The sequence below is a fragment of the Pezoporus flaviventris genome, unplaced genomic scaffold (assembly GCF_033815535.1).
Source record: "Pezoporus flaviventris isolate CSIRO_AGI_PZ_B2104156 unplaced genomic scaffold, CSIRO_AGI_Pfla_v1 ptg000002l, whole genome shotgun sequence".
Lineage (NCBI taxonomy): Eukaryota > Metazoa > Chordata > Aves > Psittaciformes > Psittacidae > Pezoporus > Pezoporus flaviventris.
Genome location: NW_026892550.1, coordinates 90,456,387 through 90,528,475, shown reverse-complemented (window position 1 = coordinate 90,528,475; position 72,089 = coordinate 90,456,387). Strand labels below are relative to the sequence as shown.

At 41.3% G+C, this 72,089-nt stretch overlaps 2 protein-coding genes across 4 annotated transcripts in view; both read right to left on the bottom strand.

Annotated features, from left to right (window-relative positions):
- Positions 1–21,469: 21,469 nt before the first annotated feature.
- RIC8B (RIC8 guanine nucleotide exchange factor B) lies at positions 21,470–58,780 on the bottom strand. 2 transcript variants are annotated; one of them, XR_009741798.1, is made up of 11 exons: positions 58,634–58,780; positions 55,688–55,735; positions 44,200–44,808; positions 41,614–41,708; positions 36,883–37,036; positions 36,478–36,573; positions 33,874–34,018; positions 33,576–33,720; positions 31,700–31,819; positions 31,446–31,600; positions 21,470–22,563 (listed from the first exon to the last, which is right to left on the bottom strand). XR_009741798.1 is itself a non-coding variant. In XM_061445046.1 (10 exons), exons 1-10 carry the CDS (start codon positions 58,718–58,720, stop codon positions 22,452–22,454), a joined length of 1,611 nt encoding a protein of 536 aa, XP_061301030.1. In that variant the 5' UTR covers positions 58,721–58,780; the 3' UTR covers positions 21,470–22,451. The 2 variants fall into 2 exon arrangements, 1 of the variants encoding a protein (XP_061301030.1); XM_061445046.1 differs by lacking the exon at positions 31,446–31,600.
- A 4,489-nt stretch (positions 58,781–63,269) lies between these two features.
- Positions 63,270–72,089, bottom strand: part of RFX4 (regulatory factor X4) — a 93,265-nt gene continuing 84,445 nt past the window's right edge. For both annotated transcript variants that reach the window (XM_061445045.1, XM_061445044.1), the window contains exon 18: positions 63,270–64,834. In XM_061445045.1, coding sequence (XP_061301029.1) covers positions 64,562–64,834 — 273 coding nt within the window. In that variant the 3' untranslated portion in view covers positions 63,270–64,561. The remainder of the gene's footprint in view (positions 64,835–72,089) is intronic.

Below are 72,089 nucleotides of genomic sequence, written 5' to 3'. Positions count from 1 at the left end.
CGCTGTTGGCTCTGACTTTTTTTTAGAGTTTAGGCACTAAATAATGACAGCCTCCTCAGCTTGCTTGGCTGGAGGTCATTTGGGAACAATGTGAAGTACACTGGATAAAAAATAAAAGGAAGATTTTTTTTTTCTGAGTAGAACTGTGGAAAAAAGCCTTTACCCCTCTTGTGGGTAAAGCCTCACAAGAATGGATCATCCTTGGAACACTGCAATGCATCACACTGTGTGTTATGGGGAGTGTGAGGGAGATGTTGCATTTGTTAATAGACAGACCTAAGAGAATTAAACATATAGAAAGGAAATGGTCTGACTACTTGTAAAATGGCAATATGATAGTTCTTATTATAAACTGCAAGCATATTTTCTAAAAACACCGTAATATTTCTAAGCAAAAGGACCCAAATCACTGCCATTTCTATACAAATAAAATCACATGCCCTGGTCAGTGCTATTCCATCCATGCTGACATCTTACAGTGTCTGGAGCAATGCTGCAGAGAGAGAATGAGTTACCTGTAAATCTTAACAGCTCAGGGGCCAGAAAGCAAGTAAAGGCAAATTAAACCCATTCAATGATTGGTATTTTTCAAGTCCTGTGAATTTAGAGGTCTGTGGGTTCCTCTATGCCCATTTGGGTTTCGCCATGTTTCACCCCCAGGCCTTCCTAGGCAGCTTGTTCTCTCCTGACTCCCTTCTGAGGCAAGCCAAGTTGTTGCCCTGAAAAGGAAAGCTGTTTACCAATCCAGAGAGGTTATATCACCTGAGCTAAGGCTGCCTTTGCTGTGCAGAACCCTTCCCATGCAGCACTGCACTTAAAACAATGAAATAATCTAATGGGTATAATCTTACCCATTAGATACTATGAGGATTAGTACATCTCAACATGATATTCAGCCAAATTTATTCCTAATCTAGCAAAACCCTGATGACATAAGCACAATGCTCAAGCACAGACATAGACATTAAGCCGGGAGTACAGAATCTGAGCTTGATTTTTCTTCTATTGACATGAGTTTAGATACGGAATAATGTGACTGGCTCATGCCAGTACACGAAATGAGAACTGGGCCTCCACACACATCCATCTTCCAAGACGGCCGCAGCGGTTGCTGGAGGGTCATGGTTTGTGATTAAGCCAGCAGATGGCATTCGTACACCTCGGGCTTCCCCTCTCCCCGCCTCCTTTTGCAGCAACGCAGTGTTTTCCCTTTGTTAGGGGAGCTAGAGTACGTCACACGAAAGTATCTCCCAAACTGGCAAAACGGTAAAGAGCTTTGATTTTACAGGGGGAAGTGCATTTCCTCTATATCGGAATATATGATAAATTACTGGACTGTGAGGATTAGGTACGTTATCCTAGAGGTTAACATTTAAATTAGCCCTTTCAGAAAGAAATTACTACATACAAAATACATTATCTAGAAACCTAAATTTTACAGACTGAATAATTGCTTCATTTATTGAGTATTACCATGGCCAGTTTGCTCAGAGGAAAACAGCACAAAGGTGCATTAGAAGTAGTTTTTCAAGAGTGAATGTGAGATGAGAAATGGCACTACCATGTTCCCAGTCTTTCAAGGTCCACAGAAAACAGTGGGAAACAGCTGAGGTTTGACTGAACAGCTCATTTCAACTTGCATAGCAATGCATCTCAACAGGAGGAATTAAGCATTAAAGCAATTCTGACATGAGAAGGAATGCTGGTACATACTAGAAAGCAAAACGATTGATGAGCCTCACAGAGACCAACCAAATAGATACCAAAAGCCAAACTGGTGCTGTGAAACACTTGGAAAATAAATACGAATGTATTTTTGCCTTCTGTACGTCTTTTAAAGGACATGGTAATGGGGCAGACCTATGTTTTACAGTAATATTTGACCTAGATTATTCCTCATACCTTTTGAAATGAAGATTTTATTAACTTTAGTGAGTTTGAAATTAGCACAGCTCAGAGTCAAATGCCAGACTGGAAGAAGGGAAAAGCAGCCTCAAACTTCCAGAAGATGGTATGAGTAAACCCAGCATTACTGTAAAAGCTTTAGGGGGAAGACCTGTGGTGGGAAACTAAATAGTGCAATACTTGTGCATATAGCTAGATGGCTGCAATGACACACTAAAAATGTCCACATTTGCTAATTCATTGTGGTTTCTCCTTTTATTTCCTATTTTGCTTCATATAAAACAATCTTTTCTGTCTTCATTTTCTTGACATTTTTATTATGTACAAACTCCATCTACTTTTGTCATCTGCTTCTTCTAAATAAAGTTAATCAGCTTCAAGACTTACATCAAATGATTTTGGGCAATGACAACTTTTAAGCTGAGACTGTATTTCATTTTTGAGTAAAATGGTCAGTAAAATTGCTCTCCGTAGCTGTTTCTTCAAATACAGAAATACAGAGAGACATTAAAAAGAATTTAAGGGAAGTACACGTATTTAGAGAACTATCTTTTTTAAGAGTAATGTTCTGGCAGGCAACCTGTTTTTAGAATCATTTTATACCCTCACAGAATATGATCTCTTAGGAGCTCTCGCATTACCTTCAGGCAATAAATTGTCACAAAAGAAAACCTAACAGAAAGATGAGAGAAGCGTTGGCAGGCGTGGGAGGGGGAACACGTCTTAGTAGCTCACGCAGGCATTTCAGAACGTTTGAGGGGGGTGTGCTGTGAGTGTGTTAGTTTAAAAGATTAAATTTTGCAATCTGCACCGAGAGGAGGGTTCTTGCTAAAGTCTGTATACCAAAGCTGGCTGTGAATTGAAGAACTGTTGTAATTAGATTACTGTAAATACAATAAGAAACTCACTCCTGGTGGTCTGGGGAGGGGTGTCATAGGGCACTGGAGAATTGTGTTGGCAGGATTTGGGACAGTTTGACTGAAAGCAGAGAACACAATCTCAAAATCCTTTTAAATCTTCCCCCTGCTCAGTTCTTTGGGGATTTGTTTGTCGTTAAGTAACAGTCAAAAGATTAAGGAAGTATAAAATGACATTAAAGCTCACAAGTACTTCTATAAAATTATCAGTGCTAGTGTAGTCTTCAGCAGGGATTGCTTCTGCCAAGACTGTCTAGAGCCAGGCAAAACTAAAAGAGAAGAGGCAGCAGGCACAAAAGCAAAGCCTGGACTGGAATACCACTGCTCTGCTAGCACTTCGAACGCATGGCTTCCAAAGCAGTGGCTGTTGCTATGTGTCTGGGCTCAACAAGCTTAAACTTTGCATGGCCCATGCTAAACTAATTTGAGTCAATTTGTCTACATCATTTCAACAATCGTTCTGTGCATTTTGAATCGTACATACAACACTGCATGATAAAGGCCCACCGAGCAGATGCCGACTGCTCATTCTGCCGTGGTCTAGCTGTTGCTAGTTCTTCACCATGGTTTCTCCATATCCTAGTGACAATGTTAGTTTTTCGATGGTGAGGTTAAGTCTGTGCCTGGCTAGTTAAGACTTTTCTTTACAGAGGACAGCTCCTATAACAACTGCCAGCTCCAAGCATGACCTTTAAAAATGAAATGAGGGAGTGTTAACTGGAGTATTTTTTTTCCCTAATCTCCCAAGGGGGTTCAAAGAAATACAAGGAGATTTTGCAAGTAAAGTTTTAAGCCTGCACAAGAAAGAGACACCAATATCAGGAGCTCTTATCACAAGAAAGCTGATCCGACCTGCTTACAATTAAATAGTTTTCAGCATAATGGGTTTTGACTCATCTGTAAACACACGCTTTGCAAGACAGTTTTATTTTTGAAACTGAAATCACACAAGAATAAAGAATTAAAGCAGCTCCACTCTGTGCCTAGGTAATGTAACAGGGCTGAGCTGCAGCTGGTGCAAGTCAGTATAGCTGCAGTGCGAATTAGCTGTGTTACCCTGTTTACTACGAGCTCAGGATTTAGTCTTTGAGAGCGGAGCATCATGTTTGGAAAACTCCAGTATTGCACGAGTAAAAGAGCAAGAAGGAGCAGTAAAAAATAACCACGTTCTCATGGATGATAAATCCCTGCAAGAGGCATTAAAACCCACGTGTTTTGTAGGGACAGAAAGCCTATAATTAATGTTTTTACTATTCTTGCATTGGCTTGATGGTTTCTCCACAAGCCTCTGCTGAAAAAGGATTACGTGGTGAGCCTTGCCAATTCGGAGCCCTGTATAACTCCAGGGACAGGCTAGCTGGGTTTCTCTATATGTATCATATTATTGCAGATTTTTCACTAGAGCCACTAAATGTGGCAGCTGTTTTCCTATGGTAAACTTTACGATAACTTTCAGTTTTGACCATGTTCCCAAAGCAAAATAACTCTGCCCAAGTTGCCAGCATCTGATTTGGGATTAAGCCTGAGTGTTTTAATTAATTATATATATATATATATGTATTGTTAACCTAAGACAGTTTGGGTAGCCAGTCTGTGTTAACCAAAATTGCATTCTGATGAAGAAAGGAACAGGGGAACATTGTTTAAGGAGTCACTTTTTCCCCTCTCGCAGAAAAATGTCAGTGAAAATCTTTCAGTGACATCCATGTTTAGGGAGACGTTTCAATACAGAGATTTCATTTTTTAGGGTTTGCTCTCCAGAGGATAAAACCAGAGAGATGGGAAATGTGGACAGCTCTAAAAAAGAGCTCAGTGGCTCTTCTTTTCAATGCACATTCTCTGGGCCTGTGCTCATCTCACTTGGATTTGAATTTTAGGGCTCAAAATAAAGTTCAGTACTTTATTCAAATTCAAATGAACAGCACTACTCTCTGGCAGCCTCTAAGGACATGGCAGGCCTACAGCCCCTCAGCAAGGAGCCTGCAGACTAAATCTTGGCTGTGCCCAAGCAAAGATATTCTAAAATCTCTCTTTTTCAGGCAAGTTGAGTAGAGTGAAGGTGCACATGAAGACAGACCTGAGATGGTCCTTCCTGCAGCGCTACATCTAATAAAGATGTGGCAGAGGGCTGTGGTCACAAAAGGTGAGTCTGAGTTTGGACTTCCTGCTGATGGTGGTGCTGAAGGAGTGCTGGAGCGTTATGGTAGTTCCTGAATTTTGGGGTGGGGATGGACACACTGGATGTAATGTGGGGCAAGAAAGCTGAGCTCCTCTGCAAGATCCAAGAGAACACAGTATCTGGCACTGACAGTAGAGTCAATCACTCAGATGAAAGCAACCTGATTGCAGGAAGGTTTATCAAGAGGCTTTGAAAAGCAGTATCAGGAATAAATCTGAATCTAAACAGCATGGGTCTATAAGACAAATGTGGGAGACCGTGAGTGCCCAGAGATCAAAAAGGAGCTGGATACTGCAATGACTGTTGGACACCTCAATCCAGAGTGCCACCTGCAGCTCTGGCCTGAGCCTTGACTCCCTTTGTAAAGCCTCTGGGGTCACAAAAAATGGGGATCTGCCTATGTTTTTCAGTGGGATAACTGAAGTGAGAAAGCTGTATTAAATCCCACTGTCTCCTGGACATAGGTACTGTGACAAGTACAACTGGTCCCATGGTAAAGCAGCATTGCCCATCCTCCTGGGGCTACTTGAGTCTGCATGTGTACAATACAGTTCAGCACTGCCAGAACTAGTCTCAGTCCAGTCAGATATTCTAAACCAGCTTCTGTTCTTTCAAAGCATTACTTAATAAACAAAGCACTGCTCAGTAAGCACTCCCTTTCAGACAACTGATACTCCTGGAGTCAGTAAAGATATTAATGTCAATAGTTAGAAAAGTCCTCTGAGCAGCCTTCCCCTCCAGGAACTACCTGGGCACAATTTTTACCTTATTCAGAATGCTCTTTCCCCCAGCTTGATTTCCCCAACTTGACAATAATGCATGGAGAGCAGAGCAAAAATAGATTAACGTAGCATGAGTTAGTCATAGTATCGTAGACTCACAGACTGGTTTGGGTTGGAAAGGACCTTAAGATCATCCACTTCCAACCCTGCTGCCAAGGGCAAGGACACCTCACACTAGACCCTGTCACCAAAGCACCATCCAACCTGGCCTTGAACAGTGCCAGGGATGGAGCATTTTAACACTTCTTTGGGCAATGTCTTCCAGTGCCTCATCACCCTCACAGTAAAGAACTTCTTCCTTATATCTAACCTGAACTTCCCTGTTTGAGTTTAATTCCATTACCTCTTAATTATCAACCCAGAAATCATGCAACGTCTGTGAAACTTCTTGAGGGAAAGGTGTCTGGTCTTCAGCACTCTGCTGGGAGCCTGCAGGACCCAACTCCTTCAGTCCCCGGATTGCCCCTTCTCATGTGGGAACAGCCACAAACATCAGGATGGAAAAAGCAAAAATTTGCCAGATTTGTCTCAGAAATGGAAGAGATCCCCACAGGGAGCCATGGGCAGCCAGAGCAAGCCTGAAATGGCACTTTGTTCAGGCAGCTCTGGCAGGAGCAGCCCTGTGAGAGTGCCAGGGCAGCCCTGGCCTTGCTCTCTGCTCTGGGGATCAGCCTCTTCAGCAGCCTGGGAATACAAAATGTGACAGGGCAAATCTATCCCTAGTAAAGGTAAAAGTGAGGGGCTAAGACCAGACAAGGGTAAAGGCTCAGCATTTTAGCTCTTAGTTTCCAAATAGAGATGCAGCTGGTGGAGGCACCTAAAATATGTTTTCAAGCATTTTGTGTGGATGCGTTGGGAGCAGCCAAGGTTTGGTCACACATGGAAAAGAGCGTCCTCAGACTGGTAAGTAACCTGAAGGGAGAAGCAAGATCCCCAGGCCAAAATGCTTTGGATCTGGGAGAGCCCACCATCAGTGCTGGAGCAGGAAAATCAGTCCAAGGCACTGAGATTTTTGCTGTGAGCAAAGATTTCAGCAGCGAGCCCTCCCTGTAGCCTGGCAAGCCTTAGCTTTTTGCTTTAAGCAAGTTCTTGAAATGCTTTTCTGCCAACATCTCAGCCAGCTTGCTGCAGGCCAGGCTGCCACTCAGAAGGCACAAGGGAGATTGGGAGCTGGGATGAGGGAGAGGGATGGAACAGCCTGAAATCTCCAAACCGTAGCCACCTTACCTTAGGGCTGGTGTGCGAGCACTGTTGTTGAGGTTCCTAGTGAGGAAGCCATCCTGGCTGGGAGAAGGTCATCCATCTGTTGGGCATCTACTGCTGCCCACTGTGTAAAGCAGGGCAGGAGCCTCCTAGGCGCTCCTGGTGTGGGTCCTCATGGGAAAGGTAGTCCAGCACCAAAAGGAAATGGGACATCAGCCCTTGGACTATGGGTCTTTGGAAGTGTTATGGTCACAGGGTTCCCCTTTCTGCCAAAAAATGAAAACATGATGAGCACTCATGAAAAGGGAATTTGTTTTCTCAGGATGTTGCTTTTCTAAATGAAAATACCAATGCTGAAACTCTCACAGAAAATTCTTTTTTCATCAAAGTTGTTCACCTTAACCTCATCTTCACTGTGAGCCTCCACAATAAGCAGCAACTTGTAAGCCTTAGCTTACAAGGTTGCTAAGGTAAGGTAAGCAGTACCATGGTCTCCAACAGCATAACCATGAGGAACAGATAGTGCTGCTTTGGGTAAATAAGTTACCAGAACATAGTTTTATAAATTAACAATTTATCTGGTTGGTACCATGTCCTTTTTGTAATACAAAGAGCACAAAACCATGCAGTTCTTGCATAATAAGGCTCAAGTGCTAAGATTTTTAATACTTTTAAGATGCTTGGGCCTGAGCTAAATGTGATACTGCACCTTATCTGAGGAGCAAGGCACTCCTAACTCTCCTCAGGACTTGCAGGGCAAATCTGTTGTGTTGAAAATCCCCGACTAACTAAAGAATCGCTGTTGCAGTTCGTGATGACCAAAGTGAAGAAACCAAACAAGGTGGGAGGCTCCAGCAAATACCTCCCTTTAGTTTAAGGGAATGAGGGAAGATGAGGGGGAGGATGATGGTGCCTTGAGGCTGCTGGAAAGGTACTGAACAGTATTTTGCCCCAGATGGTCAAACCCAAGGGTTTCTACTGGCCACTATTACTGCCTTGTCCTGGTCCAGCAGTCTAAGAAAAAATGTATTTGTGGAATTTGATATTCCCCTTGGCACTTCTTGTTCTCAATGCGAAATTTTGGCAGGGTGTGATGCCATTCTTAAGTGCTGGCCAAAGTGTGTCCAGCACACTACAGCAAATGTGTTTTCTGTGCTACATGCTGAGCTCCAACGCCGGTCTTGTTAACGCACACAACCCCTCATATTTGAACTGTGTAAACTGCTTCTAACAGCTCCTTTCCCCTCTTTGTTCAAACAAACAATGGTCTTTGGAAATTTATTTTAATGCTGCCAAGACCAAATTGTTATTTAACAAATGAATAATTCTCCCTTCCAAATCCCCTTTAGCTCTGCATGTATATTACTTACTACTTATCTATACACCTATCAAATTCTTTCTTCTCTGAAATAATACAATAAGAAACCCTTTGCTTGCACAGCATATTAGAAGGAAAGGGAGATACGGCTCAGCTCTTCATTCCCATCTTGCCATACAGAGAAAGAATGTACTTCAGTTTTCTATGGACCTGTTTGCCAGCTTTTTTGGCCACAAGATACCAAATTTGGAGCTGCTTCTGGGAAAACCTTTGTGATAAGGAATGCAACACAGGAAACACATTTGCATCAATAACTCTGCTGTCAGAATAAATTATAAAAATATTTTTATCATTTGACTGCAAAGTTACCCCATTCCTTTCTTTTTGCTTGTTCTATGTATTTGGGATTCATGTTGTGGGGATCACTTAACTCTCTAAAGGCCCCTGCACTGCAGCTGTTGCATACCTGAGGAGCTACATAGGTGAGCTGTAGAAGACACTTTCCTCAGGACCACCACTATTAGGACCATACCTCCTTCTACTGTACTGCATCCCACTGCCCTCATCCAGAGCTTCAGGTTTGCCCAGAGACATGCCCTCCCTTATGCAGGTAAAGAGCGGCCCTGGCAGCAGAAGCTGAATGTGAAAGCTGAGTGCTCAGCTCCAACAGAGAAAAGCAAAGCCGCATGTGCTGTCCCTGCAGCCCTCCCAGGTGCTTAATAGCACCCTACTGGGCCCTCTCCTCAGGGAGCCATCATCAGGAATGTGCATAGGCAGGCTCCAAAGTGTACCCGAAGAGCACCCTCACAGGCATTAGACCCCCTTGGTGTGTATGAGAACACATCATCTCAGCCTCTTTGCAAATCTGGGCATCACAGTGTGTGTTGCCATACGTCACACCTCCAGGGCTTTTTCAAAGCCAGTGATGGCACCTTCCCCTCACACCATTACTTTCTGAATGTCTTTTACTTTCATGATTTCTGCAAGAAATTTCCTGACAGATTCCTTCAGGAGTGAGCAGGGATAACTTGTGTGTGTGTGTATGTATATACGTACATTATACACGTTGTTATAGATACTAGGATTGTCAAAACCAACATTTTCACTGATTTTCACTTGCACCAGGAAGGTGCAAGCTCTCCACAGCAAAGAGCACTGTGAGGCTGCTGGAACTCTCCACACACTCTCTTTTGCCACGGCACCATGGCTGCATATCACCAGCACAGGAGCACTTCTCTTCCCAGAGGACTGACATATTTCTTCATTCTCCATCACCATGGCCAGAGCAGGTGCCCATTCTGCAGTGGAGTTAATATGCTCTTACCTAATGCAGGCTGATCAGATGCCCACACTGGCCAGTGGGACTCCATGGCTTTTGAGCTGGGCTCCTGTGGGTGAAGGTAGGCAGAAGGGGATGGCAGTGCTGGTTACAGCTGAATAACCTCTCTGCCTGTCTGGAGGGGAAAAAACATAATTAGGAAATTAATAGGGTGAATAGAGAGAATGGGCAACACAGCTGACTTCAGTGAGACCTGGTTGCCTTGAATATGGAGCTGCATGGCTGTTGGGGCTCCAGTTAGTGATGGGTCAGGAATCTTCCCTGGCTTTACAAAAATTGCCCATGAGGCTGAGGGCAGTGGAAAGAAGCAGCTGCGCTGCTCTAGGAGTATTTCGGGTAGTATCAACCTTGAGAGCATGGAAAGGTGTCTATGAGACCAACGAGTGGGCAGCATCAGGGGAACCTACTGGGCACAGACAGTGCTTCAGCTGCTGAAATGCAGTTTTCCTTATCCTTTCTCTTGTCCTATCCTCTCCAGCTCCTCTTCAGTCTCAGGCTGACTTCTGGATTCATTCAGCCTCATCCCCAAATCCTCAGATCTACAAAAAACATTTTCCAAGGCTCATAACCTTTCACTTTGTCATTTTTAAAAGGGACTTTTGAATAAATAAACCCATGAAATCATAGTAGAGAGCATACAGTGGGACATACCATGTCAACTTACAGATAAACCGAACACATTTAACTTTGAGAACAAACATCCCCATCACACACATACCCTGCCCCCCCTTGCCCTGCAAAAGGCAGCATTAGAAACGTTCTTGTATTTAGGTAAAAATGTGAGGCCTAAGCAGTTAAAAGGCAATGTGCTCTAAAGCTTCCCTAATCTATTTTCCTCCAATTCTTTCCACCTCTAAGAAGCTTGTGGAGTTAGTTGCCGATTAACATTCAGGAAGATTGTACTCTGTCTCCAGTTCATTGCTCTCTTGTTGGCTTATTGTTATTCAGAGCCCATTTATTGTAGATGAGCCATTCATTTTCCTCTAATTGGATGGGATTGGATTTCACTTTCATTGTTGGATGCATTGAAAACCCTGGAGGGGCTACAGGGATCAGCCCAGGGCTGGGGAGATTTAACTCAGCACAAAGTTTAGGTTGCAGCTGAAAGAAGCTGCAAATTTTCAATTTTTGGGGGGATTTTTTTTACATGCAAATACCTCATAGCCCTATTTGCAAGGTCTCCTTTGTCATACCAAACATCTTCTTGCATAGCTTATACTTCTGGTATTTTTATAGAGTTTCTCCACAAAGCATTCATCACACAGGAGTTGCTAGGAAGATTTCTGAGCATCAGAAACCCAGCAAAGGCTTTGCACTGTTGTCCCTCCTGTCAGGATCCATCTGGCTTTCTGACTCTCAAATGTGTGGATAAAATCCTTTCACAGTGCCAGGATCCTGTACTACAACATCCTCTCCTACAAATGTGCTCACATTCATTTGGAGTAGTACAGGGGTCTGCAAGCAGAAGGTAATTTGGAGATTTGCTCTGCAGTTATTCGCACTGCAAATCACTCCAGCAGCTGCTATGTACCCACCTAAGGGCATGCTGAGGGCTGGAGAGCCTGCCCAGTGCTGAATACAGCCTGGGTTTGTGGTAGAGGCACAAGCCTGGACCAAATCCACCTCTTTCAGCCACTTCCTAACTCACTCTGTAGTGTTGGCAGCAGAGCTAAAAATACACATGGGCATGCACGTGTGGGTGTGCATGTTGCTCAGCTGTGTGGGAGCCCCCTTCCCAGTCAGAACCACAGGATAGCTGCAGTCACAGTGTGGGCAAGGGTGGCACAGCCACTGTGGGCTCTTTGGCTGTAGCATCTCACACCTCAACAGAGAGCTCAGGGGTAGCAGGGAGGCAAAACAGCCCAATTCCCCTGGGAAAACCCATCTGCTGAGAGCAGGTATCAGGAGTTAACTATCTGAATTAAAGGCAGTATTACAATGAAACTCAAGAATTTAATTGTCTGAAAAATAGGTGTCTGATCTGCTGCAGGTTTCTCTGGAGTCAGTGGAGAGACAGGCGCCTCTGGAGAGTGACTGATGCCTCCCGAGTATGGGTCTCACAGCTGGGATAAGTTGCTCTCTGGAGTGGAGAAGCAAAAGGATGCTTACCTTTGATGCAGGTCTGAGCTCTAACACATCCCCTAAATGTCCCCTAAGCATCCCTAACCTTGCCTCTAAACATCAGCTGGCAAGGTATAGCCAGGAGCTATCTGTGGGAGAGAAGGGGAAGGGAGAAGAAAAGGATCAGGGAGGCAGTATGGCAGAAGTGCCGTGGTGTGTTGGAAGGGTTAACATCTGGCCTCCTGCAGATGTGCATTAGGTGGGGACCTGGGAGCTAGCTGAACTGGGGCATTTACATGGCAAATCCTCCAGCAAAGTGCAAGCATGTGCTGCAGCCTTTCCCTCAGAGGGGGCCTGGTTTGCACCTCTCTTTTCTTATAGAGCACAGATTTTCATTAAGCAGTTGGGAGTGTAATATCTCTGACACGTTCACTGTGCTGACAGATACGTTTTAGACTGGCTGGCAGGTTTAAAAGCTTCTAGAAGGGACGTAGGGAAAGGACAGAAACACACATGTGCCTATAAACAGTGAGGATGTGATCAGAAAGCAGGTTATTAAACGCTGAAACAATTATCAAATAAATTGTTGAGAAAGCCCCTCTGCTCATGCACACAAAAACCAGCAAAACCCATTAAACGTTAAAACTGACAAACCAAGCACTGAAGGCAACATGCAAAGGTGCCTGAAGTTTAAATTAATATTAAAAGAGAGAGGTATAAATTGTCCTGTTGCTTGCTGGGAATTTTTTGTCTAAAAGGACTATGGGAGACGCTAAAAGGCTTTGACATGAAGACCTGTATTACAAGTAACTGGTACAAAGCACAGATGTTTCGAGGGCCTGCAGACCCCCAATAGCACATGAAACACCAGTGGCAGCATCCAGCCTGGCTATCCAGGTTTGAAGGTGAGTTGACCAACCAAAGAGCTTCAGGTGACAGCAAGCCCACCAGACCTCACAGTCTGTTTCTTGAATGCCCAGTTATGTACATAAAATATCATTCCAGGTCTTTCTTTCAGTTCCATGAAACAAAGTTTTACATACCTTCTTCCTACAGAGATACTTGGTGGTTGTCAGCCTCTGGCTCTTGGTGATTCCTAGGGTCTCCAGGCCCCTATTAAACACTCTATGAATGATAATTAAACAAAGCAAGTCTATGAGCTCAACAGCCGCTATCCCGGGATTGCAGCTCCCCAGGAAAATTGTGGTGGGCTGCAAAAGAAAATTACAAAAACCATCTGCTCTGGCTCCCACACAGCCTCCTCTTTGCCTTCCCCTGGGTGTGCTAAGCAGCATGATTGTAAATCATCTCACTGGGCTTTTCAGGCCTCTGCACATTCGTGGTTATGGGCACTGAAGCTGGCCACAGTCATGGTCTCACCAGCACTATACGGAGGGGATCAACTCCTTATGGCTAACAGTACTTTCTCACATTCCCTGTGCAGGGATTATGGAGCCTCTGTGTAACTCATTGGCTTTGACTATTACACACCATCTCTGTGCTATTCCCAGCACTTTCAGGTTGTTTTCCAAACTGGATATAGACATTGAGTCCCCCAGGGACACAGATCTTCCAGGAACCTGTTAGGCATTTTCCTTTGGACGGTGTTCTCTAACAGCAATTACAGCTTAGATACTGCTGAGCTACTTAAAGTCATGCTGTATGCACTGCAGCAACATTAGCATTACTTTTTCTCCTAACATTACTTCTTACTTAAGCTTGGCCCATGCATTTCCACCTTTAACCAAGCTTCAGGAGAACCTTTGTAAAATCATATGAACTCACATCAGTGGACGTCTCTGTTGTATCACATACTCAGTGGTCAGGTATTTTTATCTTGCTTATCTCCAGGTTTTCTTTCATCTATCAACTACAAAGTGTTGTAGTGGGGCTACAAAGAGGCAGTGGGGCTCACACAGGGAGTCGGCATCACAGGCAAGGAAGTTTGCTTCCCAAAGTCAAAACAGGGCAGCATCAGAGATACCAAAGTGCAGGCAGGGGATCTCTTACCTCTTCTGTCATTGAGCACAGCTACCTTTCAGCTTCAGCTTTTGCACATCAGCCACACCAAACTCCACTCTTCTCTAGAGAAAAGCAAAGCCAAACCACTTATCCCACAGACATAGAAACTCTGGGAGGTATTGACCTCTACCAGTGCAAGGGCTTTTCCAAGTGAAATCTAGCAGGCATAGTAAAAATTATGGCCTTCTAAAGCTCTTCCAAACAATTACAGAAGGAAACGAGAACTTTCTGTGCCATTTTAATGTTTTCTGTTTTAGTAGAAAATTGACATGACTGTTTTATTTCATTTCAGGATTTTTGCTGTTTTCCTAATTTTGCCTTGTTTTTAGTTACTCATTTTTCCTTCCTCCCATTCTTAGAGAATTTGCAGAGGTTAAAAAGAAAACACACACACAAACTGGGAAAATGAGAAAACAGATCATCCTTTTTTTTTCATCTGACTACCTTTTCCAAGTGTTTTTGAATGGGAGCAACCAACCAGGCAAAAAAGGCCTTGAAAAAGCGGTGTGGAATGACAGAGGTGGGAAGGTGGAAGAGAAGAGCAGGACATCCCACCCCAGACTGCACCTCTCCACCCTCCTGAAGCAGAGGTTATTCTCAGGCTGACTGTCTCTCCTAGCTTCTCCTGCTGCCAAGCATTTTTTTTCCCAGAAAGCCTCTTTCCAGGCCCAGAACAGGTAGAAGGAATGTCTGGACCCTGGTTCTCAGATATAGGAGCTAAGCTGGCACTGACACAGCCTTACCTGTACTCTTGACATACTTACAAAGCCATTTTGCCTTAGGCTGGGAAAATCTGTCCTCATCTTCCATAGTTGTCCAAGAAATGACAATGAACAAACGGCTTCCCATCACTCATTATTCAGTTATGGGTTTGCCGCCACATGAACAAGCTGCATCACGACTTAAGGAATGAAAAACCGCCCTATTCTTGCAGATTTGCACCCAATATTGCCGTTTCCTCACTACAGCAGTTCAAACTCCCCATCCCTGTGCCTCTTACAACGCTGTTGCTCCTCTCACTGTGCTTCAGGAAGGGTCCCATGGTGTGCCCGGGTGCCCCATGGCTGGCAGGGCAGGACCTGCTGTAGGGCCTCGCTGTGACAGCCTGAGGGTTTTCCACCTCCCAGTTGGGCATTTGAGGGGTCATTTCTGTATGAACCATAGAGCTAGGTCCTGCCATACACAACAAAGACAGTCCACTAGTTAAGGAGTATCAAACCCACCCCAGTCACAACAACCACTTATATCCTTGGGGTGTACCATCTCTGGAGAGGATGAGCCTCCATTACCTGCAGGGCTCCCTGATGGCAACAGCCTTTCTACCTCTGCCATCCCGAGCCTGCTGGGACATGGCTCCCACCACTTAACCCACTCCAGGGCTTGTGTAGAGCCATTAGGCTCTGGTGGCTTTGTTTGTTGGTGGTACAGGTGGGCACGAAGGGCTGTCCGTGCCATATTGTGTGGCCACCTGGGCCTGGCTCACTGCAGCTCACAGGACACAAAATGGCGCTTCCTCCTACAGCTGCTGTGCCCAGGAAAGGGAGAAGCACCACCTTATTCCACCCAGAGAGGTGGGAAAATCCCCTTGAAGCAGGGCATACCAGGCACCCCTGTGAAGGGCAGGAGCTGCAGGGGCCCCGGCTCCTCAGGGATCATCCCCCCGGCCATCTTCCTTATTTCTTATGAATAATTACAGCTCCCCTTTCCCCTCCCCGGGCACATAGCAGCCCGCGCCCCAAAAGGCAGCAGCGTGTCGAAGTTGTGCGATCTCCATTAAACTGTATGCTCCCCGCCCGCTGGCGATAATGCACTTCAGATAATGCATTGACGCAATATATTTTCCAGGATGGGCTTTTGTTTTCTTTCTTGGCCGCTCACCCTCTCTTTTCTGTGGTCAGTTTTGCTCATTTCTCTTGTAAGCTGTCTAGAGGCAGAGAAAAGGCTTTCAGTTTTAAGCAGTTTCCTTTTCAGTTTCCCTTTATTGAATTCCAACCTCCATTTTTTTTTTTTTTTAAAGCATAGGGACATCATTTATCTTGGACTTTAAGTTGCAGGGGCCTTCAAGGGGCTTCTTTTTTCCTTTCCCAGCTGCATTTGTTGACACACAGTCAATCTGGTTTTCGCCTTCGTTCCCCCTCTTCCCCCCAGCAGGCCATAAAGTATCGACAGCTGTGCCCTTTATTAGCATAGCCATTTTAGGCACAACAAGGGGGAAGAGACTAAATATATTACAGCCATTACCTCTGTCAAAAAGTGACAATTTTAAAACATCTTCGCTTTTCACCGGGCCAGGCGGCAGCACAAAAGAAAGTGCTATAATTTTAGTGTAAATGCTTTTTAAATATGGGTCACTTGGCCATAATCAGTAGAAAGGATGGAAAAGTTCAAAGCTTGAGAACAGTTCAGGCAGATAGCAGGATTTTTGGGGGGTTGTTTTTTAGTTAGAGGCTTGGCTTTAAAATATGCTAATTGGGGCAAAAATACAACAGTGAGAAGCATGCAAAACAAGATCTTGTTCCTGGCAGTTTTGTTTTCCGTGCAGCTCTGTTCATGCTTTTCCCATCTACTTATAAGTGTGTTTTACAACTTGGCCAGGAATTATTCCTCCCCAACAGGGTGTTACGAACATTCAGGGACTGAGCAAATAGGAGGGAATCCAGGCAGGCACTACTCAGTTCTCAAAAAGGGGGAAAAAAGTAAACTACTGTTTTTTTCAAATGCCTTTGGGAGTTTGATGTGCTGCAGCACTGTGATTTACCAGGCAAGATCCCTTCTTGCACATAAAATAACCCTGAAGCCTTACAATCCTGGTGGATTCAGGTTTGGATTCTTGCACTTGCTGACTTTTATACATGGCAGAATCTTGTATTTCAAGCTTCCAGAAGAAAGAATTGATCTTTTTGATTAGATGAGGACTAACGCCCACAGTCAGAATCCATTGTGAGCTCTAAAAGCTGAAAGAGGGCTTACGGATGCCCCAAATCCTGCTTTTGTTTTAATTTGTAATGGGTTTATCAGACACAGAGGAAGGGGCAATCTCAGCAGGCTTTATTTTGGATGGCTTCACCTTCCTCTCCATTTGTAACATCTGGGGAGAACTCTAACGTCTTTTCTCCCTCTTATCTGTACCTCCCCAATTGCGGTTTTTGCTTGAGGTTGCACTTTGCCTTTTAAATTTCAAAACACATGCAAAACTTGGCTTATACTAAGGCAAGTTGTTAAAACAGGCTCCCAAAAGCAAAGGTGCTTTAAGGGATCTATTTAAGCAAAAGTCTATGCAATAGTACACACAATATTGTACAGTACCTATCAACTGTTGTGATTTGTCTTGTCATGGCTCCTGCGGGCCTGTACCCTATTGCATTGAGCCTTCTGAATTTGCAGGAGAGAGCAAGCGAGCATCCTGCTCTGGGAAGAGCATGGTCCATGGCAGAGGGGAAATGGGAAGGAATTCTCACCACCCATCTTTTGGCAACCAATTTAGCAGTTAAATGTAACCAGCTGGTCTCCCCAGGCTCCCTCTGTAAGTCAAGGGAAGGAAAGCAAAGCTCCTGCAGAGGGTCATTCAGTGCACCCAAATTAGCCTTACTCTGAATTGTCCTCTCTCTCATCCGTGACTGGAGAAGGAGTTTGAAGAGACTACCCGGGTAATTTAGCCAGCAAAGATGGGTGGTCTGAATAATTCCTTCCCCACCAACCTCTAAAAGCCTGCCTGGGTACCCCACAGAGATCGGCATGCTGTCAGAGGGATCGATTCCCAGGCACGTCAGCAGTTCAGTAATCTGTGCTCATGCTGCTCTAAGAGAAAGCCGGGATGCTCAAGGAGCTTATTTGATCCTATTGGACCCTGCAGCTCCCAGCCAGGAGAGGTTGCTGACCTGAGCCACACACTGTCAGATGATGCTGTTGGACGAGTTGTGGCAGCGGGCAGGTTTGGGGGGATTTTCTTTCCCCCTATCTGTCAGACTGCATCTACTGCTCTCAAGCCTGGCCAGAGGACACTGAGATGGGACAGCCTGATCCTCAGGCCAATTTCAATTTGGTGGAATTGAAAGTGGCTCCTGCTGCATAGACAGGAGAGGTAGCTGCTTCTACTTCCAAACAAATGAGTTTGGTCCCTCCTTGTGGGACCCCCTCTCCCTCATCCTCACACAGAGAAAAAGGTGTTTACTCTCGAGAAGGAAAGCAAGTTATGGAAGTATGGCACACCTCCAAAAAAAGGAACCCAAAGCATTACTGATCCTTGCAAACAAAGGCAACACCCTAACAAAGGCACAGCTTTCCATGGACCCAAGTAACAGGTAAAAGCAGAGGATTAACCAGACTCACCTGCAGACAGTGTTGGTGGTGCTGAGAGGAGGAGCCCTGAAAAACACTCAGCTTTAGTACAAGCAGGCAGTTACCACCATTTTCCAGGCCACACAGCCACATGTGTCTCACTTATCTGCCTGGCCACCCTGTAGCCTTGAGCCTGCCACTGTTACCCACAGGCATTAGGGAGACAGGCAGGGTAGCTGCCTAGGTCCCACCTCCATCAGGCAGGGCCTCTGCTGCCCTTAGGTCACCCCCAGGCAGCTGACTAGCAGCAGAGGTCAGGAAGGAGGTACAGCATACCTTTCCAGGCTCTTCTGCCTGTTCTTCAGCCAGCACTGAGAGACACTTCCGCATTCCTAGGCACAGCTACCTGAGGGACACATGGCAAAGATAAAAGGACAGCACTTCCCCCCAAAATTGCTGGTCTAAATATTGCATCACCAGAGTGAGAACATGCATTTTGGAGAGAACCAGCTTCAGGATGAGCAAAAGCTTTTACATGAAGAAACCAGGAAATGTTGCCTATCACTTTTCGTAAGAGCCAGAGCCATCCAAGTAACTAAGACGTTAAAAGATTTTAATTTGCAGGATTAAATCATACTTTTTAATTTTGCTGTCTGAAAGTGAGCTGCATCTTTGCACTGCCACTAAATCATCACTTTTGCATGCTTGAGCAGAAAAGAATCTGACCTGGGCAGCTGTTTAACTTGCTGCTCATCAAAGACCAGCAAAGTCTGGCTCTCAACTGTTTGAACAGTGGAACAGTCTTTTTACAGCCAGCCTTACTAAAGCACAGGATTTTATTAGCTGTTTTGTGGTAATAAGGTGAAGTACAATGTTGTGGAATGCTCCTTCAGGAGATTTGGGATCTTGTATACTTTGGGGTTTACTTTCCTCTTTCGGACCTAGGGTGCTTGGCAACCAACTAATACGACAGCTTCATTGTAATATTCCCTTCCTTAAAGCCACCTTTGACAACCAGTTTTTCACTCAGGTAGAAGAAAACTATTGCTTGAAGAACTATGAGAGAAATATATTATAACCCAGTCTCTTTCTCTCTCTTTTTTACTTTTAATTGGTTGGGTTTTTTTTCAAGCCATTGCAGACTTCCAGGCACTTGGGAAAACTCTAGATCGAGGGTGAAAGCTCTTGGCCACACTCACATACAGCAATGTTGTTTATTCAGAATATTGAAGCTAATGTCGTTTTTATCTTTGGCAGATTTCTTTAAAGTTCTGCTAATTTTCTCATGACAACATTTTTAACAGATTGTAAACGTCCCTTTTTCCTGAAAATCACTTCTGGGTCACATGAAGTTTCAATTAGCATCTGGGAATACCTGCCAGGACATTCTCATGAGCATTTACACAAATGGATCTGCATCATCTTGCAAAAGAACAAAGTATCCTGACAAATTTCAGCAATTCCCCATCGTCTTTTGTTTCCTGACTCTAATGGGAAACAAAAAAAGAGCAAAGCTTCCAAATCATTGATGAGCTATAATGAGAGCTGTGGTACTTTGGACTGTTGATGCCAAAACAAAGACTGAAACACAAGTTTATATACGTGGGACTGACTGAGAAATGCTTTTAGGGAATGAAAGGCACACATCTCAGGAACCCACCAGTAAACCTCTTGGCATTTTACTCAGAAGATTTCTTTTTTCTGATTACAGCATTTTCTATGTCAACTGTACTTGAGGGTTTTGGAGGAAAAATGGAAACATACATTTATATAATCAAATATTTCAGATAATACAGAATAGCCCATACAGAGCAGAGGCTGCTAACCTTTCATCGCTCTCCGGGCTTGAGACTGCCCAGCATCCAAATGTTGCAAGTTGCACAGATTCCCTCAGACAGGAACTTCAAATGCAGATGTGGCACCTCTGTGTTCTGCTGGGGAGGAAAGAGAAAGCATTCCCAAATCTGACTGGGCTCACTGCCCCATTTGCTGGTTTAAATAGGGTTCAGTTGCCTCCACTTTTGGAGGTTCATCTTTGAAAATAAACACAGGAGCAAATTGTAATTTCTCAGCAAAGAATTTAAAGAAGACCTTACTTTTTTTTTTTAATTAAACCACCAAATAGTCATTTTACTTTTCTCCAGACTCCCATCCATCTTAACACCCACATGGTTACTTTGAAGAGCAAACATCACACAAGGAAGCAGAGGCTCTGCTGTGTTGGAGGAACTTTGTCCCAGGATTTTCCCTGATCTCCAGCTAAGGATGGACATATGTTATGTTTCAAAGACAAAGCAAAAATCTTGCAGCACCCCTTCCACAAACTCATTTTCGAGCAAGGGATGCTTAGGGATGCTGTACTAGTGGAAGTTATTAATTTAATAGATCAACCCTCACTACAGGCAACCCAATTACGAAAATCACTCTTGAGCTAGGGCATTCAGGCAGAAACTCCTATGCTTGGTCCTTCTAATTGAAGCAGCATCCCATGTCTCTAAAACCTACTACGAGCATGTAATTTCCAAGATAAACTAAACAGAAGAACTGTTTATTGCAACTATTGTTGCCTTGTTGCAATTGCCAGGAGCCAGACCACAAAAGCCTCATGCTATACCATCTGTAATGAAATCCCTGGAGCCACGATTGTTCTATTCATCTCTTTAGCCAGCTAACTGTAGAAGCATATTCTACAATTTGTGAAGCAACAAATGGAGATTTTGCTTTTTCATGCGCTGTACACGTCTCTATACCAACCCATACAGAACTGCTTTTCCAGCCCCAAGAAATGGCCTCAGATGATGCCAAGACAACACTCAGTATCTCACTGACAGAGCTAGTGAAGTTTTGCTCCTCAGAGAGGGTTCATAAAGTCTTTGCTCCTGCAGTGCACTTAATGCTTGCCTCGACTGGGCTCCAAGTCCTCAGTGGATGATGCTAAACCCAGCATTACATTTCTGAGACCCAGCACACAGAAATGTTTACAATCAATGTCCCTAAAGTTTCCTTGGGGTTTGTTTGTCCACCTCCCCCACCCCAAAACCCCATCATTACTATCGCTGGACAGCATCCTTTGTGAAAACAAACCTGACTTTTGAGAGGGCAGTTCTATTTTGTTTCTTTTTAAGTCTTTTCAGGAGACTAAGGAGATCTGTGGAAGCGCCTCACATGGGAAACAACAGCATGATTTCACACCATGTCCTCCCTTCACAAGGTGTCCAAACACCAACTCCTTTAATTGAGTGAACCAGTGTCAAGTCATAGGAAGCAAAGACAAACCACCAACCTCTGAAAGGTTCAGAAGGAATGGCATGTGTCTGTTTCTAATAAAAAAAAAAAACAAACCAAGAAAGCCAGGAATTATAAACTAGACATGGATTATTCTTCATGTAATTCATGCTGTAAGAAGACTTCTTTCATTAATACACAGAGGAAGAAACCAAGCAGGCAAAGAGGCAACAACAGTGGTGCAGCAAGTCTAAAACTTTAATCTTTGTTTTAAAAGAGTACAGAGTCGAAAGAAGAAGACACTTTCTTCTCCTTCCCACCTTCCCATTCTCTATCCCATCGCTTCCTAAGTTCTCCATAAAAGGAAATATTTCTTTGTTGATTAGTTTGACTTCCCTTCAAGTGAGGCATTCCCGTTAATCTCCAAAAGTAGGCTCCAGTTCAGTAAAACACTCGCACATGCACTTCACTTTAGTCCACTCCCATTCATGGCAACATTTAAGTGTACATACTTGAATGCTGCTTTGAGTAGGGATGTTTTTAACTGAAGACTTAACTGAAAATGAGGGGCGGGGTATATTCGTGTGTTCTTAACAGGGCAGAGGAGGTAGAACAAACTCCATACATCATCGTGTTCCCAATTTAAAGGTAATTTTAGCAGCAGTCAGTGACTGACACATTGGTAAAATCCTAAGCAGCAGCTTAACTACAGAAGTGTGTAGCAGTAAGAAATCCAGTGGCATTTAAAAAAATCAGGTAAAGCAGCTTCGCAGGGTCAGTCAGACTTCCAAGTTTAAACACCCTCTGCTCCTAATGCCATTCAACAAACACGCTTCTTTCATTACAATTATATAAAGGGGAAGACTGGCAAGACAATGCAAAAAAATAAAATATCAAGAATGGGAAAACCTACAGTGTTCAGAAAACAGGATTTTGGAAAACTGAAGTGTTTGAATTTTATTTTACATTGTAGGCTTTCGCTTTTTATCCCTTTGAAGTATGTTTAGTTTTAAATTAATAAAGTCCATAAACTAATACATTGGTATGTTCTTTAAACATACATAATAAAAATGCAGACATTATACCATATTTAAATATCCCAATAATAAAAGAGTTAAAGTAATGCTGGCTAATGTGAGGATAAAATGCCTAGATAAAAGATGTTGTAGCTCTAAGGAAATGTGTGGATTAGAGGAGAATTGAGAGCGAAGCAGGTGATGCTTTAGTCTGAATCTGAACTGTCTTGCTTGTTGGTATGGTACTGGCTGACTGCTTCTTCCAAAGGAGCCATTGTACCATCCGGCCGCACTCCCATTGGTTTTATAAGCTCATCTCTGTAAGAGATTTAAAAGAAGAATATATATTAGCATATGCACACATATCAATTCACATGTGTATAATACAGTCACATACAGTATATGCTTTAATGCATAATGAGCCTTTAAAAGGAAGTTATTTCTGCTAAAGCCCTCTGTTTTGAAGAAAGAGGAACAAAAAACCTTCCAAAATAGGTGGGAGGGGAAGAGCAGGATAGATAAAGACTTCATTCATCTAGGCCAAACCTACTTAGCCAATTAAAGACACCATGAAAAGTCAGTGCCTAATAGGCTCAAGACACGGAGCAGGTTCCCTGTTTTAGATACACAAACTAGCTTTTCTTCTGAGAGTTCCCTGACAGCCATTTCTTCCTAAAATCTCACCTGCTGTTCTGGCCTGTATGTGCCCAGGCAATTAAACCAATGATTTGATACACATTCACCCTGTTGAAGGAAATAAATCAGTTACAAAAACAGACTCTGTCTACACCACTATTAAGGGTAAGTACTTGTTGATTCATTTAAAAAAAAAAAAGCTGACTGATTCTAATACTATTGCTTTTGTTTGTGGCAGTTTAATTACAGGATTGACAGCCATTTTAATCTCTTCAAAGCTCCAAAGGCCTCTCAGCAGCTAATCCAATTATATCTACTCCACAAGCTACAGCCTCATCTAAGAGATGATTAATTATTGATTAAGCCAATCAAAAAGTATTAGCAAAGATTTATTTAATCCTTACTTTTTATCACCTCATTTATATGTGGATTATGGCAAAAGCTGTAAGGGCAAAGATAACATTTTGATTTCCTGCTTAAAAAAAAAAAAACAAAAAACACCTCTAAATATTCAGGAGTCACCTTAAATAAAGGAGCAGAGGTTTGATGGCAGCCCACTAAAACTACCAGTTTAACACACATGTACCATCCTTCCGAGCCACAGACCATACAACTTCATCGCTCAGTGGGGAAGAGAATGAAGACCTTAGGCCCACCGTAGTAGAGGATCTGGTTCAAGACCATCTTAAGAACCTGAACATGCACAAGTCCATGGGACCTGATGAAATCCATCCGCGGGTCCTGAAGGAGCTGGAGAATGAAGTTGCGAAGCCGCTGGCCATCATATTTGAGAAATGATGGCAGTCAGGTGAAGTTCCCGACGACTGGGAAAAGGGAAATATAACCCCCATTTTCAAGAAGGGGAAAATGGATGACCCAGGGAATTACAGACCAGTCAGTCTCACCTCTGTGCCTGGCAAAATCTTGGAGCAGATTCTCCTGGAAGGCATGCTGAGGCACATGAAAAACAACAAGGTGCTTGGTGACAGCCAGCATGGCTTCACTAAGGGGAAACCTGCCTGACCAACCTGGTGGCCTTCTATGATGGGGCTACAGAACTGATGGACAGGGGTAGAGCAGTTGATGTCATCTACCTGGACTTGTGTAAAGCGTTCGACACTGTCCCACACGACATCCTTGTCTCTAAATTGGAGTGACATCAATTTGATGGATGGACCACTCGGTGGATAAAGAACTGGCTGGATGGCCGCACACAAAGAGTTGTGGTCAATGGCTCAATGTCCAGCTGGAGACCAGTAACGAGTGGTGTCCCTCAGGGATCGGTGTTGGGACCGGTCTTGTTCAACATCTTCGTCACTGACATGGACAGTGGGATTGAGTGCGCCCTCAGCAAGTTTGCCGATGACACCAAGCTGTGTGGTTCGGTTGATACCCTGGAGGGAAGGAATGCCATCCAGAGGGACCTTGACACACTTGTGAGGTGGGCTGATGCCAACCTCATGAAGCTTAACCATGACAAGTGCAAGGTCCTACACCTGGGTTGGAGCAATCCCAGGCACAGCTACAGGTTGGGCAGAGAAGAGATTCAGAGCAGCCCTGCGGAGAAGGACTTGGGGGTGCTGGTGGATGAAAAAATGAACATGGGCCGGCAGTGTGTGCTCGCAGCCCAGAAAGCCAACCGTATCCTGGGCTGCATCAAAAGGAGCGTGACCAGCAGGTCGAAGGAGGTGATCCTGCCCCTCTACTCTGCTCTTGTGAGACCTCACCTGGAGTACTGTGTGCAGTTCTGGTGTCCTCAACATAAAAAGGACATGGAACTGTTGGAACAAATCCAGAGAAGGGCCACGAGGATGATCAGGGGACTGGAGCACCTGCCGTATGAAGACAAGCTGAGAAAGTTGGGGCTGTTCAGCGTGGAGAAGGCTGCGTGGAGACCTCATAGCAGCCTTCCAGCATATGAAGTGGGGCTATAGGGACGCTGGGGAGGGACTCTTCATTAGGGACTGTAGTGACAGGAAAAGGGGTAATGGGTTAAAACTTAAACAGGGGAAGTTTAGATTGGATATAAGGAGGAAATTCTTTACTGTAAGGGCGGTGAGGCACTGGAATGGGTTGCCCAGGGAGGTTGTGAATGCTCCATCCCTGGCAGTGTTCAAGGCCAGGCTGGACAGAGCCTTGGGTGGCATGGTTTAGTGTGAGGTGTCCCTGCCCACGGCAGGGGGGTTGGAACTAGATGATCTTAAGGTCCTTTCCAACCTTAACTATTCTATGATTCTATGAAGCAAAGACATTTCAGCAGCTCTCTGCCTGGTCAGCACTACTACCTTGGCTGAAAAAGGGGACAGAAATTGTTTGTACACAGCTAGCAAGCTAACCTTAACACAACCACTGGAACAGCAAGAAAGGCCAGAACAGGGTCTTGGGTGACAAGGTCTAGTGTGAGGCTTTCTTGCCCACAGCAGGGGTGTTGGAACCAGATGATCTTCAGGTCCTTTCCAACCCTAACTGTTCTGTGATTCTATGAATTGCATGCATACACTGGATATGGTACAGTCAAGCAGCAGTTAAATTACGTCTCCAAGAGTCTTTTTTGCTCAGGAAGAGCAGGAACTAGCAAGATAAACGCTGGCTATTTGCACAGATGTGGCAATCAGATACTACGGTGATAAGCTCACAAATCCCACTGCCTGTGGCATTTCAATACATGAGAAACTGGACCTGGAGAAACTGCTGTGGTTTGGCTAAGGAGGCTTGGGTGGGAAGCTGGGGGCCAGGGAAGGTTTGTAATGACCATACTGAAGAGCCTAGGCTTTGGAGTTGCATCTAATAGCAAAGACTTTCACAGGAAAACCTCCCTGTATATCTAAGGCCTTTTTGGCTTTCAAACACTTTAATAAAAACCAATTGTCCTTTGAAATCTGTAATCTTGCAACAATTCTTCAGTGTCACTTACTCAAGTTCAAGCCTCAATAGCGATCTATTACACTTATATTTGAGAATACCCTGGTAAGTCCTTACTCATATTTTTTAAGTCCTAAAAGTAAAAACATAGCTACAAAGAACAAAATCACCTTTGCTTGCCTTCTAAACTCAGAGGATCCTAGATTTTTGTTTAAAAACCATAACGTATATTCTTAGGTTGCAACATTTAACACTGTAACCCAAAGTCACAGAATCACATCATTAACTAGTCATTTACAGTTTATTACTGGTAATAAATAAATTATAACGGCTACTAAAGGATAAAGAAACAGTTCAAGACAAAGGAAAGAGACAGAAAAACATGGTCCCAAGTCCCCTTATGTGGGGGCCTCCCTCTCTTCATGTAAGTAAGGATCCTTACAACATACCTGTAAATATCGTCAAGAAGTCCTATCTCACCATTTGTCAATTTCAAAGACACAGCTCTTTCTCAGCTACTTCCCTTTTACATCCTGCTACATGCACTACAGAACCTGACACAAAGGTTTGCTCTCCTGGTGAGTCATCTGGAGAGACACTGAACACCAGATGTAATAGGTAAAACATCCATATGCACAAGTACTGGACTGTGGTTTTTGTGGGGGTCTTTTGCATGACATTCTACACGTTTTGCATGGCAATGTAATGCAGAAGTCTGAGTCACTGACATGCATTTGTATCTTTGGTGATGCTCAAAAGCCTGTTTCTCAGTTCACTGTACTCATTTCAAAGTGCACCGTTATGAATCATTCTGTAGTGCATTTGAGGTTCATTCCCAATGCATTTTCTTCTCTCTGGGCTTCAACTATGAGCTAGGCTGAGCTCAGATTTCATAGAATAATACGGACATTTATCAATTACCTCTCTGCTCCTGCAGGAGCTTCTTGCTTTGCAAATCCTTGGCAGGATGAAAGATAGTTGTTCTCTCTGTATGAGAAGGATGAACTCCATGCATCCTTCCTCAGACAAATGCTATCCAGTGAAACAGAAGTGAATGAAGACATAAATATTCTAGGCCACCAAAAGATAAAGTAGCAGAAGAAGCAGGTATCAGCCTAGGTTTTTCCTAACTATAATCTAGTCCTAAAATTGTGTAAAACATGGCACCCTTTCACTAGTGAAGACATGACTGCAAGCTCTGAACTCCACACAAGCTTATTCCTGGTTTTCAAAGTGGAAAAATAGAGAGGGAAACAAACAGCTGAAAAGATCTGGACTGACTACAAAGCTAGCTTCAGAAGTTTGGAACAACTATCTGCTAAATAACAGAATTTTGGATTGGATTGCAAAGGACATCGCTTCAGTACCATACTGAAGTTAGCGGATCCTTACCTGGTATAAATGGTCTCAGCTCTGCCTGCCTCAGCAACTTTGCCCATTTAGCACTGAGGTACCTCAACTGAACTTTGACAACTTGGGTTAGCTGAGGATGTGCTAAGGTGAGCAATAGCACCTTAAGTAGTACATAGCTAAAGTTTTACTTAAGGTGAGATACAAGGTGTCAAGGAAAGCACCAGAAACTGGCAGGTATAGCCTCAGAAGACAGTTCACTATCCAGAAACTGGATGTTTCCAATACATCTATAGAGGGCAGAAAACAGATTGCTTCAGCCCAGCAGGTGGCAGTGGGAATACTTCTGTATCCATGAAGATATATGCAAGTACACAGTGTGCATATTTATGCATATTTGAAATATTTGAACATCCTTATGTGACCTCTCATATAGTCAAATACACCTTCTTGCAACATTCATTTTTCTAATGCAAACAAAGCATTCTATTCAAGTGTACTTAGAAACACACCATAATTAAACAGTTGGTAAAATGCATTCTCTTCTTCCACTTCCAGATCTCCCAAGAGTCCCTTCAAATGTAGCTATACAAGTTCTAGCTTCCTGCTTGCCATTTAGCTTAACAACTCAAAAATCATTCCCTTGTTTTGAAGGATAACGCTTTCTTGTCTGCTTTATGTGTATAAGGCAGTATTGACACACAGAATTAATGACAGTGTCAGTAATCAAACAGCCATCATGTAAACACCAGTCTCCTCCTTTGATAAAATGGCATGTTAGGAACCTATTCACCTCCTTATAATTGAGTACTACATAATAGTTCCGATCCTTTCATGTAACATTATTTTGTTCTATGGCTAGAAAGGGGAGGAAAAAAAAAACCCTATGTAACATTGCCTTCTTCATTGATCCTATGATTAATTTTGTGTTTTTAATGAGTATGGTTGCTTATTTAGACAGGTTCTCTTACATACTCATTTTGTTGACTTCTGTTCAATGTACAACAAAACCCAAGCCGCGATAATTGGAGACCATTTCATCAGCAAAAGGATTCTTGCTATTAATACAAGGTTGGCTTGGAAAAAACACCCTGACATTTTAATTAGTCAATTAATATACAATTCTACCTACCATTTATAATAGAAAAAACTGCTAGCATTTTTTCCAGACATTTTAATTAACACGGAGGGTCTCAAATACTCCATTATATCAGCAGACAGAATACCGTACCACACCGATTTAAGGTGACTAACTTGATAGTTTGCAAAAACTAAAGGTTCGGTTAAAGCTTTTTGCAGATTTGAGGAGTTTTTCAAAGCTGAAAGATGTGCATCACATACACAGGACACCGATTTACAGTCACCAAACAATTCGCAATGAATCAACAAGATCGTATCAGCCCTTACTCCAGACAAAGCCCATATAGCTACTTCAGGGCCAAGTTCAGGCACCCAGCAAGCTACCTGAGTAACATCTACATCTCCAAGAGCTGCAGTATCAAGATTTTTCATCTTCATTTACACTTATAATTTATATATAATGATTTTTAAAAGTAATCTCATCTAGCTGAATTTGAGCAAAATATTAATTTCTATAAAAGCTTTCACAGAACCCAAGTCTATGCTAATACACTGGGTTCACAAACAATATTCATCTTACTTCCATACATGTTGATAAAACAAAACTGGGTGATTAATTTTAATTTAGCCTTGTCAATGGTCAATGACCCCACAAACAGGCCTAATACCAACAACCTAACAGAAGAGAAACAATTTGGAACTAAGACCTGAAATACCCAAATGCATGCATTAGTTTTACATCATCTCAAACCAGTTTCAATTCTTCAGTGCCAGTGCTGAAAATAAAAATCCACTGGCATCCTATAGAACAAGGGAAAGAACACCACTTTACTACTTAAGAGTTTCAATAAACCTAAACAAAGAGCACAGTGTAAACAGCAGCCATTAATGCAGGCTATGATTTTGCAATGAAGTAGTAGTGTTTTGTAAATTTGCCTTCTGACTTCGATCCATCATCAGATAACATTTCAAAACCGATACAGATCCAGTCAAAGCCAAATCTAGAACACCCCAGTGACAGACTGGCCTGATTATCCTCATCAGTCAGGAAGGAAAGCAAGTTCTTCAGACCTTCAGCTTCATTTTGTTTCATACCTTTCTCCAGTAAAAAAAGCATGCTAGCTCTTCAAAGCTTAGCTTCCATTACCGGGACAATACAAGTGTATTAAGCAAACCAGTTTTGCTGTACGTCATCCAAGTTCACCCTAAGCTCTTGTTCAAGTTGCACAGATACATAAACTCATTCAAGATTAAAAGAAGGAGCTGTTTGTTCCCTGTCCAACTTCCTCCTCTTTTATAAGGAAAGCACTGCACCAAACTGAAACTGCTCAGTTCATGGTGTATGTCCCCTCCTTTGATGACAACAAAGACCAGCAGAAGTAGGAAACCTGCCACCAACAGCCTGCCTCAAAGCAAGATTCAAACCCCAGAATTAAGCTCCAGTTTAAATTTGTAGGTTGCAAACCAAAGGAAAAAGCGCATTCCACTGGTAGATTTAAGTATCTGAAAACTTCGAGCACCAAAGGGCTCAAGCTGGAGGCAGAAGTGTTCAATTCAAAAAGCATGGAGGAACTCCCACTACTATCAGCATGTTACAACTCTTTCTTCTTGCATACAGGACTGGCCGCTTCCCATTTCATTTAACATCTGCAAACCCTACAATTGCACTCAATTACATTCATTAAAAACATCCCACAGCCTCCCAGGACAAAGTCTTTTCTTTTTCCTTCCTGCCAGCATTTCCCCTCACCCCCCAATTTTCAGTAAACAAAAAGGGTGGGAAGAACAGTCAAGTGATTTTATTCATGTTATCACAGCACCTAAAAAGGGGTCACATCAACAGCACTGTCCCACAGTAATCACTATACTAAAAACCAAACAAACAAAAACCCTTGCAACAAAGAGAGTCCCAGTCCTGAAGAGTTTCCAGCCTAAACACTATAGACAAAACTGCAGGTGGATGTAACTGACACAGAAAGCCCAAGGTGAAAGTAAAGCTACTGGCCCAGAGGGTAAGTAGTGACACAGGGCACCAGCTGCTTAGTTATTGTCAGTTTGAAGCAGGCAACACAGCAGGTGCCTCCAATCCTCCAAACTGAAAAGGCTCTTATGCTACAGTAAGGCCATTTGGACTTTTGTGTAACTGCTATAGTGATAGCAACAGACTTGTCTTCAGTCTTAGCTTATCTCTGGTCTCAATCTTCCTTTTAAGAAAGTTTTAGACCATTTAGTCATTTTATTGCAGTACCCCTAATGCTCAGCGTCTTAATTCTCTAGCTTACATAGCAATCATCCCATTTTACACAGTAGTTCAATGAACACTGCATGTGCACTGCATTTTCTTCTCTTTATTAAAAAGACTGTAACATACTACACTTGTTTTCCATGCAAATAATGTGGAAAAAGTATCCAATTACTTCACTGACAGTCTCAGGTCAGGTTCCAAGATCCTTCCCTGCTTTCACTCCTGCTTATAATTCAGTCTTTGTCAGCTATTATAAAATTCAGATTCTCCCATCTTTTGCTGTATTCCTAATCTTTAACAGAGATGTAAAAATACTTGGCTTGCTAATTTCTCTCAACAGATCTTGTTTATCTACAGACTCCCACAAGCACAAACGCATGTCCAGCTGCTGAGTTTTCCCATATTTGAAGAACGATCCTCTAATATATTTACCTAAATTCCTACAGCTCAATTCACTGGTAAATTAGTATTACATTAAGTGTTCCTTAAGAATGTAAAACTGCTTACACAGAAATCAAACTACAAGCAATTGCTCCAATATAGCTACATGTATGGGGGAAGAAAAAACAGGAAATTCTAGGCATACTGAGTCAAAGAGGAAAAAGAAAAGCTATAGTTAACAGCACAGGACTGTTCCCTTTTTGTATTCAGAAAGCTATAAAGTAAAAATAAACTGCCTGTATCAATAATGTACACCTTTATGCCACATTAAGTACCATTTTCTTTTATGGCCTTACCTCAGTTATTTAAAAGGAATTATAAAGGCTCATTTGTAATCCAGCCCACACTGACTCTACTCTAAAAAATCCACAATCATTCTTAACTGTAAATTCCCTTTTAATTGGTCCATTATATAAATTATTGCTTCTGACGAGAAGTATTTTCATGCCGTATTTGTTCTTCATATAAGCAGCAGACATAAGTAGTTACCATGAGATGCTGCTCATTGACTTGAGGAAAACGAGTACACTTGCCTTGGGCTTGGATTGTGTCCCGCACTTTAAAAGGAGAAATTCTTTTCATTTACCAGCCTATCCATTTAGGAGGCAGGTCCCCTCACCACCAGATCTTCCTGATTCTGTCCAATGCTCTCCAAAACAGGTTTCTCTGAAGTCCTGTTACACATTACTCTTTTCTTTGAAGTGCTAAAGATTTTTCTCTGCAGTTAAAGGGGTCCTAATCCTGCAAAGAAGTTGATTATAGCACCAGTTTGAAGGACGAGACCCCAGAAAAGAGCAAGGATACAAGCTGCCGCCCTCAAAAGCGGCTATAATGCAATACCTGGAAAGTTTGTCAAACATGTTGACAAGCTTCATGGCTTCATATTCCTTTTGTTCTTCTGTCATTTCATCCATTGGATTGGGCATTGGTTCTTCTAGATGACCAGTGATAAGGTTAATGCTGGAGGTGGAAAAATAAGACAGTTTACATTCCTAAATATGTCAATTTTCTATCTTCTTTATGGGTGGAAAGATGAACACACCAACAGAAACAACCAAGACTATCTGAACTGCACATCAAAGCTTTTACTAAAGAGCTTCATATTTATACCTTTTTTGTAGCCTTTTCTCATTAATCATGGTATTATCTTCTTGTTGATTCACAGTATTAATTTCTTGTTAGTTACTCAGAAATATGCAGTCCACTAGTACTTGTTATGTTTATAACACATATACAAGCAGTTTGAAAGCAGGGGAATAATGATGGTAAAACATGACAATGTCATTAGTAATAATGACATAGATGGGGAACAGGGACAGATACATCTTTGAAACTAACTCTGTACAGGCTTAACTTTAAAAATACAGACAGGTTCCATTTACATTTTCTTATCCATGAAGATCTGTTGAATTAGTTGACTACTGCCCTCCCATGCTGGTTTTTGCTCAAACCAAATTAAGGTTACTTTACTTTGAGAATTTACAATGTCAGTTTTATTTCCACTGTTAAAACAAGTGAATCGCTATACAGAAATAGTAGCAAAAAGCAGAGAAATAGTTTTAAAGAACACTTTCAGGGCAAATTCTCTTTTCAAGCAGTTAAACCACAAACATTTAAGAGCAGTACAGCAAATCAGATGCATAAATCAACTGACAGTTGTCTTGAATGTTTCATTTAATTGTCAGCTTTTAAATAAATAGATACTATATACTAGATAGATTCATGTAACTGGACATTGGGCTTTTGAAAGAAGATCCGAGACAAAAGAGTGGGGGAAAAAATAACCCTGAAGTTCAGAAATAAAAAGAAACCTCATGTTTCAGAGTTCTTTTCTTAGCATAGAAGCAATATAATTCCTGTAACTTTTTATACACTTAATCCTGTCTATTGTTCATGTTCCTTAACAAGAATCTTCCAGTAAGCTACAACCACCTGTCATACACCTAACCATGTCTGTGTAATTCAGTGAAAACTGAGTTAAGCAGAAAAAGAACATCCTTCAGATGCCCACTATCGACAATTTCAGAACCAAATTAAAAGCACAGATGTAACATGGCAAACTGAAACCTCTAACACCAAATCAAATACAATTAATAAAAATCAACAGACAGAGCTTCTATCTGATCACTGAATCCTTCAAACACATATACTGGATTCCTGATGCATGACTTCTATGGACCTACTTGATCCTTCAGAGAATTTTACTACCAGGCAATCCAAGTGGCTGAAACTAGACCTCCTGGTTTGTTTCTTTTTTACAAAGTCCTGCTTAAAACCCTGAGCCACTCGTGACACCTTCATTTCCTGTTATAGAGATACACCCCACAAACAATAGTAGTGTGGCAACTTCATGTGAGTTCCTGGAAAATCTGGGGCAAAAGCTACCCTCGCTAAGTTGGTTACTATGGGGTTTTTTCCTACAATTTGCTCAAAAATCTCTTTTCACACTTGAATGTTAAATAGGTTTTCAGACTGAAGTTAAATCATTCTCATGGTAACTCACCCTAGCCCTGCCCCATGGAGATATATGACTATATGATGGTTACTATCAGTGGCTAGTTTCTCAATAGTTAGACCATGAAGTCAACAGGAGGCAATAGTTAATACAAGAACATGTAATTCCAAAACTGGCCTCTCTGGAAAAGTTGAAACAATAAAAGTATGTCAAAACATCTAAACTGCAACAGGATATGCAGAATTGAAAACAATACTATACTTTGGCTTTGCAGATTTGTATTCTTCTGTATCTGTATCTTCATCATCTGAGTACCACTGATCTCCTCTTCCTCCTGCTAACAGGCCCCTTGCTGCCAGCAATCCCGCCGCGTTACCATAGCCTGTATATTTTAACAAGCTGTCAACTGCAAAGGGTGAAACAGAAAATCATCCAGCTATAATCAGCTACAAAACCAAACCAGTGTAACATTACAAGAATAGAGAGTTATAGCAAGAGGCAAATACACTAATTACAGGAAGACCTTATATAAAAGGGAGAAGAAAAAGTAAATTTTTACCTCTCTCTTTACAAAGAACGAAAAGAAATTCTGCTGCAATCTGCTTTACTCCAAGGTCAACATGTGTCATAAGACGCACAAGCTTGTTTCTCACTGTTGTGCCAACTTCTGGACGATTTGATACATCTCTTAATGGAGGTAATACCTAGCAGTACAAAAAAAAGGAAAACCAGCATAGAATGCATGGCAATACCTAGGCAATCCTTGCAGAGACAGTCAATAGAACAAGAAAATACTGTAAGCTCCACTCCTTCAAAAGAAGGAATAATATCAATGCAACTATGCTTCATGCGCATATATTCTTAACATATTCAGGATGTCTGGTCTGCCATCCTGGTCAGAAAAGTTCTGAGTCCCAAACACAGACTTTTAAAAGAAAGACAACTATTAGGAGTTTAAGAGCACAATGACTGCTCTCAAATAGCTGGCCAAAAGGCATCAGTGACCTAATGTTCTTTGTTTCTTTGTTTTGCTCAGATATCTGGCATTCGCATTAAAAATACCAGCTTAAGGAAACTTACAATGTTAACATGATGGGTAATTTACACAGAACAATTAATATACTTATGATGAAAAAGCAGGAAAAGAAGTCACAGTGCAAGTTCTACTACCATGAATTTCAAAAATTAGCTCAACATTTATAAAGGAAATATATTTTTCTCCCAGAAAACACTCTTTGAAAAGCTCAAGCTAAATTTCAGACCGATTTTGGAGAAAACATTTTTAACGTTTCCTCAAACACACTATTTTCTCATCAAATGTCATTAATATCATTAACTTCAACCCTGAAGAAAGGCAGGAGGTGCTTGAAATATGGCTGGTTTTGAAACCTAGCTTCTGCCTCCTTGTGCATATGCCTTCAGACTCAAAACCCGTATTGTTTTTCACATTCAAAGGATATGATATGATTTACAAACCAACCTGGGCTATAACATGAAAGATTTAATGATTTGAAGACTCCTACAGTTTTACTCCAGTATTTTACTAAGGAATGAAACCAAAGATGTCACTAACTGTCATAAGAAATTGCAGGTCCTTTCTTTTCTGGGTGTCCAATGTAAAATGTCATGTTCTGTGCAAAATTAGTGCACAGTTACTACTGAAATCAGCCTCCCTGGGAACCCATACTTAAACAAATGAATGCTACACTATTGAATACTTAGAAGAAAACAGACTCCATCTTTTTCAAACTAAGTATTCAAACAATTAGCAAAAGCATTTTAGCTTGTCCCTGCTTACTTTCCCCAATGGGGATACTACCATGACTGCTATTTCACAGAGTGCTGTAAGAATGAATTAATGTTTTCAGAGTACTTTAATACTAATGCAGTGATGAGTGTCATAGGACAGTCCATGAGGAAATTAATCATTCTGTCTTCAGATCAGAATTTGAATAGTGCACAATAAATAAAGCCTAAGGCCAACACTTAACAATGAGGGTAATTCAAAATATCAAACATCCAGTCATGCAGTTAGCAGTATCCATCCATTCTGTGCACTATATGAGGCAGCAGTCTGTGGCAGGAAACAGCATGCAGTTATATCCTGACATCTTGATGCCAAGATGTTGTAAAAACACGCAGACAACTTCATTTCCTAACTTCTGAACGTTTGGCTCTGCAATTTACTTATTTATTTTATTTAACAGATCAGAAGAGCCTCCTATGAAAGAACTGCTGCAAACAAAAACAATAAACAGCCAGAAAAAGTTTCTTAAATTCCTCAAAACCATTTTTCAGGTACAGATGAAAGAAACAGAAAATACATGTTTTTTTTCATTATAAACTCCATTTCTGAATTCAGGCACAGCTTTGATCTACGATGCAACCAAAAATCACCTCTGCTTAGGAAAAAGAACATTTCTCAGCTGTTTTCAACTGCCTTCCCCCTTCTCATCTTTTAACTTCTCTCTGACTTCAGGAAAAACAGCAAAACAAACAGAAAACACCATACCCAGGCACAGAGATCCTTTAGATCTTTAACTGTGGCACAGACATCTTTTTTTCTACAAAAAGCCTACCCAAGGTCTGTACTGTACTAAACAGCTCTCATAAAAGATGAAGTGATGAAGTGTGCTTCTGTTCAGGGACAGTTTTAATATGACAGAACAGCTGACACACACTGGTACACAGGCTTCAATTCCGATGACTCATGCCTGCTGAGATCAAACTAAAGCTCAAGCTGAACTAATCAAAACACCTGTAGCCTCACTGGCTACCACGCAGCTTTGCAAAGTTTTATTAAATGCACTGATTTTAGTTTTATATATATGCAGGACGCACGGGGACAGACCTCACTGAGTTTTTTGCCCCTGTGTCAGGTGATCACAGTTTTAGAATACCCCTAATGTTGTTATTTAACAGCTCTACAAAATGCATCATGGAACTTAGGCCATAATATCTATTGATTTACATGACTGAAAAACTATTTCTACAGCTGACAGCTGTCAGAGACCTAACAGAAGAAACTACTGCAGAGAACTTTGGGGGTACTTAATACAAAACCATTTGTACTCTTAAAGTGTCAGTGTCTTGCACTGATGTACAAACCTCAGAAAGTTTATCACTAGCTTCATATTCAAATTTTTATGAATATTTTACTTACCTGAGCTTTGATAAATTTCCTGATATTCCTATGAGTTCGGCAGCATTCAGTTAATAAACTGAGAACTGGAGTAAGACCTTCTCTATAGCTGCTTCCCTAAAATAAAACCAAATACAGATAAAACATTTTAAAGAGCAAGTCTTCCTTTTCAAATCCTATGAACCCTTCAATAAAGTCCTATATGACAGCCAAAACCAAAGAGCCAGACGTCCATCCTAATACAGAAATATGCTTCAGACATTCATAGGAATTTGCTCTCAATTTTGAGGTGTTTCACAGTCTAGAAGCAGGACATCCATATCTGTGCTAAATACTGTCTGAAAGGTTTGTAAGAAGCTTTACATGTGTGCACTTTTTGTTTTAATGACAAAGGCCCCCATTGTGTAGAATCTTTGCAGCCCATACCTTGTCTATTCTCTTCTCCATGAAATCCAGTAAAATCTGGATTGCTCCCATACTCATACCATTGTATTTTATATCTGTTTCCTCTTGGGATGATGGTTTAATAAGAACATCCAAGCAAGAAACGGGAACATTGCTTAAGAGGTTGATTGCATTGCTGAAACAGATTTAATAAAATAATTATTATTCATTTGGAAGAAAGAATACCAGAGTACAACTCACCATAAACTGTACAATTGCAACCAAAAAGAGGCCCTGCAACTCAAACAATGCTTTATTTTCTACTCCCTGGGTTTTAAGGAAGGCAGAATGCATTATCTTAGAACTAACAAGCAAAAAGAATGACAAAAGCTCCAAAAGCTATATTGCAGCAGTGCATTATTACTTCCAAACCCCACAGTATCCTATATCCCACAGATAAGGCACAGCATCCAGCAGTGCATTACAGCAGCTGATCTTGCAGGACAGCAGGGGGAACTCTCACATTGATTTGCAGCGGTCAGAGCTTTCTCCTCCTTGAAACTTAAAACATTTTACAAAACATCTCCGTTATGATCATTAATGAGCCCAAGTACACCACAGAAAACACTTCCTCCTCCTGTAACAGTGGATCATGGTGGCAATCTCTCAGGTCCCCCAAAGTATTTTCACTTTTACCTGGCTTGTAGTGCACTGGAAATACAGAAGGCTTTTAGCAGATTAAAAAAAGATCCAGGTTTATTTCCTGAGCACTGCTTTCAGTAACTGACAGTCTCTGCGTTTTACAAAGCACAAAGAAGTGCACTTCCCAAATATCCATTAAGTGATTTAAATTAGACCACAGGGTCTCTCCCTCATATTCAGTGGAGTAAGAAGGAACTTACTTTGCAAGGGTCTCTTGTATGGTGCATACACATCCCCTGCGTTTGCCATCTCTGTTCTCATTATACAGAGTTGTGTTTGTACTTTTCCTGAATATGAGGCTGAATTACACAAACGCTGCAAAAATTAGAACTCTGTCACTATTTACGTGCTGATGCCCAACTAAACTTAAAAAATAGATATACTTACAAATACTACAGAACTATTTAATCTTACATGTGCAGACCTCAAAGCTGTCAACGAAACAAGTACTGAAGTTTCCGGGACTGGTGAAGCATTCCAAGAATAGAGAAAACTTTTCACTTTTAATAATACCTACTTAGAAGCTGCCCTAAGTTTCTATGCTATTAATATAATCCTAAGAAAGAACTAGTGAAAGAGAAAGCAAACTGTGGCAATCAAATATAGCAGGATTTCTAACAAGTGTGCTGGTTTTGGTCTGCAGACTCTGTGGCTGTGCCACATTGTGCCACCTCCCTTTTGCTCTATTAGCAATTGAAATTCAGACAACTTCTACTTTTTGGAAAGCTTGTTTCTCTTTGTTTTGTTTCTAATTCCTGTTTAAGGTACATCTTTTATATCATGGAAGTTATTCCTCTCCAATAATTCAGGAATAGCCAGAAACAAAACAGACTGAAATTCAACAAAAATTTGGTGGCTTCAGGCCTTTCATCAAAAGTTCTCTTTTTACCAGTTTCTTATTAAACAACCAAGTTCCCGAACACCTACAAAATTAATTTTCTGGATCACTGTGTCTGAGCTATTCTTTTCAATAAAAGAAGCCTGGCTTTCTGATCTTTGTCACTCCACTGACAGTTTTATTTGTGGTAGAGGAGTGTATGAAATTCTCCAGCTACCAGGAAGTCAGTGACTATGCACAGATCTGCACAATAGTGTTTGCATTCCTACTCCAGGGGGTAGAAATACTGCGTATATTACTCTCCCCTTTTCGGCTTCCTAGAGATCATTAATCACTGGGACATGACATCCACCCACTCATGCTCCCAGCCCCCTCCTGATATGCAAATTCAGAAGCAAAGGCCTATTTAGAGGTGCTGAATGCCTTGATTAAAACCTTGTTAGTGGGCAAAAATGGCACTTACTCTCAATATGTGGTGCTTTAAGCTGCTCATATTGGAACATTAAGTAATGATACGACAGAACCATGATAATGACAACAATACCTGTTACTAAATTAGTTAAGATATTTTTATAGGTAACTTCTGATTTATTAGAAATAGAGCCACACTGACAATCAGCACATCACAGCTTAGGGCGTGCATCCAACACCTGATGCTCACATAAAATAAATCCTCAATTTATACATTCAGAACATAAGCATTCAATTCAGAGCATAAGCATTCATACAATGTGCTTTAACAGGCTGCCCGACCCCTTCATTTAAGCATCTTACATTCTGCAGATTTACAAACGTAGAGAAGTGCAAGTGATCAGCAATTCTAAGAAATAGACTTATGCTCCCTGATGTTTCATAAAGTTCATTCTGCATTCAACACTGCTTATATTTTACTTTCTTTTTAACATTATTTTCATCATTGCCTTACTGATAGGCTCCAGGTGGAACTCAAAGTGAGAAGTCGCACTCTGCTCTCCAGCTCACACCTCATCTCAAGCAATACAGATTGCATGGTCAGAGTCTGGCATCCTAAAGAGCCCAAATGACAACACAGCCTCATTTTTGTAGCTATGCTATGTTAGCTATAGACTGCTAACACAAGTTTACTCATTCATTATTGAAGTTCCTATCAGGAATTGAAGTTTTGCTTGACCAAGTACACCAGGGGACTGAAGTGGAGCCCTCTGATCCAGGCTCCTGATCCCTCTTGAGGATTTGCAAGGGCACCACTTCTGACTATACCTTTTCTATTCCAGAGCAGCCTTGTGATGAATAGTCTTGGCAGAAAAACATGTTAAATCATTCAGCTTTTATTGCATCTTGCAGCATTCGTGGACAAAATTTAGGCTCTGCAAATGGGCATATCACAAAAGGCAAAATCTGCCCAGTGTTCTTATAGCATGTTAAAAAACAGACTTTGACATAAATCAAGATCGAATACTACCTGCAGCAATACTATACTTGCATTCTTTCTTCCATTAGCTTGAGCTAAACAAACTAGCTACAGAGGGTAGCTAACAGCTAATAAAGGGAGAAAGTTGTTTTCCCAGCATAACAGATGCAAAGACTGATGCAGTGCCATACTCAGTCTGATGGAGAAGGGGAAACAACTGAAGTGACACAGGCAATGATAACCATTCTCATTTCTTTTCTGTTTCCCCCTTGGAATTATGAAGAATCTTTGCCTTGACTTGGCATCTCAGTAAAGTCCACATGGGCAGTATCTCTACACAAAACATCCCTTCTGACTGCAAAGAGGACAGAAATCACACCTGTACTACATATTCTCTAAAGCTGCCTAATTCTGTATGGAAAGCCCTTTTTGTATTTTATCTGCAAGTGTTTGCAAAAGCTAAAACCAAGAAGACCTGCATAATATACATCCTTTTGCAACAGCACAAGAATTGATTTTTACAGAGTGATTAGACTAGTCAGATTACTGGACAAGACAACAGATGATGTTTTCACAGGATGAGCATCAGCTGTATAATAATTCACTAGCATATCAGGCAATCTTGCTGACTATGTACAAACTTAAATGCTTAAAGGCTAATCTCTGTCTTCTTGTAGTTGTTGAATTTATCCAAGTCTCTGCAATTTTCCCAGTAGTGGGGAACCTACCAGTCCCTCCCTTAAAGAAGGATGAGGGCACAAAACACCCACCATAAGCAGCAGCAAAGAGAAAACAGACTGCCTTTTAGGACACAGCACTAACTTCAGTCATGGCAACTACTGCAGCGATATCCTAAATTATTCCAAAGTAGTCTGCACCAACTGCGAAGGGCTCTGATGTAGGATTTTAGTGTTCACCTACTAAGACTGTTGATCTCCAAGAGCTTTCCAAGACTTTAATCAAGTTCATTTAACACTTTCAAGATTGCTGGGTGTGAAAAGCTATATCCCTCTTCCTGGAGACTGCCAGTTCAGAAGATGATCTTCAAAAGATCCAATGCTTAGATATACAGACATCTCTGAAGAAAATGGCAACACTAACTTTCATAGCAGAGAGATAACATGGAATAGTGTTTGAAGCTACCAGAGTGTCAGTCCCTGACCTAGGTGGATAAAAACAGGGCATCACAGAAAAAAAGAGTAACACTGAACAAAGAACCACCACCTCACTAAAAATACTCTGAATTTGATTGCATTATTGGCTGTAGATACATAACAAACAGTTGGGTGCAGGACTGAGGAAAAAAACCTAGTGCACCTAAAACTGCAAGATGAATCCCTCATCTTTGGCAAAAAAATATTATTAGCAGGGAACTGATATTTGTACTTTTAATAAGGAAGCCTAAACCAATTGGAAATAAAATCCCAACTTGTTATTTCCATCCCAATCTATCAGAACTGCAAAAGTTCCACACAGAAATTCTCCAAACACATTTTTTCCATCAGCTTCTGTGCAAAATAACAGGAGTTGCATTCCACTTCAATTTGCACTACCCCTACAACTTCCATATGTATTTTCATTCTCAGTTACTTACACACACAAAAAGATTTCGACAAGGTCAGCTTCATAATTATTGATCAATCTTACCAGCCACTTTCCTTCTCGAACAGTGGACATGCTTAAACAATATTTCAGGCAAATAGTTTACATCAAAAAAGATTATTAGTATTTTACTCAAAATTAAGTTGTTTCCACTTTAGATTTTAGACAAAGTACTTTTTTGCCTATCAAAAAAACCAAAACAAAACATTTCAAAGCAGACTGGTTCTGCAATTTTACCCACCTGTGCAACTCTTCAGTTTTGTCTTCAGTAGGGCCCATGGTTAATAAGCAGTGTCGAAGGATGGCAGCCATGTAACGAAATTGATGAGATTCATTCTATATAAATATAAATTATGAAGATATTTTTTCATTTTGAAGATTGCAAGTGGGACTTTCAGGTCACTAGAATAATAAAAATTAAAGATGGAAAATACCTATTAGATCGTAACATCCATCCCTATCAATAAAAGGACTGTACCTTACAGTTCTCTGAATGCTTAATGCAACATAACTGTCATATGCTGTCCTTTTAACTAGGCCTGGTGAAAGCTGCTGGGGACTTTTTTCCAGTTAAATGAGCTTTTGCTACCAGAAAACCCTGTTAAAGCATTTGCTCAATTCAATACCACTATTCCTAATATACCAATACTATCTTTCTTCCTGTATTTGCACATGGACGCTTCTTCACCATTTAGATTACTTATGTTCTTCATTTCATTTGCCTCCTCCTCATTTAGACCTTTTGCTGCCAACAGTTTCATTCCCCCACCCAGTGTGTTTCTTCTTCTAATTCACTTGCTTCTGTTCCTTTGATACCTTTTCTCCATTTCATTAGTAACTTCTCTACTCTCAGCACCCTTATTTGACCTACTTTTGCTCTCTCCAAGTGATTTCCCCTTCCAATCTCCAACCAGACATCAGCATATAAAAGTACACCAGTAACGGCAATCATTTAACTGTGTCTATCATTGTCCTCACCCTTTTTCATTAGCTCTTCTTGGCATCCACCGTATGTTCTGGTGTGTTTGACTTAGCACAAAGCATCCCAATGCATCTCTTGTAACATCAGCACCCAAATTTGCCAGCTGTACCACATGCGGCTCTTGTCTGGCTCTGCTACTTTGAAACCATCTCCAGTCATTATATATACTGATGGCTCACGTGGTTCTCTCCTTCTTAGGATGGACTTCATTTAGTTTTTTAGCCACACACCAAACATCTCTGTTCTCTTTTTACTTTCCATCCCCTCTACTGTTTGTAATCCCTTCAGATTCTGCATCTTCAGCTCACTTAATTAACATCCTGTTTAGTCTTCTTAGAGATCATTAGTATTTCCACAGGCATACTCGCTAAGGAGAATGACACCTAAAGTATCTGGCTAACCATCACTAAAGTGTGATTTACTTTAAAGGTTCCTTGCTTTTAGGAACTTTTAGTAGAGACATTATATAAACTTTGTCACAAAACATAAAATCAGCTTCTCCCACATCAGAATGTTTTAAACTCTCATTAAAAAACAAAAGAAAGGAAAATTTCCCGACAGCTGCATGCATGAGCTCTTCGTTCATATAATGGACACATGAAACCTCATCAGGTAACGCCACAACTTTGTGCCACCTGCCACCCGCCTTCCTGCAGTAAACTGGGCTTTTCATGTCTCAGGATTCCCAGTGTTTTGTAAGATTACATCAACTTCAAGATCCAGATTTCAAGAGCTTACTTCTTATGAAGTGCACATGTAACACAGCTTCATTTTCCAGCTTAACACCTGACATTATTCCTCCTCACAGAATAACTTAATCACAAAGACAATACTTTCCAAACTCCAGACAAGTAAACATTCATATAGCTGTGTTACACACTTGACTTTGGGTAATTTTTCTCCACTCATTTCTCCATCCAAAACAATCACTTGCCTTTACAAAGAACTTTCGCCAATAAAGATATTTTTAATGAAAGTCTAAGGCAGGAATATAAACAAGAGAAAAGTCCATCATTTTGTTTTTGTTTCCCTTGAATTCACAGTTTGAGCTTCTTTGACCCTCCTCCCATCTTAAATTTCAGGATTTCAGGGTATCCTTGAAGCACTGAAGCAAAGAATAAGCTTTAGACTTTTCTCAAGTTTTACATCCCTTACTGTTACCATTAATGTCACATTTGCTGTTTAGTCCAGTGCAGTAAAGAGAACAATTGTGTCAATTTTAACCACTGTAAACTTCTGCTTAGCTTTATATGCTGCATATTTACAATGACAAGTGAAAAGTTAACAACACTGGTTTAGAGACAATATGATGGGAACTATAAAGAAAGATTCCCTATATAATTCTATTACTGTAGCACAGACTTGGGCTATTCAACAAAAAAAGTTACCATTTCTGTTCAGAAATTTAGGGATGCAACACATAGGAAGCATATCTGTCCAAGAACAAAAAAGCAGATCTGATGTTACAATGAAAAAAACCAAGATAAATCCTATTCGTAAGACTTAGCAATGAAAGTGCATTTGGTTCTCATACTTGACCTCACCTCGAAAGATCAAGTTTCAGTCCAAAGCTGGTGTTGGAAGGATGGGAGATAAAGGTATTAAAACCAGTGCCACTCTTTCCTCTTTCTTCAGTTATATGTTAAAAATTAGAGTTGATGTGTTTATCATCATGCCCAAAAATACCCAGAAGAAAACTAGACAGACTTCCCAGCTCTAATTATTACCCCATTGCTACAGTCCACAATCTTGATATACTTAAATAGTTTTTCCTAGCCAGCTGATTATCAGTAAACAGCAGGCTAAACAAAACCATTTTGAGAGAACACTTCAGCTAAGCCTTACCTCGCTGTGGACATTCCAACTGTCAAGTGTTACATTAAAAAGAGCTTTTAGTGCCTCAATGGCACAATCTGTCTCTTGCAAAGACAGAGGAGGCCTGTCACGATCTTCTGCTGCTTTATATTCTTCTGTCCATCTTACACTTAGGGAACTTTCCAAAGCCTGAGTCAAAACTTGCACCCCTTGTAGTTCCTGACGCAACTGTGATCTGATATCTGTGTGCAGAAGTGACAAGAGGAAGAGGAGACGCAAATCAAAGCATTTAATGTCATCAACGAACTGTTGGTCCTTACATTTTTCCAGAAGATTGCAGAGCATAGCTGCAAGATTCAGTTCCAAACTGAGCTTCTGTGCAACAGCACTATTAAAAATTATGTTACAGAGGCATTTTAAAGCTTCTACTATAACAGGAAATTCAGAGACTCTCTCCAAAGGATCTTCCGCAGTGTCCAGCTTTGCTAGCCTCATGAGGATCTGCATGTTCCTCTTCGTGGTTACAGGCACTAAAACCTTCTTGTCCCTGGAGAGAATCCGGAGGGCCTCCAAGCAGGCAACTTGACATGAAGTTTCTGTGTCTTTTTCAAGGATGTTCAGAATTCCCTCACACAGTTTCTATGCAAACACAGACAAACAAAAAAGGAACAGTTTTAGCATCAAGATGTCGCTGGCAACAGGAAACTACTTTTGCTAAGCTTCCATATAGCTTTTTAGTTTTCAGCTGACTTGAGAAACTAGGTATCCAATATTAGCTCTTCAAAAAATAAACCATTGCAAGACCTCCAAAGATCATCAAAAGCTTTCCTCGCAGACACCATCTAAATACATCAAAAATTGGCAAAAGCATTAAGCTAAAAGGCAGACGCTATCTACCATCGCCAGTTATGAAGTTTTCTCAAGATTGGGACTAAAAACCTGAGTACCAGAGTAATAAGGCTAGAGAGAAACAGGTGGTATTAAAAATACATCAAAGTAGAACAGTCACCCCTACAGTACGTGCAAAATGATGTTGAAGTTGTTTCAGTCAGAAGGCTGGGGAAAAAAGAAACCAAACCAAACTAAATGCTGCTCAACATACAATTATTAGTACTCCATGTTTGGCAACAGCTATAATTTGTTGCCATGTCAACCTGATCTATGGACTTCTCCCATCTTAAGTAAGAGCCTTAGAAATGTTCCCTCTGACATAGAAACATAATGCAGTTTTATTGGAAGACTCAGGCTGTAGCAGTTTAAATAAATCAACAAAACTGCTGTTTTTTGTTCTTAAAGTCGAAATACTTCACTGATACTCTATAGCAACATGACTGCAGGGGTAAACATTAATCATATGAATGCAGCATGGGAAAATATAACACTTGAACAATCTGTGGGTCAGAACAGTAACACTGAATTGTAGAAGAATTGCCTTTTATAAAACAGAAAATTAGATGATCAAAAGGGAGAAAAGATAGGACAGAAGAGACTGCTTGATGAGAGAAGACTTCATATGCTTTTTATGCATTAAGCTCAGGACAACACTACTACTCAAGGGTTCCATAGCCAAAAGGATAGTTACAAAGAAGTTCCTAAATAAATGCAATACAAACGGCATTGTACTTTACAGCTCTTCCTTTTAGAACACAGTTCCTCCTCCTTTTTCACCCCCAAGCTTTGTGTCTTGACCATCAACACAAATAAATTACCAAAGATGTCATGTCAGAGCAGCAACTGATTTGAACAGCCTTAGTGCAGAAGAACCACTTAGGACCTTAAACACATATTGTGGTCTCAAGCAGTATATGTCAATAAGAAAGTGATAAAAAACCCCAAACTACAGGAATACTAGTAGAGCAAAAAAAAAAACAAACCAAAAAAGTTCTTTGGGAAGGGTCTCTAGAACTGCACTTTTCACCACTACCACAAAAATAAGGTCAGGAGCAAAGCTGCTTATCACCCTAGCCTAAAGTTCCAAACAAAAGTTCCATTTGGGACACCCAAGCAAGTTTTGTTACTGTGATCACTTGTGATTAAAGCCAAAAAAATAATAATAATAAAAAAAAAAATTAAGTCTAAAGCAAATCTAGAACAGACACATCAGAAGAATAAGGGAGAAAACAACCCAAGTCTTCAACAATGTTAAAAGACAATCTGTAAACAAAGTCAGACAGTAGGAACTCACAATATGATTTCCAGTATGCTTGTCCTGCGGTGAAGCCCACCCAAAAGCACCACCCAGACAATCAAGACTGTAACTGCATCTCCACAGCCCTGACTAGATTAATCCAGTAAGAGTCTGAAAACAAGCAGTGAGCTCCACCTCTTATTATCACACAGGCAACATGAGAAGTCATCGTCAGAACATTACAGGCACTGCAGCCATAAAAAATCCACATCTGACCACCTGCACAGGTATACAGATACTGACTGTGGGAATTTCATGGACAAGTACCTGGAAAAAGATACTCAAGTACAGTTTCCAGTGTTCTTCAACATTAACCTAATGCTGCTCCTACAGATCTGTATAACCCCTTGACTTGAGCACAGCATGTCAGACCTGCACTAAATGTTTCTGAAGGTGACATCTTTAAAGCATTTTTTAAGAGATGCCCGGAAACAAAAAAATCACCAGTCTAGATCCACAGTCAAATTACCTGGTCACAGCTCAATGCCTTAGGAGAATTTTGTTTCTATTGTTAAAAGAGTTTTCCATACAATTAACCCAGCTTTTGCAGGCTGAAGCAACCAGGTCTGTCTGGTTTAGAAGAATAACACAGAACTGAACGGACACTTCACAGAACTCCAGGAAAAGGACAGCTGATTCTGTTAAGCACATTTTAACCCGTTTCTTAGACTTAGCAGTTACATCCTTCCTTGTTAACATCAGCTGCCACAAGGTGGTCTGCAGTAACTTTCCCACTGGTTTACCAGCTGGACTCTTCAGAACTGTGTAGCAGTACCATATTAACATCATAAGAAGTCAAGTTATCAGCCTTCCCCAAACCAAGATGATGAAGAAACACTTCAGAGACACTGGGCCAGACAGCCTGCCTTATCAGTAAATAAATGCAGCACAGAAATATATCTGGTTTTTCATTAACAGTGCTGAAGGTTTCTTCTAGGACTTTAAATACCAAGGATCACCTCATAAATTATCTGATCAATACCCACCAAAATTGAAGGGAGTTTAAACTCTGTTTTGTTAGCAGCAGAGTCTATATACATCTTCCATCTGGTGCTCTGGCCTTTAATCTCAATTAGATAAAACCTTAACACTCATTTGACTACAAGGAGACCAATCCTCCCAAATTCAGACTGATTTTCCCCTCCAACCCCGTAAGTTGTACCCACCTGCTGCTACAGAAGTGTAACTGCAACCTCAAAAGCACTGCAGGGAAGAACCCAAGGGGCACCAAACCCCCACTGAATTGCCATGGAAGGTGGAAGCCTAACCCTCCCTCTACACATTTGAAGACTACCTTTGCAATCTAATTCAAGATTATAAAAACCACCATCTCATAGCTTCAAATTTTAGTGAAATGCAGCAACAAAGGATTCTTAACTCTGAATAGCTGTACAAAAGATAGAGACTAAACAGAATAAAGTTCCTGAAGCCTTGGCTGTGTAAAAGATTTCCCAACATAAACAAAGCTAGAATTTATTCTTAAAAGCACCAATTATTACGCTACTAGACTAGCACACTAGATTAACAACTAAGCCATCACAAACTTAAGAACAGGTTACTAAGCTTCCTAGCCATTACAGCAAAAAACACTTTTTTTTAAGATCTAAGACTCTCATAAGTGAAAATCACTTAGGAACTGCTGGCAAAGTTCTCTGGACTTAGACCCTGGTGAGCCATCAAGAGGGATTTTAAAGGAACCAGCATTCAGTTATGATAATACCACTTGCAATACTGCCAAAATCCATGACAGTGAACCATTGCTGGCTGATCTCAAGTGCCAATAGGAGCTTAGGAAAAAGTACAGCATCTAACTACAGCTGAAGAGTTATCCATGGGAAGTTTTGAAGGACGCAAAATTCACCCTATTAGGAAATCACCTTGGAGACAACTTAAACCAAATGCTATACAGCACATTTTCTGCTTTCTCCTTGATGGTGTGAGGGAAGTGATCCCCAGAGAGAAGAGAAACAGGAAAGGATGTGACCACAAAAGCATTATTATGCTTTTCTTTCTTTAGGTGGTACTTTTTCTATCACCCCATAGACTATTAGCATGGCATAAACTAAGGGGTACAGATGTTATATATTTGGTTGAAAATGAAAACACAAAATATCATCTGATGATTGTCCTAGTTTTGGAGGCTTATTGCTATTCCCTAAACTACTGTATGAATTTAACATTTCTTTTTTTTGAGTTCTCTCAACATTCGGAAAGGAGTTTGACTTTCATCAGTTCTGCTACAGCAAAAAAGTGCTTTTCATGTACTTTTTCCATGGAATCAAGGCAGTTTCTAGCCTTTTAAAAATTATACAGTCGCTTCTCTCAAATTAAAGAATTCTCAGCTTCCTTGCTTTCAGTAAGGTTAAGCCAGTTTCTTTTGCTATGCTCTTTCTTTTGTCTATGCTGTAGTGCAATAATTAAATATTTTCAAATTTTATTTCATGTTAAAAAAAGGAAGCCCCCAAATACCCATTTGTCATCTTGACAAGTAAAATATCAATCCATTTTGGTCCTTTATCCTGATAGCAACAACTCTTGATACTAAGCAGCAACACAGTCCTATATGAAAAAAACCAACATCCTGAGATACAAGAGACCTGCATTTTCTTCCTTGCTCAGCCACAGACCTATTGTGTGGCTTTGGGCAAAAAGGTATCACCTCTTTACTTCCATTTTCTTCGCCATCTTTGTTTACAGGCTAATTAGATTGGAAGGGGAAGAAGGGGGAGGCAAAGAGGAAAGGAAAGCACTCCAAGTGCTTATTAACAGGTGTTTCTATTTTCCAGGCTCAACCTCAGCTAGGGATACTAGTGCTTGTGAAAAACAGGGTACTTCATGATCTTGCTCTTTGGCCCTGGGGTGCCTGCGCACAAGGTCCTTTTCTACCTCCTCTCTTTGTGCTCAAAGATGTTTAGAAAGCATGCTTGACCTATATTAACTTCTTTTCAATTCAAAGACCAGTAAACTTTGGCTATGTTATGTCAGCTGAGTTTACTGTAGCTTCTCAACACCAGAGTAAGAAGTGTCTTGGTGAGAAAAGGAGACAATTTCCCTTTATTTGCTTCTTTCCCTTTGGCAAATCATTCTCCTATACAGGCTTTCAGATTAGAGCAGGAGCAAGAGAATACGGTCTCCATTCTACAAGTTTTCAAACCCAAGCAAACACCACTGCTTTATTAAACATAGCATTTAATTTAAACACAGATGGTTCAGTGCTAGAGAAGCTGCAATTTAAAGGTGAGCAACAGAAGTTCTGCTAAACATTACAGAAACAGAGTGCACACTTTATCTGTTTTTCTCTGCACCTTTATTTTTTCTTTATGCCATAGATGCTGTAAGTACCAGGAGCGGTACACTTCTTAGCAATTAAGTTTAATCTAAAGCAAAGGGGAAAAACCCCAACCTGTCATCATATTGACTTGGAAATAGACGTTGCTCCTATTTTTCCACTTTCCTCAGTAATAGAGCATACTAGTAACAAAATTGTGAGAAAAGCCCATCAAGAACAGGAATTCTACAACAGAAGAACACTGGAAGTGTGCTTGGTTTTGTATCACCTTCACTCATTTCTGAGGATCAACAGTCTTAAGACTTCTTCGTACATTTCAAGGCATAAATTCATACATGTTGACAGAACAGTGTATTAGCACATGGAGAGCAATATGAGTATGTCAGACTTACCAAATTCTTACTGCACTTATTAGGCTTAACTTAAGCAAAAATTAAGCTTTTTAAAGAACTGTCCACAAGAACCAAATTAATCCTCCCCACTCTTCTTTAATTGCTGGCAAAGAAAAGTCACAGAACTAACAGTAAGCGCTTGCTCACTCTTAGCATGGATAAACCAGAAGCCACCATGTCTTTGGCTTCTTCCAAGTATTATATGCCAGAGAACATTTATTTAGGAGAACAGGAACATTGTAAGTGGCACTAAATAATGCTTTCCTTCACCTGCACTGGCTTAAGTCTCTCTAGCTCACTTTGTCTTCTGACCCATGCTTTTCATGACTTTCAAATTTCAGTTTTATTTAAGTTGTCTCTAGGGCTTCAAGTGAAGTATGTTCTTAATTTAATTCATCCTAGTTCGGTTGCTGTTCAGTGGTGAGAATGGTTAATGAAACCAAGTGTAGTGCCAAACAGAAAGCTCACAAGGAACTGTATTTCCCCAACAGGTCACATAGGTCTGCTGCTGTTTACCAACTCTGTTTTGTTATCTATTCCTCAAACTTACCTTCTACTTTACTATAAACATGAAGATTCAAAGCAGATTCTACTCAATTTTCAGGTAGACGGACAGGAATGTTAGTAGTAACCACAATAAACTGTACATGAATTTTTATAACTCAAGTTTCTGTAGCTCTCTATGTTTCTGAAGTTTCTCTTAAAACACAAGTGCCTCTCCACCTCGTATAAGGCAAAATTAAACACTTTCCTCATTTCTTGTATTTTCAGTAGACTATGCAAACCAGTGCTGCAGAAAACCAGAGAAGCTACGTTTCTGGCAAGTTACAGATAAAAGATTAGAGGAGCACAGAGGCATAATTTGGAAGTACTACATAAGAACATTTCTGCTAACAAGAGCAGCATCAAAACAATAAAATAATTGTTTTATTCTGCTATTAGGTTCCAAGTAAGAAAGTAAGCCCAAAAATATATCAAAAGTTAGTTCAAGCTTTCAATTTCTCTGGAAGACAACAGCCACATAACATTTATAATGAACTGTGCTGACAAGTAGACAAGCTCCTCTGAAAAGGCCATGCCCAAATTTTGCCTAGTCTTTGTGGACACATGTGGGTGGAAATGGGAGGTGTACACTTGTATTCCTTGACGATTTAGCCTTCGGCACGTGAAAACTTCACTGCTGAGCCCACACTGACAGCAGGAGGCTGACATGTTTGGCAGGAGTCAGCCAGCTCTGACATATCAGAAATCCAAGTCGCAGGTGAGATGGCACTTTGTAGGGAAGGCAAGGAGAACACACTGGAATCTGTGTTGTCAGAACCGGTGGAATAAACCCTTGGTTCAGGTCACAGAAAGGTGAAATTCTGCATAGCTGCTGCACTCTCAGCAGCCCTCCTTGCCCTCTCCACTGAACTGGGAGAGGGAGAACCTCTGTAACCAGAGGTGAAAGAAGAGTGTTATGAGATGGCTTGGCAGAAACCTTATGAGATACAAAAATTGAAAAATGCAGGATGGGAGCAGGCAGGACCCAAAGGAATTATAACAAATGCTTAGTATTAACGAAGGATACTTAGTAACTTTCCTTCTCTTAACAATCGGTACTCCTTTAGGGGGTTCCAGTAAAGTCAGAACAATAACAGCAATTAATACTAAGATACCACACAGGGTGTCCACAGGAGCACTTGAGCTTAGTATTTTTATTGGTCACTCACTAACAGACTTTAAAAGCTCGAATAAAGTTACTGGGAGGAGAAAAGCTCTGCGTCTTTGTGGCTGCAGGAACCTTCAGACCTCCCAGAAGTGTCACAGTGTCAACAGCACTATCTAATAATGAGGTTCTGCTGAGATTTAGAACGTGACGGCATCTTGCCCCATCAGCATATTTTACTGCTCACATCCTTCCAAGGTTCAAATATGGTACAGTCCACAGCCTTAAGGAATATCCTCACATCATGAATTTAATTAGAAGAGAAAGGCCCACGAAACATTTGATATGATTTACCATCATCTATTTCACCAGCTTTCAAAGAGCAGCACGGGGGGAAAAGACTGTTTTGCTGATTGTCTTCCCACTAAAGAAAGCCTTGCATTTTAGATTCATTAAGTTCAAGAAACCTGATTTCAGCTTTTAAAGATTTAGATTACAGGATAGACCCAACAAGTGAGGCAGAACCAGTAGAGCATTAACAAGGAGTTAAAAGCCCTACAAAAGGTGAAGCAGAGAAAACACAAGAGTTAAAGAGGAAATACATCAATCATGAAGACCCTGCTAAGAATATGGCTTATGAGTAATACTCTTATACTTGGCTGCTGCTTCCTTTTTTTTTTTTCCCCTTCCTCCTTTAAATTCAGCATCTTCATCCAATTTTGAAAGTCAGTCTTGACTGCTATCTTGGACAGATTTACTTTTTCTATTATATTAGCCAGGTAAATGGTGCTGTAGCTCCTTCCAGCTGTGGAAGGCCATGGATAGCTAGGGAATCAGTACTGACAGATGTTCCCAAGACACAAACGGTGCTGTGATTTTCTCAGCCTTTTAAGTCTGTAAACAGCACAAATGTGTTGCTACCTCAGAAGCAGGATTTGGACTTGTCAAGGTATAAACAAGAGAGAACAAAGCTATTAAATGATGAAATGTGGTTCTAAAAAAAACCCTTTCCTTTTTGTATTAGGACACGTAAGTCTTGAGCTGAAGTGTCTGCTGTGTCAATTCCAGAGGCAGACACTACACTTGACACCTCTTCTCCAAGGTGACTGCCTAGTCATAATACCAGATAATAATTTTCTGGAGCTGATTCGAGCATAGACTTGAAGAACCAACTGTTTGTGTCAACCATAAAACACTGCTGTGAGGCACAGCAGTTCTGAAGATTCAACCTTTTCCAGCAAAACACTGTCAAGAACTTCTGGACTGGTCGGGACAAGTAAGCATTCTAGATTTCCAAGAGCTGTTTAAGCTCTTCTGAAACAACTGCAATGCCTTCATTTCAACCTCTGCTCCAGAACACATTACCTCTGGTTGGCAACTTTTATACTGTTTACACACACAAACCAAAAACAGGCTTTCAGAAATTAATGGTTTTTATTAGTATACACCAAGTTAAGGAATGGCACCAAGTTGATGTGGCTGGTATCCGAGTAGATCATACAGTACAACACGGATTGCCAACTAATCTATATCCATAGCAGGAATCACGTGGGACAATACAGACATATACATCATTAAAGAGAACCACCAGGACAAGTAATAACTCACATTCAAATCTTGTGGGTTTTAATCTTGTGGCTATGTCCAGATAGACAAGCTTGATAGCATAACCTCTCTTCCTGCCTTCTAGAGGACACAACCTACTTTCCTCCTGGAGTTCAGCATTACAAACTCACTGCCAATTTAGTCACAGTCTAAAGCATCATGATGACAGCCATATTACAGGAGAACAATTTTTGCTGTCCAATGTACCCAGTTTCTGTAATCAAGCCACAGTTTTGACCTTTCTGTCTTTCCTATTTTGTATGTGTCACTGTTGTATACAACTTGCCCTCTCCCTAAACAGTATTTAAACTAGAAAAGCATAATGCACAGTTACTCCTATGTTACACAACCTTGCTGTAATTCCAAGGTCATGACTAAAGCCGTGTGATAAGGCAGAAGAAAAAAACTTGCATTACTATTGTTCTTTTACTTATACTCTTGCATACACATGAATGATTTACAAAAAGTTTGCGAGTCTTGCTGAAGTAACTAAAAGCAAATTTACTCCTAGGCATGAACAAACCCAATATGCAACAACAGACAGGTAAGAGGCATGTATTGCATTCATCAGGTTATATGGCAAGTTTCCAATAGCACCAGAAGCCAAAGACAAAAATCTTGAAGTCCCTCTGTACATGCCCCACATGACTTCATTATGCACTGTGACCCTTTGTCTAAACATTCTTTCACTGCAGTCATGCCAAGCTAATAGCAGCAGAACTGCAAACATCAGCAACTCAAGTGCATTTTGGTATTACTAAAAAAAAAATGCAACTTGTTTCTGAACTAGCATGAAACTACATCATGCAGGCTTTGAGTAACCCTCATGACTTTTGGTGGCAACTTCACTAGTTTGCTCCTAGTAAGAGCATGTACTACTACTTTACCTTTCAATTTAAAGCATTTTTTGTTTTTTTTTTTCCTTAACTGAAGGATGAAAGGGGAGTGGCTCAATGTTGTACAGATACTAAGGATATCGAACATGTGCAGTTGAGTAGCTGTTAAAAAAACACAACCCAGCAAACAAATACAACTACACAGAGAAAATCCTACACACACACCCCGCCACTCATTGTCTTTATTTAGCTTTTGCCAATTTTGGCTTCTGATCTATTCTCCTTTCCTATGTTCTCTACTTAGCATTCAGTTTTCAGACTAGACACTTTCTCTCAGACTAGACACTTTCTCATTCCCAAGGTAAAAGAGGTGGAAGGGATGGGGAGGGAAAAAAGGAAGAGGACAAACACAATAAGAAAACCAAACGAAGATCCCACCTGAATTCTTCTACAGACCAAAAAGGACACACATAGTCCATCACCACATTACTCAACATCAACTTTGAGTAAAGCCATAGATAAACCCAAGCTAAAACATCTTTCAGTAATAGTGAAGAACTGCAACTTAAAATTAGAATACACATAACCAATGGGTTTGTATAAATACGAAGGACAGACTTATGCCACCCATTTCTACCATAAAACCCCCAACTTAATATGTGGAAATATTAGATTTTGCACAAAATCATGGAATGAATCAATGTGTGTCCAATTTGAGACAAGCTATCCTTGCAGGAACCTTGCAATTCTAGTTTCAAGCTCAGGTTATTTCAGAAATAGTGGAAACATGGAGCCTCATTCACTAACAAACATTTCTGAGTAAGTATGCAAATCAGCCCAAAATCTAATTAGAAAAAAGAAAGGAAGGGTCTTGTCATTACACATTACACCATAAAAATAACAACAGGAAAGAAAAAACCCATGTCCAAGCTTTAAATGCGAGGCTGTGAATGGATCTCCAGAGACTTGTTAAGCCCTAACACACCTGTACAGCTCCATGTTACAACACATAAACATTTCCCGTCTTTGGAACCTGACACACACAGCACACATTCCACTGACTACAGCTACCTTTGGATTAACAGACTTCTGTAGCTCTGTCTCCCTTATCGTTCCATCGCTTTCTTCTGCACTTGTCTCTTAATCTCTAGTATTCTTTAAATAGCTAACATAGACAAGAAATATAGCTGTGATATTCCTACCTGGCAAGAAGAGAGAAAATAGAAAAATGTATTGCAAAACTTTTATCTCAGCAGATACATAAGACTGGTTTTATTCCTCCAGCCCATCCCAAATCTGTACCCTATACAATTATTTATGGTTTTTTCTGTTACTACTTTCAGTCAAGACAGGTGTTTCTGCTGGAGGCATCTGATTTTCTCTTTCAGAAAAAAAAAAGGGGAATGGGTAGTTGTCACATCTCTTTGAAGAAACAAAAGATTAAACCAGAACTTTATAATCACTACTCGCACCATTTCACAGTGGCAGCTAAGAGACTGCTTTTACTTTTCTTACTTCTAACCAGGGCAGGGATGCAGCTTGATGGCCTATTGTATTTACCTTTCTTTTGTCTTCATCTGCTGGATCAAATCTGAAAATGGTCCGATTCTGCAAAAAAAGAGAACAGTTTGCATTTGTTACATGAGTATCAGCTGCTACGTATGTAATACCTGCAAAAAAACTGTAACACTTTAGGAGCCTGCTAAAAACCAACCTCAGATAATGAGGCCACAATCATGCCAACTCATGTCCCTTTCCCTTTCAACCCAACAGCATGAGCTTCAGTAAGTGGTTCCAAGTAACAATCTCACAATCACTATCAGTACAGAGCAACCCTTTATCTTTGGGCTGTTCCTGATGTGCATTAACAACCTCACACATGGCACTTTACAATGCAAAAAACGTTAGCTATAGCCTTGTATTTTACAAACGCCTTATTACTCAGATTCTTCCCCAAGCAGTTCTGGCTTGCAAGCTTTTGACTGTACTTTAAAATGTCCCGTATCAGAACCACCACAGTATAATCTTGCCCAGAAAACAAGTAGAGCAAATCAAATAAGCCTCACTACAAAATCTACCAGTTTCCATATTGTGGCTATTTCCAAACCACATTAGCAAGATATCTGTTTCTCTAGAAGAGTCAAACACAAGATAGACATGGTCTAACAATGAGTACTCATTTCCTGTTAAACACCTCAAATAGTAGTTGAGACTAGCTCTATCTCAGTTTCCTGAAGCATGTTACTAGTGAAATACTACTCATAGGACACAAGCTTTACTGTGCCAGTCAAAGACAACAGCAATAATACCATGCAGTTATTTTAACAACATCTTCAAACCTTCCAAGTGATTAATCATGACAAACAGCTTCTCAATTTCCATTACTGATAATATATTATTTACAGTATACAACTTGGTATATCATGTAAGTGACTGAAAACTAAGTGACCCTTCATAGCACATTAGTGGCCTCTTACCTTTCTTGACACAAGCCGACAATTACAGAAGGGCCTTGGCCATCTATTCTACCATCAAAGGTTACCAATATCAGTTAGATCCTCGATGGCAGTAGGAAAATAATTCTTTTCCTTTCTCTTACAGGGCTCCCAATAATACTACTGAACCACACAAGTTAAGCAAAATGCCAGCCAAAAGCAAGTTAACATTAAATGATGAGAAATTAACCAAGAGAAGGCAGTATTTGCATTTGCACATGAACATTCTTGGAAATTTACAACAGAAGTGTAGTGACAGTTCCTTCAGTCTAAACACTGGAGGAACAGAACTTTGGAATACTCATTGCAAGCAAGACAGCATAGAGGACCAAGAACAGACCTACGAACTTCTCTCATAGTTATTCTACAGCAACCTGCACCTTTGAAATACATTTAATCCATCTTTTCTCTTCAATTGAGGCATATTTAATTTGTTATTTGGGAAAAAAAAATAAGGAAACCTAAAGCCCAGAAGAGGCATAGGTAAAGATCTGGAACCTGGAGTACTTTGCCTGTCTCTGCTGGCCCACAAGCAAGATAACAAAGTTAGTAACATGTTCCACAGAGAAATGTAGGAAACATTAAGGCAAACTTCGTAACAAGAAACACAGCAAGAGAAATGTCATGTTGAGACTTCAGAAGAAGTATTTAGCTACACATGTAACCCCAAGACTTCATTCAAAGACTTTAAATGTCTTTGATACAGACATCTGATACAGACAGAACAGAAACTGCAAGATACCACTTACTGCCACTGCTAGACTTAAAACATAGAGTTAAAACTACATATTGCATGTAAGACAGAAAACTTCAAGCCATCTCTTGGAGGCTGAAGGATAACCATACACCAGTCCACATTCGTTTGGTTTCCCTCTAATGACAGAGCCAGGAATCTTTAACTAAACACCTGAATGCTTATTCCTGCAGCAGATTCCTAAATTTCAGCAGATAGTTCAACTCAACAGCATTTACATCTATAGCCAAACTCTGAGTCAGTACGAGCTTTAGATACTTGTGTACCAGTCACAGACACCTGATGGGTTGAGATGTGATCTTCAGAGACAGTCTATTCTGCTCTATTAAATTCCAGGTGTCAAGATCTCCCTATCAAAGGTGGGAGATGGAGAGGGCAGGGGGAGGGAGAGAAAACGTGGGAATCCATCTAACATCTAGCTTCACTCCAATTTCTACTTCCCAACACCACCTTCCCTTCACTTTTTTACTCAGCACACATGTACCATGCTGCAATGGCAGTACTAGGTACTCTTAATACCTGTCAGCACTAAAAGCTCAACCTGTTGTAACCCTGCTTTCAGCTGTCTCCCTTCTTCCCTTTGCTTGCCCAGAAATGTAATAAAACCAAGTGAGGTTTTGCAGTCCACTTCAGACATACCCCAGTCCCACTGCGGAGCTGTTCCCCTGCACATGGACCCTGTCACTGCCGAAGCAAGTGCAAAGGGAAGGCCGCTCCCCGGTACGTAACCCAGACCTGGTGACGGACGACTGCCTGCAAAGGGCAGCACTGCGGGCAGCCGAGCAGGTACACAATGGTCCGAGAGGCTTCAGTGTTCCTCTCCCAGCCTCTTCCCTGGGGTACATGCAGGTTAAAAGACGTCGGAAACAAACTGTAGAACAGCTCTTTTTAGAGCCTGATAACCGATAACCTGCGATGCTTCACGTCAGGCATGTAAAGTACAAGCAAGACAGAGGGCGCGGGGGGCCGAACCTGGCACTGAGCGTTATCTACCCGCGATACTGCTGGCTGTGCGCTCCCTCAGGAGCCTGCTTCCGCCAGGCGCGGGGCCCGCTCGACACCCCTGCGCAGAAGGAGGACAGCGCTCTGGGAGACGCCGGGGAAGCGGCAGCAGACGCGATCTACGCGACGGACCCGCCGCAGAGCCGAACGCGGGGGACAACGGCAGGGACATCCCTGGGCCCCGCGGGGCTGCGATACTGCCGGGGGAGCTGAGGGGCCGGTTCGTACCGCGAGGGGAGGGGAACGGCCCGTTACCTCCTCGTTGTACCGCGCCAGGACCCGCTCCACCGCCTCAGCGCTGCCGCGCCCCTCCACGGCCTCCAGCACCGCGCCCAGCTCCATGCCCGCGGCCGCCGCCCGCCCCGCTCGGCTCCGCTGGCAGCAGCCACCGCCCCGCCGCGCCCTGACCTCCTGCCCCGCGCACCCCTCACGTGACGCGACGTGACGTATGACGACACTACGCTCCCCTTGGAAATCGCCCGGACTGGCAGGCAGCTCTCGAGCGCCATTGGCTGGAGGCTCCGCTGGAAGCCCTTCTATTGGCTGTCTTCCCGCCCGGTCCCGCCGGCACGAAGAGGACTACGTCTCCCAGCATGCCAAGCGAAGAAGCACTGCGGTGTCCGGCAGGGTCTGGTGCCGCAGGGCACGATGGGTGCTGTGGTCTCGCTGGGCAGCCCCGGAGGCGTCAGGCGAGGGGGACAGGCCAGCGGGACGAGACCGTGAGTTCGAGTCCCCAGCGGCCACGGCCGGCGGGGAGGGTGCCCTCTTGTCGCTCAGTGGCACAAAGCTTACCCCGACATAGGCCCTCCTCGCTAGGCTTGTCCACTTGTGTGTTCTCTGCCACTCACCCTGCACTTCCCATGCCTGTCACACCGAGAGCTACCTGCCAAAACGAGGGCTGGCCACTTTCCCTCAAGTTTTTAGGCAAAACGTGCTGCATTTTATGGTGCCTTCAACCACACCTGCCTCGGGACAGATACTCCAGCATGACATGGTTGCAGAGCTGCCTTCCGCTCTGCCCTTACCCACCAGCCCTGCACGGAATGGCACTAAGGGGTGGCCTGAGTGAAGTCTGTGTCGATTTCCTGACGTGGGGCTTCACCATAATGTCTGGCAGCAAAACAAACCCTTCTTTCTCCAGTCTCACCCATCTGGGGGATGGTGGTACCTGAACATCCACCATTTCCATTTGGAGACAAAACCCCTCTCTCTGCCTTGCTAAAACTGCCTGTGTATTAAGGGAAAGATGTACTGTGTCTCTAAAGAGCTTTTCAGACCCATAGGTTTAAACTACACTGAGAAGAAACTTAGTATTTCCATACTCAGGGTGCCCGATAATCAAAATTCACTGTCCAGATAGCAGAAACAATGTATTGACAGAAAAAAACCCAGGGTAATAAAACTTCAAAGACAGCTGAGGTCAGTCTCTCCTTGACGTATTTATTTGTTCAGCAGGGATTCTGGAGGTACTCTGGTCATGAAGAGGAGCCTTTCATCTCACAAAACATCAGCTCTATGGTGGAAAGCACCATCAGGGCAAGGAGGTTTCATCTGCAGATGGGCAGTGGCTCCAAGGAGCAATGAAGGAGATACGTGTCAGTGTGTGTTGAAGATGCAGACCCAAACTAGGATGTGAACTTTCTGATCAGGGTTTCTTGCCACAGTGGATTGAACTGAGATACAGAACCAGAACAACATGGTCATTGGGCTGCAAGGAGTAGCAAAATCCAGCCCGAAGTGCACAGCCCTTTCTTCTGAGTCAGGTCCATGTGTGTACTAATGCAGCAATGGAGAGGAACCCAGTAAAATAATCCTCTGCTTATAACTCTATAATAATGCATGAGATGGCTTAGATTTCCCTCACAGAGCAGCAAAACACCCATTTTGCTTGTACATAGCCAATTTATTTATTTTTTAATTAGAAAAAAAAAACAAAATAAAAACTTGGAGACTGTTACTGGCCCTTTTAAGGCACGTTGTTATTCATCATCGGTGAGTTTTAGTTTCCACTTTATGTAGCATATGAAGGATTAGGATCTGAATGAAAGAGGGGGACAGAATAAATTGCATCCTCTACCAAAGGACTGCCAGACCTATTCAGATGGGTGCATACCATTAGCCCTTCCCATGTTAGTCAGCTTTATCTAAACCTTCCAAAGCAATGTCTGCCCCTGAATTTCATGGGTTTCAGGGTCAGTCACAACAGAATTGTGGGGCTGGGGAGGTCAGAGGCCATTTTTGTTAGAGGGTAGTGACCTTAGCAGCAAGAGGTAGCCTGACAAAAACAGGATTCATGCCACTGAATGGAGTTCTCACCGCTCTTCCCCCGCTGAGTCTTTTTTCTACCTGGTAATGAAAAATCTTGAAGCATTGTAATGGATTTTTATATGCAGACATACATGTATGTGTGTGTGTATGTGTACAGCTGTTTAAAAATATTATATATATATGTTAGTTATGCTGTAATAAATAACATTACAATATATTATGTGGAATATATTACATACCTCTATCTTTTGTTATGCTTTAGCCCATGAAAAAGATCACACTTTTAATAAAATGTCTATTTGTTGTGAGAAGATAGAGAGAAAATTAGCAAGAAAAAAAAGAAAAGAAAAAGAAAAAGGGAAAATAAAAGGAAAAAAGGAAAAGGAAAAATGAGGAAAATTAAAAGAAAGAAAAATGGGGGAAGACAAGGGAAGGAAAGAGAAAGGGAAAAGGGGAAAAAGAAAAAGGAAAACAGAAAAGAAAGAAAAAAGAAAATAGAGTGAAAATGATACTGAGTGCTTTGGTATGTGGTATAAAATCTTCAGAAAGATTTGTGTAGTCTTTTATTTAAACTCTGTATTTACTTTATATACCCATAAATACGTGGCTAGTCAAGAAGCAGCAGTTTCAATAACCATGGTCAAGGGAAGGCTGCAGACTCTGACTCAGGAGGTTTGGCAGCTTGTACTAGGATGATTTAAGAGAGTCTTCCCCCTAACCAGCCATTCTTCCCAGAGGTTATCATCCTCTCCTGAGCTGCTGCACTTCACCACTTGGTTTAAACCCCTGTGACCTGAAAGCTGCAGCAGTATGTATTAATATGGTGAGTTCCAAACTGTGGTCATGGGGGAGGGCCTGCTTTCCCTTGCAGCGCTTCTGATATAGATGGGTATAGTGACCTCTGTAGAGTTATGTTTGGTAATCTAGATACTGCTACCCAGGAACATGCAGTTTAAATTTCAGAGCATTCATCAAGAAGCAGTTAAAAAAAAAGGAAAAGACAGACTGTGGAGGTTCTGTTGCAAAAGCCTTTCAAAGCCCTATCTGACTGATGATGTTCTGTGGCTCTTTTATGAACGGTCTTGTGGTGCTGCTGTTGGTCAAAACTGCCTCTCCCAGGATTTTGTGCATGGTGTTGCATTTCTTAGCTCAGAAAGTCCTTACTATTTCTGGTGCTGATACTGTGCCCAGTATCCCTCTTCCTTCCTGAATTTTCTCCCTGAGCTCTTGAAATCAGGGTTACTGAATTGTCCTCGAACATACTGAAGGATATGGCATATTTGTATACTAAAATAGTCTCATCTTCTCCTTCCTTTCAGTCAGTGGGGATTAGACTTTGTTTAGTTTAACAAGTTATTGTAAAAAATATGGAAAGGGCTTCTGGCTTCCGTCAAGTGGTGCTGGGGTTCATCTCCATCTCGATCCTTCCAAAGACCTAGCTTAGAGTTAATGGTCCATTCTTCACACAAACATCTTGCCAATGCCTCTGGTCCTGTTGACCATGGCAAGTCATGGTCAACAGTCCGTTGGGTAATGGGAGACTGATCGATGTTCCAGCAATAATGAATGAGTGAACAGGGTCACAGTGGGCTCGCATCAGATGCAATGCAGTACAGAAAACTGGAATTCACTGGGGAAAAAAAGTGGATTTTTCTGTTCTAGTGCCTTTCTCGTACTAATTTCTCAGTCTTGATGAGGCAGATATTTCTATGCTTGTTATTAATTAATAGGCCAGAATCCATGCTTTGATTTAAACATCTTCTATAACAAAATGCAATGCAGGACATTGGTCTCAAACACATCAAAACTCCATCTGCAAAAGACTGACTGCAAAAAAAAAACTTTCTCAGATAATTTACTTTCTTTGTGTGTAGACAACTTTGCCTGAAGATAACATGAATAAGTATAAAATAGATGAGTTAGCCTATGCCTGATCTCTCTGTCCTTAACAAAAGTGAAAAGTAAAGGTATCTTGGGTAATAACACTAACTAATGGAGAAAAGTTTCAGAAGGTCTGTGACACTAACTGAGGAAACAAGATTTTTATCAGATGCCTAGGGGTGGAGATGGGCTCCTGATGTTTTTCTGAAAATCCCTCTGGGTCTTTGACTGCATATTTAAGAGCCTGAACACTTCCCAAACTTGGCCTGGAACATCATTCCTCTCTCAGCCTTTTGCAGATTTCCAGTGCACTCCTTTAGCTACTTTAGACCCTAAACTCTCTCCATTTTACTCACTAGCTGAATACACAAGACCTGAAAATTTTGCCACTTTATTTACTTACCTAAGGAAAAATTACTTTTCCGTTTCCAGTATTCTGGTGGCAACACTTTTGTTACAAGGTACTGTAAAGAAGAGAACACATCTTACCTGCCCCAGTGAATGCAATGGCTTGGGTGAGCAACAGCAGCAGAGCTTACCGCAAGCCCCCTGGAGTCATCTGTACAGTCCCAGCCTTGAGCAGTTTGTAGCCACAAGCACAGGTGTCAGGCTACTCATTTGCTCTCAGTTATGTATGTTCTCAAGCTCTTTTTGTTGAATAAAACCAGTCACATTTAGGATTTTCTGAAGGTTTGCAGCTTGCAGAAGTTTCTGTGTTTTAAGTAAATTTAAATGTCATCTATTTAATTTCAAGAACTTTATTTGAGTGTGAAAATCCCTCATATATCTTGCACAACTGTACAAATAACACTTATGCCCATTTCATAAACATGGTTATCATCACACTGGGTGCTATCAAAGATTTTATTTACAGAACAATTACTGAAATGTCTGATGTCATATTTCCATTTATTTATTTCTTACCCATAGGGTAATAGGTCCACCATAATTGCTTGGTGCATTTTATAATACAGAAGAAAAAGCTATGTTAATAAAATCTAACAAAAACTCACAAATAGCTAGAAATCTGACAGAAAATGTCTAAGAAAAATTCTCCCCAAAATACAATACATTTTTCCACACATACACAGTACAGAATAAGTTCAAAGGCACAGCTTTGAATTTTGATTTTGTAGAAGTATATAGAATTATTACCACATGAAGGAACTGAGAGAATAGTTTCATACCTGTCAATAGGTAATTAAGTGATAATCATGTTTGCATTGTCATTTTCTTTACATAATTGCTTCATATTTAACATATGTGGCTCTGAATCCCAAATCTTCCCAGTCCCCAAGTCCCTTCTTTACCTTGTCATTTCTGACCAGAGAAGTTAGATTTTTCCAGATTGTGCAAACTTAACTCAAATACATATATAATAAGAACAATAGTCAACTTAAGGCAGTGTATAATTCAATGCTACATGTCTTGTCTTCTCCTGTGTAAAGATCAAACTTAGTGGATCCACAGAAAGGTGCATCAATATACAAAGTTAGGTGTAAACTGAAACCTACAACACCACATCTCTTTTAAGGAGCCAGATAAAGGAGTTGATATGAATAAGTGATGACTTGGCAGAATGGTTTTTAAGGAAGGCATTAAGAGCTTAAAAGAAGAACAGATGACAGAGCTTTGTTGAGGGTGAATTTCCTGTCTTCAATTAGAATTATAAATAGGTCCTGTTCTGGTACTTTTTTTGTAACACTTATTAACATTTGTGAATAAGGGGGGGGAGGGGGGGGGGCAAAAATGGCTCACTCAAACTGACATCACACAGGGTTGGCCCACATGCCAGAATTAAAAAAGGCACAGATTGGCCCCAGAAGTGGTCTAGAATAGAACAAAACTCTTTTTTCAGCTACAGAAACGTTCAGTCATACCGGTCTGCAATCTGCCCACAATATGAACTATGGTTATCTGCCCAGGATCTTTTCCATCTTCACCTCCATTGAAGAATGTCTGTGAAAACTCCCACATAACATGAAGTTTTTATAACCCTTTTAAGTGTATGGGCTTAGCTGATACCAGTCATTTTCATTTAGCCCAACCTGTGGTGGCTTCCCCATTGATGTAGGCAAAGCCAGGAAAGTGTTGCATGTGCTCATATTCAGAATTCCTGCGTGTAGTCAAGGGGGTGTACATGTCACTAGAATTTCCATATCTTGTGGAGTGCATGGATGGGCTCGTGTAGCAGGAGTTTGCGGCTGGGACCTCCGGCCAGCGAGGAGTCACTGGTGTGGGATGTAGCCTTGGAGTACTGCTCATCAGACAGGGCTCCATTCTTGATGTTGGGCTATTGAAAGGGTACTACAATAAAAGCAAAGATAAACAAATTAAAGCATTATCTACCACATACTTGATGTTAAAATACGGGCTGATGGTGTCACAATGCTGTATTTAACAAAACCAAAATCATGTGAACTAATGGACCTCCAACAAGTAGGTAGCAACTGAAGGTGGAATATCAGATAACTAGTGCTTGCGGTCAGACCAGTCTGAGGGTGATCACTGCACTTAAATATTGGCTTAATTTATCAAAGGGCTGTGCACTGGCAGGTATATCTGGGAGCAGAAAAATAAGTTTAATTCATCTTTTTTCTCACTGCTTTTAGTTGAAAACTTGCTCTTCAGTAAAAAACAGAGCATGAAATCTCCCGACTCCCATTCACTCAGCTCAGTTTTGAGGGAGGAGAGTAAAAGGTCTTTATTACTGGAAAGGTGCCTTTCCTTTTAAACGTTCACAAGCTGTCCTGCCAGTTTCTGCAGAAAAATACTATAGTCTGGCCTCAGAGCGAGCAGCTAGTTGAAGAACTTATGAAAAGAGGCGGGCAGAAGAAGAATCTCTCTATTCCCCAGCTGTTCACAGCGACAGTTGGAAACTAGGAATCAAAGAAGCTCAACAAACGCCTCCCACTTAGGAGAAGATGTGCTGAGGATAGGAAGAATAGGAAGGAAAACAGAGAACAGCTTTTGCTTTCTATAGCCGCAGGCTGCCTAGCAACATGAAGTAAATTTTGCTTATGAGTGCTTGCTTAACATATATTTCTCTTATTGCCTTACAGGAGTAGATCATCCTTGTGCTGTCCTTGTTTTGCAATCCTATTATCCATCTGCATCACAGAGACTGTTAGGATCCCTGTTCCCCTTGACCAGCCATGTGTCTTCAGAAGTTCTACATTTTACACCTTTATACCTTTCCTACAGAAAGGGTCATAATTGAAAATTTCATCTTTTTGGGTTGTTTGACAGTGTTTCACCAAAGTTAGGACTATCACCTCTTCTGATGCTTACAAGCCTTGCAAGCTGTGTGCCAAAACTTAATATGGTTGACGACTGTGAAATACCTTCCCCATCTTTTGGAGGATCATGAAGAGAAGAGATGCTGTAGTTGTTCCTAGGAGGGAGATGACAGTGATTCCCAAAGGGTCTTGTTACATTACCCCACTGCCGGATGGAGCTGCGGTTAATCAGTTTCATAAGCAGCTGTTGCATAACCCCAAGGCAATTATAGCAATATCTCCATGAGGAGTTTCTGCTGACACCCTTCAAACCACAGCCAGGAAGGCAGCCCTGCCTTGGCAAACATATTCAAACAGTTCACAAAGCCTCAGGCAGCTCAAAAGTTACACTCTAAACACTCCTAATTAGAGAGGAGAAAGAGAAGACTATTTTTGACCAACCTACTATAGTTAGTGATTTAGCATCCACACACATTCCATTGTGTCCTAGGGGAGACAGGCCAGTTATAAGATGAGAGGAAGGACATCAAAGCTGTATGATGCGATATTTAGCATGTACTTCTCATTGCCATAGAGACTGGATTTATCTGTGCAATCAGCTGCTGAAACAGGCTGATAAATAGCAGCACCATACTGGAATGTCAACACTTAAACTGGTATTGTTAATACAGCTATCAGAATAAGCTGTAATGGTAACACTGGCAATGAGTCTACAAGATCATCTAAATTTCCATCTTCACAGAATCATAGAATTTTTTTTGTGTTGGAAGGGACCTTAAATATCATCTAGCTCCAACCCCCTGCCATGGGCAGGGACACCTTCCACTAGACCAGGTTGCTCCAAGCCCTGTCCAACCTGGCCTTGAATACTGCCAGGGATGGGGCAGCCACAGCTTCTCTGGGCAACCTGTGCCAGCGCTTCACTGCCCTCATAGGGAAAAACGCCTTCCTAATATCTAACCTAAATCTCCCCTCCTTCAGTTTAAAGCCACTACCCCTTATCTTTACCCTCCACATACCCTTGTAAAAAGCCCTTTCCAGAATTCCTGTAGTCCCCATTTAGGTATTCACCCCAGAGAAAGGCTTTTCAGTAGGAAAACTCAGCAGACCTTAGGCATTGATCACAGAAGGCCTTATGTTCCTTTGCAGAGGACTGAAGTGTTTAGCATTGTTGATTTTCTGGAAGCTTTTGCTGAAGATAAGAGTTGCCAATGCCCAGCAGCAATGAAACTCAAGCTCTGAGGTTTTAAATTAGGTGATTTGATTTAAGATCATGGTTCTCTCATTTAATTAATTTATTAAGGACAAGGCACTCTATCAAAAGACAAACAGCCTTCAAATATTCTAAGTAAATATAAGAGGTTCCAGAAAAAAGTTGAGCAAATTTCATTTTTTTAATGTTTGGGAGAATAGCTAACAAAGTTAGGATGCTCCTTTCCTGGTCTGCACTGGCAATAATTGAAAGTCATTTTCATGCCAGTGCCTGCTGACTGCCTGAACATCGCCATGAACAAAACTCTCACCATAATGAATACAGAGGAAACAAGTTGTCTTGTGATTCCCTATAGCTTTGGAGTTGAATTCATCTCACCTAACTTTAGTTGTTAAAATGTCAGGCGTCTTATAAAAGTGACTCATCTTCGCTCTGTCTACAGGCACCGGAAGAATTTATCAAACCTCAAGGTAAATATTTAAGACAGAAGATAAGCAGTCCTCAGAAGATGGCTCTTCCTCCTGCTACATGATGTAATCCATTAGTTAGGTTGGCTCAAGTTAAAAGTCCCTTTCCACAGTTGTCAAATCCATAACTTGTATTTCCTGGCTGATCTCAAATGTACAAAATGCGTTGAGACGGTAGAAGTCAGGACCGGGATACGTCATTGGGAAAAAGCCACACCACACAAATAATACATTTTCAGCTTTCTGTTTTCTGTATGCCACCTGTGGAGCTGCAAGATGTGAGCCAATCTAGAAACATTCTTGTCTTCAGTACTGTTTTACCTGATACCAGTTATCCGGGTCTTTGTCTTTTTATTATCCATTGATCTATACCTGAATTCACTGTAGATTCTTGTATTAAAGAACAAGATTAATCTAGACTTTTGCCGTAATACACCAATGATTATCACTTGTCTCCTTTCCTTTGTGATGATTGACCTACTCCATTGTTAAAAGTAAGGGAATCCATTGCCATCCTGACTCAGTGCAATTTTCCTTTGAGGTTGTGAAACTGAGGTTGTGACTTACATCAAGGGAATTACTTGCTTTCATATCCCCTACAAATGCCAAGAGAAAACTCCAGCTTCAGCTGGGATAATTTGCTACTTGATAATTTGCAGACTGCAAAACTTTCATCTATGAGCAAGGAGAACAAAATGAACTGTGGGAATCTTATGGTGGGTCTCCTGGTTGTAAATGGCATTATGTGGGGAAGCCACATAACATCTTTTTGGTAGTTTGGAACCACAAAACCTGTGCTGTTAGGGGAATGAAACCTTGGCTCACAGAATAAACTTCAGGATGCCTTGAAAAAGGAAGATAATCCTCCTCCTATCTGCAGTCAAGAGGCCATGCTAAGGCTTACTAAGAAGGCAGGGCTGATGGCTGTGCATGAGGGGACAGGATACAGTGTGCTGCTTTTCCTTTTCATCAAGCGCACTCGATGCAGCTGTGTTTATGAATGTGTCATGAATGTAAAAAGAATAATTGCTTGAAAATAACATGGACTCTAAATATCTAGTATTTTACAATAAATTCTGTTATGACTGAATGCAAGATGGAAAGTTTTGTAATGGTAGGTCAGCTAATCGCAAATGAGTCAGTGACTTCTTTTTCCCTACAGTGAAGAGACTATTGAAAGACAATATTTTTAAAGTACTCATTGGCCCCTGCCTGACTATTAACTCACCCAATGAAGCATCTATTCAGCCTTGTTGGAGTGTCCGAAGCGTAGCCATCTGGGCGGATGCCTGCCCATGCTGCCTGAATCACCTTTCACACTCTACGTCCGGTTTGATGAAGAGTGCTTAAGCATGCTGAACTCAAAACACTGGGGCCTAGTGATCTTTGCCAGATATAAAAGCGACATTTGTTGGAGGGCTCTTGACAGGAAATTGCCATTTTCTGGGCTAACTCACACTTGCTGCTACTGCTGCCGTTAGACCTAGACAAGAAGCCCTTTAAGTCTGGGAATCTTTGAGCAGATTACTGTTAAGGCCTTGCCCAATCATGTAAAATTAATTCAATTTATTTTAGTATTATTTTAGAAAATACATAAAGGATGTCCTCAAATGAAGTGAAGACTGAGTTCCTGCAGTGTGAGGATGGAGAATAATCTCTTTATTCTTATCCTCAGCTCGCTGACTGATTATGCATGGAGGTGAAAGGTGTCTCTGTCCAAACAGCAAAATATTTTCCTTGTGAATGTGGCTCTGACTTTACATTGCATTCGCTCACACTTCTGCAGAGCGCTTTAAGTTAATGTTGTATTGTAGGCACTACTTTAGCATTTGCAAATAACTCAACCAGAAATTACAGCAATTGTGAAGAACCGGCTATAAATTAACTTCATAAAAATATGCTTATAATCTCAAAAAATTACATAATCTAAACTATTGATTGATTGAATCTTTATAACCCCTAATTTGATCCTTTTCTCCCCAAAGTGAAGCTTACTGAATATTCATCTGTCAAATAGTTTGGGTGAAACTTTCCAGTCAATCTACGTGGTTTTGGTACTTCAGGGAGTGGCATTTGGAGCCTTATGAAAAAGCAGTTTGTAATTATTTAGAAAGAAGACATCTGTTTCCTGTTGCATTCAATACATAATTACTTTCAATTACATTCTAACAATCTCAAGTCCGTTATGAAGCCATAGAGTTAGGAACAATGATTCTTGTTGCATGGGTGGCCAGTATTTTTGTTCTTTCTGTCATTACCAGCTGTTTGATGACAGGGTGGTTATTGGGAAGGTTATATTATTCTTACTGCATTGGTACAGTCACAAGCTTATACTGTGTATGTGCTGGGGGACAAGAGCTTTTCGCTTTCTCCTTTTTGTGAACTACATGGGCCAAAACAACAAGAGTGGACACTAAAGCATTGGCTCTGTCTGGAAGAGGATTTCTTTGGCTCCTTCACTGTACCAAAAGCCAGTTACTACTTTCTTCCAGTACTGTCCCCATATAAATCCTATTTTGAGAGGCATATGAAGTGAAGACTTAGTTGGGTAGAATTGTAGTATGCAACATTGCACAGAGAAACCAAGTGATGCTGCAACTCTCAGAAGTTATGTGAGACCACTGCAGTCCTCAGAACAGTTTAGGAGAGTCAGAGTACAAACATTGCTTAAAGCTATGGCCCCAGTACTCTGCCCTCTGCCTCTGAGAGGTGCAAACCCAACCTACTGCATAACAGCAGATTCTACTACTACGGTATTTTCCAGACGGATTTGTTCTGTCCAGACCATGGAAGTAAAATATGCTCTTCATAAACTAAATCTGACAACAACAAAACAGCATTGCAAACACTTGCTGATAGCAAATGTTCTCCACCCAGTACCAGAAGTTGACTAGTGACTCTTGAGGATAGAGCCCCAGTTCAGGAACAACTGACCCTGGCTATGCTCATGAGCACAGCAGAAGATAGCTTAGAAGTAGAAAATAGATAAATAAATAAATGATTGTCTTTAAGGTGAGAAGTGCATCTCAAGGAACAAAAGGGAAACACTACTATGCCACTTCTACGGGTCTCTGTTAAGTGCCTCCACCTGAGATACACCATTTGAATGTGGTTGCTCCATTTTGGAAATACAAAGAAAGAAAAGGCCGTGGGCAGGAGCGGGTTTAGGAGTGTGTCCCACGTTTAAATGGCTGATCTGGCAGCTTCTTCACTGAGTCCCTCCTGGCTAATCTGAGATCAGGTTTGCACAGGAAGGCTGGAAGGAAGCTGGAGCTCTAGCAGGTTCCCTACTCAGCCCAATTGAAAGAATAGGATGACTGCATGTTCCCCAGACTACACCTGCCCTACAGTGCACATGCTGTCCTTAGATAACTCCTGTGTATAGAGCATCCATTACAAGAGAAACTAAACAGATGATGACTCTTAAGTCTGGAAAAGAGATGACAGGAAGGAGGTGAGAGGAATGATTCAGATCTATAATGTCTTGAATGGCCAGAGTACATAAGTAAGGAATGGATATTACTTATTCCTCATCACCCAAAAAACATAGGGCACCCAATGCAGTTATGAGATAACAGACTTAAAATTAATAAGAGAATGTATGTCTCATGTAACCCATCCCTAAATCTATCAGTACAGAAAAAAAAAAGCTAAATGAACTTAAAAGCTCATAGGCAGGGTAGTGGAGGGCAGTTTGCTACAAAATCCAACAGTCCAGCTTCTGCTTCCTACTCAGCATGACCCTAGGTCAGCTCTTGCCAAAGACAGTGAGGCTATGCTGGTGAAAGGACAACCGTCTGCTTACTCTAAGACACATACATTTCTGGCCATTACTGGAGAGAAAACCTGAATAAATGGACCTGCAATATGATTCACTGCAGCTATACATTAGAGTACTTACACATATATATTGTATGCTTGACTTTTTTGGACTGGAAATATATGGATGCACATTCATATGATATGCATCTTTATATGTTACCATATATATTAAAATATAAAAATATATAGAATATATATATACTGTTGCAGATTTCTCTATTCCTACTAAAAGTGTTGTACTTGTAATTTACAGAGAAAAATTACTGCAGCATGAGTTACCTTAAGGAAGAGATGGAATGATATGAATTGAAATATTTATGGATAGCCTGGAAAAGTATCAAGACCTGTCCAGCCAGTGTGAACTTGTAGGCAAAAACTGTTATCAAAAGCCAGTCAAGTGTCCACTGTGGGTGTGGATTAGGTGGCAACATTGTGAAGGGGTTACTTTTGAAGGAGGTACCTGTCTGCTAAGCTCAGCATAGATTGATAAGAACACTCACAGGTTTTTAGACAGAGCTGATGTCTATTTTCTACCCTGGCATTTGTTACTTCAGAGGCAGAGAACTGACAAAATGTAGTGTGAGTATAGATGTGTTTATGTACATATATTACACAGTCCCCTTATATATGATGATAGAACAGCATCATAGGATTGTATGCACTTCTGCGATACAGCTTGGAGAATTAGGTAGTAAGAAATCAATCTGCTGATCATTTTTCTTTGTGACAGGCTCGTGGCCAGTAAGCCAAGTCAAGAGATGAGCAATCAGGCCTGGAGTTACAAGGAAGCAACTGTTCTGAGAACTATTCACAGATGCTGA

Excerpts from the sequence above, each read along its gene's own strand:
- RIC8B (XM_061445046.1), bottom strand. The coding sequence starts at position 58,720 with ATGGAGCTGGGCGCGGTGCTGGAGGCCGTGGAGGGGCGCGGCAGCGCT. Across the intron at positions 37,037-41,613 it reads AAAACTGAAGAGTTGCACAG|CAATGCAATCAACCTCTTAA; the intron begins GTGGGTAAAATT and ends AATCTGTTTCAG. Across the intron at positions 31,820-33,575 it reads TACAAATCTGCAAAGCCAAA|CATTAACCTTATCACTGGTC; the intron begins GTATAGTATTGT and ends TTCCACCTCCAG.